Source organism: Hippocampus bargibanti, linkage group LG03 (assembly GCF_051943395.1).
Source record: "Hippocampus bargibanti isolate YZ-2025 linkage group LG03, ASM5194339v1, whole genome shotgun sequence".
NCBI lineage: Eukaryota > Metazoa > Chordata > Actinopteri > Syngnathiformes > Syngnathidae > Hippocampus > Hippocampus bargibanti.
The window spans coordinates 31,171,709-31,231,708 of NC_142736.1; the positions used below are offsets into that span (position 1 = coordinate 31,171,709).

Sequence of the window (60,000 nt, forward strand, 5' to 3'; positions counted from 1 at the left end):
TAGTTGGATGCCTTGAAACGCTAACCTTTACGTAGCAGTCTCAATTCCAAATGGTTCCCTTGTTTGAAGCTCTGCATAAAAACCTCATTTGAATTGACGAAGAATAACCATAATTTGATACCCTAATTCTAACAGTAATCTTAGCTAAAAACTCAAATCAGTTGTTTTAAACCCCAAACCTTTCTGATTTTTCTGCTGGGAATGTTTCAACTAGTATCAAATAGTAGTAGTCTTAGTGCATGATGGAGAATAAGAAGTTATCATGTTTAAAAGTGCTTAGCTGGCCAACCAAACAATAGGCCCGCAGTCAAGGCGCAGATGGCCACAGTAAATGTGAGTGAAACAGACACAGCAAGGTAAACTGTCAGCTTCATCTAGGAGATCCAGCCTTGACTTGGATTACTCCTTTGTCACTAAAGTTATTTACGGCTTGAATATCCTGCACAAGTGCTGCAATTAGCCAGGTTACAAATTTATCAGTTCATGGAAAAGACAACCAATTAAAATATCTATGTTTTATCGCTTACAGCTGTTGGTGCTCAGAACGTCCAGATGTGTGGTATTCTAATCAAGAAAACTATGTTTTGCTAATGTATCACTTTAATGTGCATGTATTCTCAATAAATAGCTTGGCATAGGGCTGCAGAATTCAGACGTATGTCATAGATGACAGCGTTTCCTGCCGGCAGTAGGGACAATCTTTCTGGTTCAGAGTCTCTGTCCACAGTGTCTGACTGTAATATCTCTGACAGTGCAACACGTAATGATACACCATAGGTGTCAAAGTCAAGGCCTGCGGGCCAAATTCGGCCCGCCCCATCATTTTTTTTTCGGCCCGCGAAAGCAAATCAAACTTGTTAAATTCCATGATGATTGCTAAAATCTGAGCCAAAATGTCATATTTTTGGATGTCAACCACAATAAAAGTCATTATTCTTGACTTCAGATTTGAAAACGAGTTATTCATTAATTTGCTGTGTGCTCTATATGTAATATTTGAAGGGATTTAAACATTCTAATGGGTTCCCCAAATTCATAACGGCCCTCGAGAGGAAACCATAACTACAATGTGGCCCGCGACAAAAAATTACTTTGACACCCTTGCGATACACCATCGCGTTATTTATATGTTCTCCTTCTAATTTCACCATCAACACAGATCAACACGAAGTTTTCAGACCAAACAAAGTACCCAAAATGCATTGTGTGTCACTTTCTTGGTCAGGGGCGTTCCTGACGTGACGTCACGTCAGGAATCGTCACCAACTCAAAAACAAGACTTCCTGAATATTCAGCGCGAGTCTTAAAACGTAAAATATAGATATATGCCGTGGAATCTTTGTAAAATACGCTTAGTAGAAGTCATTTGAAGTGATTTTACAAATTATGGACACAACTTGTCCGATGGCGTCGGTTGTCCTTTAAGACCTGAGCTGTGATCTCTAAATCTTGCTTAATACACTAACACCGACTTCAGACTTCAGTTTGAAAACTCAAACTTTGATGAAAGCATTCATTCGAAACCCTACCGATTGTTTGAAACCCAAATTCAAAATACCTTCATTTGAAACCCTAATCGTAAACACCGATAAGCAGCAGCCGCTTTTCTTCCCTACCTTCTGTTCTGACCTAGCCACGCAGAGCTGAGCTCCTGTGCAAACGCAGCGCTCGGCGGACTCATTAGAGATCGTAATGACTGGAAATTTCCCATGATGCATCACTACATATTCTCCCAACACACAACACATCTTGTCATCTGGTTTTGCAGCCGGGAGGTGCGCCTCCAACCCAAAGTTCCATCTGGGTCTGCTTCAGTCATGAGTACGCACACACAAACTCGCAAACATAGATGCAAACACCTCCACCGCTTTGGGCCCATCTCGCCACATGCGCAACATTATGTAAATCTGACCTCCTCGCCGGTAAACAGCAAGCCCTCCTTGGACAAGAGTCAAATACAGCGCCCGTTACCTCGCACAACCTGCATGCCCACGTGCTGCCTCAATGCGAGTGAAGAGGGGCAGATGAGGGTTTGGGATTTCAAATTTGGGTTGAAGGCTTTTGTCGGGCTTTTAAATTCAGGTCTGAAGCTGGTTTATGTCTTCAGACAAGGTTCTGATTGGAGTCTGAAATCTGTACTTGGTTTTCAAATGAACATTAGGGTTTCAGATTAGGGTTTTAAATCTAGAATAGGCTCCATCCCTAAACCCAATCCTAAACCTAAACCCCAAGCCCTCATCCTACCCCCTAAACCAAACCTATACCAGTAACCCTAATGCAAACCCGAACCTCAACCCTCACCCTAATTTTACACCTAACCTCAAGGACTCACCCTAACCCCCTAATGCCTCACCCGACCCATAAACCCTAACTGCTAACCACCTCAAACCTAAACTCCAGCCCCTAGTCCTTCCCCCTAACCCTAATCCATAACAGTAACCGTAACGCAAACCCTAACTTCAACCCTAATCTTGCACCTAACCTCAAAGACTAACCTTAACCCCCTACTCCCGAGCCTGACTCCGAATCCCCAATTGCTAACCACCTCAAACCTAAACTCCAACCCCTAATCCTTCACCCGAACCCGTAACCCTAACCCATAACAGTAACCCTAACCCTAACGCAAACCCTACCCCTGTCACGTTCTGGTTGGCGACCAACGGGTGGCGCTGTCGGCCTCGCCTGCAGCTGCACAGGTGATGGTTGTTCCAATCAGCGGCAGTTAAAAGGACTCCCGGCACGACCATTCGGTGTCGGGTCATTGTATGCTTCATCCTGTCAGGTTTGTTTCATCTTGGCAGATTTTTACTCATGGTTTTCTTTGATGCTTTGGACTTTTCTATTCGGATGACTTTGACGTTTGAGACTTTGTTCCTGCTGACTTTATTTTAATACAATTTGTCAAATACACCCTGCGGCTCCCTCCTGCCTGCTTATTTGGGGTCCACTAGCTTCACCACCTTGCAAACCGTGACACACCCTAATCTTGCATCTTACCCCAAGGACTAACCCGTACACCCTACTCCCTACCCTGACTCCTAAACCCTACTTGCTAACCACCTTAAACCTAAACTCCAACCCCTAATCCTTACCTCTAACCCTAACCCATAAGAGTAACCCTAACGCAAACACAAACCTCAACCCTAACCCTAACTTTACACTTAACCTCACAGAACTAACCCTACTCCCTAACCCTACCCCTAAACTCTAATTTCTAACCATCTTGAACACAAAATTCCAACCCTCAGTTGATTTCATCAATTGATTGTGGATCCTTGTGGTGCACTGAGAGCAAGTATTGGGTTTCAGAAGCAAACACCTCACAGCTCTTACGTAAGATTGGATGTTTTGGTAAATGTCTCCAGCCGACCTCACGCAGCCCCTTTGTCCCATCCCCAAACAACACGAGCTCTGATGTAATTCACTGAAAATGTCTCAGAATGCTCGAGTGAATCCGACCTTCCCCCCCGCCCCCCAAGGCAACTGTGTCATCTTCATCTCGACGGGAACCGTGGTAATCCCAACACCCCCATTTTTCAGAGCTTTCTTCCGCCTCGCGAATTCAATGAAGTTGAGATCAACTGAAGAATCTTGCCATTTCGTCATACCTCAAGGGGTCAAAGGTAAATTGAGCTGGCTGGTCGTCAAACCTGCCGAAGTGGGACGTGACTGAATCGACAAGACGCCCTCACACGTCAATGTTACGACTCGTCATTGGCAACATGACATCTCGTCACAAAATATGTAATTTTCTGCAAAACGTCTGTGTAAACTCTCAGTCTTACAGGAGTGGTCCATTGATGAAAAGGTTTCTTCAGCCGTCATCTGTACTTCTTTGAAGGTGTCGGACGTTTCGCTTCTTATCCAAGAGGCTTCGTCAGCGGACTAAAGTCTTTTGCTGGTAGTTTTGGCCCTATATATATATATATATCCCTACTGTCCAGATGTGGCGGTGCCAGGACTCTGGTCCTGGCACCTGCTCTCAGGTTGGGGGGAGCAGAGGACTACTTCCTGCGGCTACACTGATTACTTCTATTGTCCTGACTGATTACGTCTATTGTCCTGCCTGAGTATGAGGTCTCCGACTGGCCTGATTGTCCCATTTGCTCTGGTATCACCTCATCAGCATAACTAAGCCTATGTTGCCTAAGAAGTTAGTTGTAAGAACGATCCAAAATGAAACTCACCCCACCATGGCGATTAAGTGAAGGGTTTTGCTGTTTTATGAAAATAGCTTCTTTTGCTCCCCTTTCAAACCATCGATTTTCTTTCGCTAAGATTTGAACCTCATTGTCGTCAAATGAGTGGTTGCTAGCTTTTAAGTGCATATGTACTGCATTTTTCCGCAAACAAAATAGCTAGTTAGCTAGCTAGCTTTTAACTGAGTTATTCCGGATTGAGTGAATGCTGGCGCGTGTGGCTGCCGCTGCTCACCCACAGAAAAAAACAACTTATCCTGTGACTGTAAAGTGACCTTGAGAGTTTTGAAAGCCACTTAGAAATGAAATGTATTATTATTATTATTATTATTATTATTATTATTTTCAATGATGATTTTGGTTGGGGTAGCACTCTCTTGAGGACTTGCACAATGCAAGAATCAAGAATCAAGACAAGAGCACGGACAATTCTACTGGACCCTCTGCACCCTGCCCACCACCTTTTCCAGCTACTCCCCTCAGGCAGGCGCTACTGATCCAGAAGACATTAAAACAGCTTCTTCCCCTTAGCCATTAATACTCTAAACCAAATTCCTTGTGTGTTCTACATCCTTGGCCAATAAAGATAATTCTGATTCTGATTACTCTTGGGAAATGATGCAAATATTTCTGTCAGTATTTTGACAATCCGGTGTGAAGTCAAATTAGTGGCACATCAATTTCGCTCTTCATGCAAATCGTAGTCTCAATGACACTTCTGCCAACACAATCGGAGGCTATTGCACTTTTCACACTTCTCACAATGAACCTCCCATAAATAGCTGTCATCCTCTGTGATTGACAACCCCGTTTTCACAGTCTATTATTACGCTAACTATCTAGCGAAATGTCTCTGACAACAACTTCCTATTACCATAAAAAGAAAAATCAAAACAATAGTCACTCAGGTACAGTTTTCTGGTCCCCACGAGGCATGACTCACCATTGGACTAAATCACAACTTGCGCATGTCAACCGACGTATGAGGCGAGCCATTATTGGTGCGGCATGAATGGAAGGGTGGAGGTCGCGTGATAACAAATGCTCCTCGGTGGGGAGGCACAGAAAAGAGGAGAAAAAAAAGCAGCGTGTCGCTCTTATGTAAAGCAATTTAACTAGACTGAGGTCACACATGATGCAATGGACAAAACGCATATGCGTTCACGCACACACACTGTCATTTATTCAGCGTTATTACTTACCTCTCGAGAGCAAAATTATTGGCTATTGTTGGCGAACCACCCGTTTCCAATCTCCAACTGCTTATACTACCCCAATGGTAAGGAATGGGGCATGGGTGCTTGAGATGAAGATCATCTGGTGCATAAACAAAGAAAAGATGAATGAAATCATCATTCAAATGGAGATGGAATAATAATAATAATAATAATAATAATAATAATAATAATAATAATAATTCACTCAATCCGGAATACAGTGATACCTTGGCTTATGAACTTAATTGGTTCCCAGACAGAGTGTGTAAGGTGAAAAGTGTGTATCCCAAACATTAATTTCCCATGGGATACCATTAAAATGTGAATAATCCGTTCCCAGGTCCCCACAAAGCATAATTTTCCACTTTTTAATTTTCCAAGCCTTAAAACTACACAAAATATACCTTATTTTATGTATAATAAATGTGCCATGGTATTATAATTAAAGAAATAAACTGTACTGTATAATAAAGTCGTTTTATTGATCTTTGTGAAGGTCGTTGATGGCTTGATGGAATGGAGTGGCCGGTTTCATCAGCATGAACCACTTGATGAGGAACACAAGCTTTTTCTTTCACCATCTTGAGGAATGATCCCTTGGAGGTGCTTTCTCTGCCATAATTTTATCTAGTTCCTCATCAAATGTCTTCTGTTTAGCTGAGTTGATAGCTTTTTGCATCAAGTGTACAGATGGCTTGTGCGGGTCGTTTGTGGCGCCTGATTGATGGGATATTTTAACCTTGCAGTCTCCACTCTGCCTTTGAACTATAAATAAACTTGAAACGAGTCCAAATTTCAGTGTTTTCTATCCATTTTCTTACTGTCTCTCGGTCGTCTGCCTATCTATTTTTATTTGCAGCTCTGTGTTTCTGTAACCCCGTCTCCCCCCTCACTGCTGCATGACCAATCACGTGCGGCTTTAAACGAAGACTGGGGTCTGGGAATAGAGGACAAAAAAAAAGTCAGCTGCCATTTCCTTGTTAGGAGAACGGGCTAGTTCGCGAACTAGTTTGTCTGCCAAGATTAAATTCTCATGAATTAAACGTTCGTAAGCCGAAAAGTTCGTTAGCCAAGGCGTTCGTAAGCCGAGGTATCACTGTAACTCAAATAGATAGAAAGCTAGCTAGCTAACAGCTAGCTAGATAGCTAACTAGATCGATAGCTATTAGCTAAATAGCTAATAGATGACTAGCTAGCCAGCCAGATCGCTGGAATGAATCTATCGAATCTATGACGAGCAGTGCAGGTGTGCCATACGTAGCCTGAAATACAACCCTGGATTGGTTGCCGATCACATTAATTAATCAAATTATGCAGTGCAATTATTAACACATTGAAAAGTTAAAACACTGACGACACTGTATTTGTTGACATTTCTTCTAAACGTCTCTACAATGTCCCTATTACATTGTTCAGGTGTGTTGAATGAAATGTCCGCTGACCGTTCAACCCTCCCCCAACGTAATGAGGACAAACATTTTCCCAAATTAATCATGCCGTTACGCAATAAGGCTGAGTGCGTAGCGAGAAACACAACACTAATATCGGCGTTTCCTATTCAAACGTCAACATCCGCTGATAAAATGCCGAAACACGGTCAAAAGCACGGCGGCCATTAAAGCAGTGATCCGTGAAAGCGGGAGCCAGACAAAGAAGAAAAAAAAGGGAGGAGAATAAAAGTAGCATGTTTGACCTCTGGCTGGGATGTGTGCGCTAACGGCTATCAAGCTAGCACATGTGCAGTGGCATGACGCATTGACTTAATGAAGGAGCTGGGAGCTCCAGACATGCCATTACATCATTGGACAGAAGGTTGCAGAATGTTTTAAAAAAAACGTGCAAATGGAAAAAGAAACATATTTTTCACAAATAACAATAAATATCAATAAAAGAAGACGACCAATAACGTTCTCTACATTGCATTTCTTGACAGTAATTTCTGGGTATTTTCTCGTCATTTATTTATTTATTTAATTAATTATTCATTTATTCATGTATTTATTTATGTATTTTTATGTCATTTATGACCATATATTTATTGATTTACATATGCATGTACTCACATATTTATGTACGTATTTATTTGTATATTTATAAACAGTGTTTATTGACATATCCATATATTTATGCATGCTTATTTATTTATGTATACATCCATTTACATAGTTATTGATTTACATATTTATTTATTCATAATCCGTGATTTATGTACACATTTATGCGCATACATGTTTATTTACATATCAGCATATTTATGTATGTATGTATTTTTGTACTACGTTCTTCAACAAGTATTTAATGCTGATGAAACCAGCCACTCCATTCCATCAAGCCATCAACGAACATCATAAAGGTAAATAAAACGACTTTATTATCCTGTACAATTTATTTCTTTAATTATAATACCATAAGACATTTATTATACATAAAATAAGGTCTATTTTGTGTAGTTTTAAGGCTTAGAAAATTAGAAAGTAGAAAATTATGTTTTATGGGGACCTGGGAACGGATTATTCTCATTTTAATGGTTTCCTATGGGAAATTAATTTTTGGGATACACTTTTCGCCTTACACACTCTGTCTGGGAACCAATTATGTTCGAAAGCCAAGGTATAACTGTATTAATTAATTTGTTGTTGTAATAATAATAATAAAAAAAAACATTTTATTTATAAGCGCCTTTCAAAACACTCAAGGACACTTTACAGTCACAGGATATTTTTTCTGGGGCTGAGCAGCGGCAGCCACACGCGCCAGCGTTCACTCAACCCAGAATTAACATAAAGTAAAACAAAACAAATTAATAATAACAAATAATATGACAACACAAAGACATAGAGAGTCATTCATACTTCAGCACTTTCTGTACCCATTTTAAAACCTCCAGCATTACTCACGCTCGGCCACCGCTCCTCATGTGTCACAACCGTTCATGTTACGTCCTCCTCAGGCCCTCGCCGAAACATCCAGTCGGAGACGGGTCACTTTGTGAGCCATGAGACAACAAAGTCCCTTTTTGTCACGACATGGCTTTGTCATAAAAGGACATACAAGTTCATGTTCATATTTTCTGAATATAGAACAGCAAAATATGCGAGTGATATATACGTACAGGACAGCCGGCGTCAGGAACAGGTTCTCGTCAAAGATGAGTACAAGTTAGAGTCCTCAACAAAAGTAACAAACGACTTTGGCAAATCTAATGAACTTGTATGTCCTCCACTGGTTCCCGGTCAAATATAGAAGCAACTTTAAAATTCTTCTTTATACATTTAAAGCTATCCATAACCTTGCCTCCCCATACGTATCTGACCTTCTTTAAATTTATATTCCCTCTCATTCCCTCAGATCCTCTTCCTCCATCTACCTCTGTGCCCCCCCTTGCACGATGGGGGACAGAGCTTTCAGCCGCTCTGCCCCCAAACTCTGGAACTCACTTCCTCCCAACATTCGGAACATTCATTATCTTCCCACCGTCAAATCCCATCTCAGAACCTACCTATTTAAAATGGCATTTTCTGTGTAGCTTTATCTCGTTTCGATTTATAATTGTATTTTATTTATTATTGTATCCATGCTTGTCTGTGACTGTAAAGTGTCTTTGAGAGCTTTGAAAGGCGCTTGAAATAAAATGTATTATTATTATTATTGTTTTCAGAAATGGTCACAGAAGACATCACAAGGAAGTTTGAATCTTTAACAAATGAATGAAATGTCTTTGGATATGTTCACTGCAATTTTGCCTACAACGACCTTAAAAAGTAAAATAAATAAAAAATAAAATATTGGGTGTTTTTACACTTGAATTACAATTACTAATCGTGATGACATTCCGTGTTTTAACAATCGTTTTTTTCAGGTATTGGGAATCAAATGGCCTCAGCGTCATAGCATCAATAACCTAACCTATTTAAAATAACATTTTATGTGTAGCTATTTCTCTTGTTTCTATTTATAACTGTATTTTATTTATTGTATTCTATTTTTGATTGTATTTTAATTATTATTATACCTATGCTTGTTTGTGACTGAAAAGTGTCCTTGAGAACTTTGAAAGGCGCGTAAAATTAAATGTATTATTATTGTTATTATCATCAACGTAAGCATCGCTACCGTCGCTAATATCGCTAGCATCGCTACTATCGCTAGCATCGCTACTATCGCTAGCATCGCTACTATCGCTAGCATCGCTATCCGCGACTGCACCGCTTGCCTCCATCAGAACATTCTGACAGCTACTTGAAATTCATTTCCAGAGCCGATTCACACTTCCTCTTTGCCTCTAAAGCTGTGCCAAGTGGAGCTTTTCCTCCCTTCGGAGGTGCATGAAGACATCATCTGCTCAGGCAACCTGCCAGAAGCCGTCGCCTCCGACAATAAGAAGTGAGATGAGCAGGACGTGCCTCGCCGTCACGTTGAGTCGCGTCACGCAGAGCAGCGACTTGTCATCCTTCAGGGGTGGCCAACAAAGTTTGCACAGCAGGGTCGCCAAATGGCGGCCAGGCTTCTCTCTGTAGCTTCAAAGAACATAACACAAACTATTGGCAGGTGATATTTGCTGCCATTTGGTGTGTGTGCAGAATACATCTTCAGCCTGCCCGAGATGGCATCTTCCGAAAATAGAGCAAGAGAATTTACTCAGGCTTCCATTTTAAAGTGGCACGCTCTCATATTATAATAATAATAATAATAAATTTCATTTCTAAGCGCCTTTCAAAACTCAAGGTCACTTTACAGGCACAGGATACGTGTTTCTGTGGGTGAGCAGGGGCTGCCACACGCGCCAGCGTTCACTCAACCCGGAATAACTCAAACCGAGAGAAAGCTAGCTAGCTGGCCAATAGATAACCAATAGCCAGCTATACGTATAGATATACGCTATATATTATAGCTATTCACTATAATAATAAATAATAATACATTTTATTTCTAAGCGCCATTCAATAATAACAATAACACGTACGTGTAACCTTTCAATCGTCCAAGAATGGTCCATTGATGAAAAGGTTTCTTCAGCCATCATCTGTACTTCTTTGAAGGTGTCGGACGTTTCACTTCTTATCCCGGAAGCTTCGTCAGCAAACGTTTGCTGATGAAGCTTCCTCCAAGAAGCTTTGTCAGCAAACTTTCCCCGCTTCGTTGTTTAAGTTTCATTTTACTGAGAAGACGGCGAGAATGGACATGCTTTATCGCTGTACTGTTTAGCAAGGAAAAGATAAAAAGGACGAAGCTCAAAAACGTCCATTTCGGACAGAAATCGGGCAAAGTGGTTTGTACGATTTTATTGCACGTTTTATTTCATTGATGTAAAGTATACATGTTTGTGTAAATAATAGCTATATTTTTATACTTGTTTGTAGTTCTACGGTGGTGGTAAAGGTGGTGTGAAATCACATTAAAGAATTAACCATCAGTACAGATGTAACGGAGTTGTACACTAAGATTATTAAATTATGACGGAAGTGACGCAACGGCGCACAGTGTGGCACTAAGTCCCGCCTATAGTTTTCAGAACTACAGTAAAGTCTCGTTATATCGATATTCAAGGGAGTCCGAAAAAATATCGATATAACCGGGACTATCGATATATCCGACCCTGTTTGCATGTAATTTTCTCCGTGCGTGCATAGAAATAGTATCGATATAACTGGGACTATCGATATATCCGATATCGACATAACGAGACTTTACTGTACTTGGACGAGACTTATGGTGAGTCGCATTTCTCTGATGGTCTGGATTAACGTGCATTTTCATGACAATATCTTATTTTGTTTCCCCTTTTGTACTGTCTAGTGTTAGCTAATTAGTTCCCCGATTCCTTTCAAATCCAGATTACTTTTTGTGTCATTATTTAAGTCAAGTTTTGTCGAGTGGAACTTCGAAGCACATGTGCTTCATATTGCTTTTCTGTTGCGCAGTTAATCACAAGACGAAACCCGTGCGACTTCACACATCCCTTCTGCCATACTGTGTTGCAGGTAATGATCGTTTCATTTCGTTTTTAATTGTACAATATTTCGTTTCTTGTGTCGTGTTTCATTTGGCCGTGAGTTTTAGTGGCGTGTTGAACTGTGCCGCTTCATCTTTTCACGGACGTTGCAGTTCAAAGGACGCGACACAGCGACTCGTATAAGCCGCGGGGCCCTTCTCTTGCCCTTCCCCAGCATTGAGAGCGGCACACTAGAGCGGTAGGGTGGGTAGGTGGGGGGACAAGAGGTGAAATGTGGAGAACGCAATGCAAATTCATGCTGACAAGTAGCGCAGAAAAAAAAATGTTCCGACACGACTCGGGGGAGGACCTTGATATTTCCCAAAGTCAAAAGGTGGCCAACATGTCCGCCGCCAGCCAGTCGGGGAAGTTGCCCCAGAACACGTGCACCAAAACAAACATCGCAGTCGATTGTCAGAAAGGATTCCAGTCAACTGTTACAATGTAGTCAATAAGCTTTATGTTATTTTGACACACAACGGTGTTTATGTCTAAATTAAATTACTTCACGATTCACTACAAAAATAACACTTGGTCAGTATGTGGCTAGTTGCCTGAGCACGGCTGAATAGCCGCTTGATAGCTAATAGATAGCCAGCTAGCTAGCCAGTAGACAGCCAGCTAACTAGGTAACAGTGGACTAGCTGGATAGATAGCTAACAGATAGCCAGCCAGCCAGCGAGATAGCTATCTCGCTAATAGATATCTAATAGCTAGCTAGCCAGCTGGATAGATAGCCAATAGATAGCCAGCCAGCTAGATAGCCAATAGATAGCCAGCTATTAGCTTGCTAGCTAGCTGGATAGATAGCTAATAGCCAGATAGATACCTAACAGATAGCTAATAGATAGCCAGCCAGTCGGATAGATAGCTAATAGATATACAGCTAACCAGCTAGCAGGATAGATAGCTAATAGATAGCAAGCCAGCTGGCTAGATAACTAATAAATAGCCAGATAGCCACCTATTAGCTTGCCAGCTAGCGTGATTGATAGCTAATAGATAGCCAGCCAGCCGGATAGATAGCTAAAATATATCCAGCTAACCGGCTAGCTGGAGAGATGGCTAATAGATAGTCAGCAAGCCAGCCAGCAAATAGATAGGCAGCTAATAGATAGTCAGCAAGCCAGCCAGCAAATAGATAGGCAGCTATTAGCTTGCCAGCTAGCTGGATAGATAGCTGATAGCCAGAAAGCCATCCAGATAGCTAACAGATAGCTAGCTAACTAATGTAAGCCGAATCTGCAGAAACAATCGAATAGCTAGCTAGCTAGCTTTCGGTCTATTTGAGTTATTCCGGGTTGGGTAAACGCTGGCGCGTGTGACTGCCGCTGCTCACCCACAGAAAAACTGATCCAGTGACTTGAATGTCATCCAACAATCAGGTTTTTGCTACATTTAATCACGTATACGTTGGGAAAACAGTCCAATTTCGTCAGTATGCGCGTTTCATGAACGCTGCTCATCCTCCGGCGTGTTTAAAGGCGGTAAATATGTTGAACTAATCCTGATGAGCAGTCTTGTGAGGGTGTGTGTGTGCTAATCAGCTTTTAATGAGAACACGTGCACCTGAGCTTCGGACACGTTACCGAGCATAATTGTTGCGATTACAGAGCAACTTCTTATTTATTTACTTTAAACCCCTTGGTAGTTCCATCAATGCCGTGACATGATGAGGATGACGACCGAGGCTTTGGATTCTGTTTCACTGTTACGCTTTAAAGGACAACCGACACCATTTTTTTGTTTCCTAACTGACATCAGAAAAACGTTTTCTAGCATCTAAAATACCCAAAACATGCAGGCTGATATTTTTAGTCAACTGCAAAACACCAATAAAAATGACTGAAAGTGTCCCAAAAGTACTTCAAAATGACCTCAGGAATGGTGAGTTTTAGAAGGTCCCGCCCCCTTGTTTGTGACGTCACGTCAAGACGTCTTGCCTTGCTCTAGAATCAAAACAATGGCTTCAGAGAGTTCAGATTCGGAGAATATGCTTTCTTGTTACTCATCCAGTTATGAATATGATTCAAATAGTTCTGAAGAGGAAAGCATAAATGTTTGCAATCGATTAAAGAAGTCCTCCCGTATCAATTCGAGCCATCCGGACTCCAATGTAGCGTAGCAGAAAATGCACAAGATGGCGCGCAAGCTCCGTTGGAAATGGGCTGATTTGTCTGCTGGGAATTTGTGTCAACTAGTATCAAATAGTAGTCTTGGTGCAACACATAACGATTGACCATCGCGTTATGTGTTTTCATTCTAATTTCGCCATCAACACGGATCAACACGAAGTTTTCAGACCAAACAAAGTACCCAAAATGCATTGTGTGTCGCTTTCTCGGTCAGGGACGTTCCTGACGTCACGTAAGGCATCGTCACCAACTCGAAAACAAGACTTCCTGAATATTCAGTGCGAGTCTCAAAATGTAAAATATAGCTATATGCAGTGGAATCTTTGTAAAATACCCCCAGTAGAAGTCATGTGAAATGATTTTACAAATTATGGACACAACTTGTGTGGAGCTTGGGCGCCATCTTGTGCATTTTCTGGGACGCTACATTGGAGTCCTGACGGCTCCAATTGATACGGGAGGACTTCTTTAATCGATTGCAAACATGTATGCTTTCCTCTTCAGAACTATTTGAATCATATTCATAAATGGATGAGTTACAAGAAAGCATATTCTCCGAATCTGAACTCTCTGAAGCCATTGTTTTGATTCTAGAGCAAGGCAAGACGTCTTGACGTGACATCACGAACACGGGGGCGGGACCTTCTGAAACTCGCCATTTCCGAGGTCATTTTGAAGTACAGTAAAGTCTCATTATATCGATAATACTGCTTATTACGATACTATTTCTATGAACGCAAGGAGAAAATTCACATGCCGCAGGATCGGATATATCGATAGTCCGGTTATATCGATATTTTTTCCGACTCCCGAGAATATCGATATAACAAGACTTTACTGTAATTTTGGTACACTTTAAGTCATTTTTATTGGTGTTTTGCATTTGACTAAAAATATCAGCCTGCGTGTTTTGGATATTTTAGATGCTATAAAATGTTTTTCTGATGTCAGTTAGGAAACAAAAAAACGGTGTCGGTTGTCCTTTAAGTGAAATTTTTGGTGAGACATGTGAGTCATCAGCCTTAGATGCCCGGATCACTCTACATTAATTCCTTTTTTTTTGCACTGTATTTGCAACGACAACGCAGGTTGACTTCCTCCCACGCAGAAGGATTTGACGAGCCCCTTCAAGGAAGCCGCGGGATATGAATGCTGATTGAGGGGAGTAGGTTGACGTCGTCAGGAAGCAGCCTGAAATAATACTTTAGAACCAGTGAGGGAGGGGGAAAAAAAAGACAATTTCAGCTTTGACTTCCTGCTGTCATGCTCATGAAGCTCTGTTGGTGAACCTGAACAAGTCGTTAGAATTTCTGGCTGCGATGTAGCGCCAGCACCCCCCCCCCCCCCCATCTGTTCCCGGATGGAAGATTCCAATCCTGAAATAATTAAAGGACAACCAACGTCACTTTTTTTGTTTTTTAACTGACACCAGAAAAACGTTTTATAGCATCTAAAATACCCAAAATGATATTTTTTGATGATATTTGATGAAATGATATTTTTAGTCAAATGCAAAACACCAATAAAAATGACTTAAAGTGTCCAAAATCTGCAAAAAAACTGAGCTGCGAACAAAACAATGGCTTCAGATTCAGAGAATATGCTTTCTTGTTCCACATCCAGTTATGAATATGATTCAAATAGTTCTGAAGAGGAAAGCATACATGTTTGCAATCGATTAAAGAATTTATTTGTGCCATTTTGAGGCAACATTGGGCGAAAATCTCTCACCCAAAAAAAGAGGCACAAAATGGCGACCTCCTGTGGCCACCTCCGTTTCCACAGGCTAATAAATTCCTTATATGGCGCTTGGACGCCCTCTTTTGGCCTCCTGGCGGCTTTTGGGTGCAACACGAGGTCCCCAGACCAAACAGGTACAGCAAAGTACATTGATGTGATGGAAGGATCGCTACAATGTGTCTTTTTTACAGTCAAGGGCAGTCCTTTAGTGACGTCACATCAGGACTCGTCACCAACTCGAAAACAAGACTTCCTGAATATTCAGCGAGAGTCTTAAAACGTAAAATATAGCTATATGTGGTGGAATCTTTGTAAAATACGCTCAGCATTTGAAGCCATTTTACAAATTATGGACACAACTTGTCCGGATACGTCGGTTGTCCTTTAAGTCATTTTTATTGGTGTTTTGCATTAGACTAAAAATATACTGCGTGTTTTGGGTATTTTAGATGCTATAAAACGTTTTTTTGGTGTCAGTTAAAAAACAAAAAGTGGCGCCGGTTGTCTTTTAAGGCTTAGAAAATTAGAAAGTAGAAAATGATGTTTTTATGGGGACCTGGGAACGGATTACTCTCATTTAAATGGTTTCCTATGGGAAAGTAATTCTTGGGATACACACTTTTCGCCTTAGACACTCTGTCTGGGAACCAATTAAGTTCGTAAGCCAAGGTATCAATGTATCGTCTAATTCTGGAATGTCTCCCATAAACACACATATAAATCTTATATCCATATGCTGTACACGGTCAGTATGTACACGTCAGTAAATGAACCGAAAACGGCAGCGCCTGAATTTTTTTTGAACGCATATGTCATTATGGAAAAAAAGGCATCATGGGTAATTTGTCCTTCAGGCAGGATACCTTCACACGTGCGAAGTGATGTCACGTATGGCCGGATGCGGGCGGTGGCGGCGGCACATGACAAGGGGCAGTCGGGGCCGTAGGCATTGCGATGTTATATAACGGCGCGGCTGTCGCAAAGGCTCCTGGGAATCATCACAGATGAATCCGGACTACCTCGAGGTGGTCTGGTGATGACATACTGGGTATCCTAAAAATATTCACAATGGTTCAATTGCGGTTATAAATACAGTGATAGATCGGTTTACGAACCCCTTGGCTGACGAACTTTTCGGTTTACGAACGTAAAATTTTACCTTGGCATACGAACTATTTCACAAACTGTCTCTCCGTTGTCTGCCTGTCTCTTTAATGTTTAAACCACCTCCCCTTACTGCAGCGTTCTTGACCAATCACGTGGCTTTAACCGACGACTGGGGGCGGGGAATAGAGGACAAAAATGAGTCGGCTGCCATTTTGTTGTGAGAAGAACGGGCTCGTTCGCGAACGACACATCACTCATTGAGGCAGCTCCGTGTTTATCCCGAAAAACTTCGTATGTCAAGGTAAAATTTTCATAAATTTAACGTTCATAAACTGAAAAGTTTGTAAGACAAGGGGTTCGTAAACTGAGGTACCACTATATTTTGTATATCCGCCATCGTAAATCAATGATAGCGGTGCTTTCAAGTGTCTACTCAGATGGAATGATTTATTCATGATAGCATAATAAAACAATGAACATTGAAAGCACTGACAGTTGAACCGAAGGCCTCTCACACATGCACTCTCACTCTCACACATATACAACCGCACACACACATGCACCACCATTCCGCCCCCTCCCCCCCTTTACTTTTCCCCCCGTAAATTCTCTGCCCCAGTCAGTTATTTTTATTTTTTTTTACATTTTAAATCCTTTAAATATATTTGATATAAAAAAAACAAACAAACCCACGTATGATGAACCATTCAGAGGCAGTTCCATGTCCTTGTTCTGCCCCCCCCCCTCCATTTACGCCAATCTTGGCTCTTGGACCCCCTGAAAAAATGTTTCAACATTAAAAAAAAAAGGGAGAAAAAAATTCCGGCACTAGAAAACTGGTTTGATAACCTCCCTGAAAACAAAGATAGCAATTCCAAATAATAAAAAAAAATAAACATAAAAAAATGACAGCGGTGGTGTGTTTGTGGAGCTCTGGAGGCACTTTGGTACAGAGCGAAGGCCCCACACCTGACACCACGGCCAGCAGAGGGAGGAGGGCGAGAGGACATGCAGAGGGGAGGTGGAGAGGATGGCATGAGGGTGGAAGAGCAAGCACCTGACAAAGGTGGAGGAAAAGGCCAGCCTCCCCCTCCACTTAATGCCGTGTTCAGAGGTGGAGAGGAAGAGGAGGAGCAAAAAAAAAAAAAAAAAAAGCGGTGAACTAGGCAAAAGCTTTACAACACCAACAAAAGTGGGTCCTTTTAAGGTCAACCGGCGGGCATCCAAGGACGGCGGGACGAAAGCTTGCTATGGTCCCACCTCCCTCCCTCGCCCCCATCATCATCATCATCATCATCATCATCATCATCACCTTCCCACCCACGCCGCTTCACAAGTAGAGCTCCTTGGCCCGGATATGCTGCAGTTTCTCCCTCAGCATGCGGAAGGAGGGCCGAACGGCCGCGTCGAGGGTCCAGCACTGTTTCATCAGGTCGTAGACGACGGGCGGGCAACCATCGGGGGCGTCCATCTTGTAACCCTTCTCGACGCGGGGCACAACCTCTTTCAGTGGCTGTGAGAGGGGATGTGTGGTAGAGATGGGTGAAAGTGAACAATGCTGCCACCTGCAGGCCAACCGCCTCCCAATCCGGAAATAGGATGCCATCAAAACAAATAATAATAAATAATAATAATAATAATAATACATTAGATTTTAAGCACCCTTCAATAATAAAAATAATAGTAATTAAAAATTAAATAATAATAATAATACATTTTATTTCTAAGCAACGTTCAATAATAATAATAATAATAATAATAATAATAATAATAATAATACATTTTATTTCTAAGTGCTTTTCAATAATAATAATAAAAATAATAATAATAATAATAATAATAATAAGACATTTTATTTATAAGCGCAGTTCAATAATAATAATAATAATAATAATACATTTTATTTCTAAGTGCTTTTCAATAATAATAATAATAATAATAAGACATTTTATTTATAAGCGCAGTTCAATAATAATAATAATAATATTATTATTAATAATACTACTACTACTAATACTACTACTACTACTACTAATAATAATATGACATTTTATTTCTAAGCGCCTTTCAATAATAAAAACAACAACAACAATAATAATAAGACATTTTATGTGGCTGCCGCTGCTCACCCGCAGGAAAACTAATCCTGTGACTGTAAAGTGACCTTGAGAGTTTTGAAAGGCGCTTAGAAATTAAATGTATTATTATTAGTATTTTATTTCTAAGCGCCGTTCAATACTACTACTACTACTACTACTACTAATAATAATAATAATAGACATTTTATTTCTAAGCGCCTTACAATAATAATAATAATAATAATAATACATTGTATTTCTAAGCACCTTTCAATAGGACGGGCCAATATGGGGAGAGAAAATATGATATTTCAAATGGTCAATTATGTTATTCCTAAAAAGACATTTTTTATCAGCCAGTGGGAGTTATGATAGGCTGTGTCTGTGTGATTTTTATAATAATAATAATAATAATAATAATAATAATAATAATAATAATAATAATAAATTTTATTTCTAAGCGCCTTTCACTATTATTATTATTATTATTATTATTATTGTTATTATTATTATTAACAACAACAACAATAATAATACATTTTATTTCTATACATAATATTTCAAATGGTGGATTATGTTATGCCTGAAAAGACATCTTTTAATCAGCCAGTGGGAGTTGTGAAAGGCTCAACTGTTTATGAGATTTGTTCTCAATGATTCTACCAAATTTAAAACACGTGTACCAGACAGATGGAGGATGGTAAATCTTGGTTGAAACTAAATTCCGATACTCACAATACGAGGGTAAGGCACACGGCCGAAGGAGTAGATCTCCCACAGGAGGATTCCATAACTCCAGACATCTGACTTGGTGGAAAACCTCTGTAAGGGACAAAAACAAAAAGCAAAGTTGAGCAACCCGACTTAACACAAACTAAAAATAATCATCACCTTCTCCCTCAAAGCCTCGGGGGAAGTCCATTTGACGGGAAGCTTGGCGGTGTCCTGAATGGACGAGGCCTCCTTGGTCAAGCCAAAGTCGCTGACCTTGGCGATGTTGTCGTCCGACACCAACACGTTGCGGGCCGCCAAGTCTCTGTGAACAAAGTTGTTGGCTTCCAGGTACTCCATGGCCTCGCACACGTCGCTGCGGGGGAGAATTATTATAATTATTTCTATTCCTTTAGCAAGGAGATAATTGCATTATTTTCAGGACACTCACTCTGTATTGTTATTGTAGACATGTGCTACATAATAACGCTGTTCTTGATTTTGATTGGACAGGATTGAGGGGAAATCTTTTTTCCTCTCTTCACTTATTTCTATTTATCTAGCTGGCTATCTCGCTAGCTACCTATCTCGCTAGCTACCTATCTATTTGCTCTACATTAGCTATCTAGCTAGTTATCTAGCTGGCTGTATATTAGCTCGTTAGCTAGCTTGCTAGCTACCTAGCTAGCTTGCAACCTACCTAGCTAGCTTGCAAGTTATCAGAATCAGAATCAGAAAACCTTTATTCGTCCCACAATGAGGAAATTTGCATTCTACTCCTTCGGCCGTGTGCCTTACCTAGCTACCTTGCTAGCTACCTATCTAGCTTGCAAGCTACCTAGCAAGCTACATATCTAGCTTGCAAGCTACCCAGCTACCGAGCAAGCTACCTATCTAGCTTGCAATCTACCTAGCTATTAGCTATCCATTAGCTGCTTTCTTTCTATCCATGTGACTTACTTCGGTTTGAATGAACGCTGGCGTGTTTAGCTGGCGCAGACCACAGGATACTCACTCTGTATTGTTATTGTAGACATATGCGACATAATCACACTGTTCTTGATTTTGATTGGACAGAATTGAGAGGAAATCTGAAATTTTGATTATCATCTGTCTATCTAGCTACCAATCTATTTGCTCTCTATTAGATATCAAGCTGGCTATATATTAGCTGCTTTCTTTCTATCTATTAGAGTTACTTCCGGTTTGAATGAACGCTAGTGCGTGTAGCTGCCACTGCTCACACACCTTGAGAGTTTTGAAAGGCGATTATAAATGAAATTTATTATTATTATTATTATTATTATTATTATTATTATCACAACGCCCTGGCATGACTCACTTCTATGTGGTCACGGTTTGAGAGGACATACATAACAATGCAGACCGCAATTTGTAGATTATTATTTTTTTTTTAATTTGGAAAAAAAGGCACTGAGACAACTCACAGTGAGAACTTGAGTAAGCAGTCACCACCGAGCACAGTGCGTCCTCTGGAGCGCAGGTAGTCTACCAGGCTGCCCTGTTGCACAGAGGAGGAAACAAGGCCTTAAAGGACAACCGACGTCACTTTTTTGTTTTTTTAACTGACACCAGAAAAACGTTTTATAGCATCTAAAATACCCAAAACACGCAGTATGATATTTTTAGTCAAATGCAAAACACCAATAAAAATGACTTAAAGTGTCCAAAAAATTGAGCTGCGAATTGGGCATTTTCAGAAAGTCCCGCCCCCGGTTCGTGACGTCACGCCAAGATGTCTTGCATTACTAGTGAATCAAAACAATGGCTTCAGATTCAGAGAATATGCTTTCTTGTTACACATCCAGTTATGAATATGATTCAAATAGTTCTGAAGAGGAAAGCATACATGTTTGCAATCGATTAAAGAAGTCCTTCCGTATCAATTCGAGCCGTCAGGAGTCCAATGTAGCGTCCCAGAAAATGCACAAGATGGCGCACAAGCGCCGTTGGAAATGGCTGATTTGTCCACTGGGAATTTGTGTAAATATACACATTCGTTATGCATGTTAACGCAATTGGCTGCAACACACAACGATTCACCATTGCATTATTTGTGTAGTTTTCCTTCTAATTTCGCCATCAACACGATATTTTCAGCTACAACAAAGTACCCAAAATGCATTGTGTGTCGCTTTCTCGGGCAGGGGCGTTCCAAACATTGGGAATCGTCATCAACTCGAAAACAAGACTTCCTGAATATTCAGCGCGAGTCATAAAATATAGCTATATGCGGTGGAATCTTTGTAAAATGCACTCTGTAGAAGTCATTTTACAAATTAATGGACACAACTTGTCCGGGGTGTCGGTTGTCCTTTAAATATATGACATTATATATTGCAGCATTATATATAAAGAATATGCTAATTAAGGAATCACAGACCACCAACCTTGGCCATGTACTCTGTGACAATGTAGAGACTTCCCCGCTCCTCCACGATGACTCCCAGCAACTGCACCAGGTTGTTGTGTCTCAGTTGACTGCACACACACACATAAAAAATAAACTAAAAATGACAACACAACACCACATCCGAAATTGTTCTGGCAGATGCGTCTCACGTCATGACGGAAGCCTCGGCGATGAAAGCTTGCGCCGTGGCGTCGTTTTTGATACACTTCACAGCCACCTTTGTCCCTCTGTAGTCGCCCACCATCACATCTGACAAGACCGAGGGACACAATCTTGAGTGAGCCTGATACTTTCAGAAAAATCGTAGTTTTGAAGCCTCATGATTAAAACCTTGATTGAAATCAATCAACTGAACCATTCATTTGAAACGCTAACTCACAGGTGTCAAAGTCCAGGCCCAGGGGCCAAATTTGGCCCGCCACATCATTTTATTCGGCCCATGAAAGCAAATCAAACGTGTGTTTATGGGGGGGGAAGGCAACACGTTTATTTTCGTTAAAGATCCAGATAAAACGATTATATTACAGTGATACCACGGTTTACAAACCCCTTGGCTTACGAACTTTTTGGTTTACAAACGCTAAATTTGTGAAAAATTTACCTTGGCATACAAACTTTACCTTGGCATACAAACTTTTTTCATACACGGAGCTGCCTCAATGAGTGATGTGTCGTTCGAGAACGAGCCCGTTCTTCTAACAACATAATGGCAGCCGACTGTTTTTGTCCTCTATTTCCCACCCCCAGTCTTCGGTTAAAGCCACGTGATTGGTCAAGAACGCATCAGTGAGGGGAGGGGTTCTAAACAAAGGGACAGGCAGACGACAGTGAGAGTTTCAACTTTGATAGTTCAAACGCAAAGTGTAGACTGCAAGGTTAAAATATCCCATCAATCAGGCTCCAAAAACAACCTGCACACGCCATCTGTACACTTGATGCAAAAAGCTATCAACCCAGCTAAACATAACACAATTGTTGAGGAACTAGATAAAATTATCACAGAGAAAGCACCTACAAGGGATCATTCCTCAAGATGGTGAAAGAAGGTTACGTTCCTCATCAAGTGTTTAATACTGATGAAACCGGCCACTCCATTCCATCAAGCCATCAACGACTATCACAAAGGTAAATAAAATGACTTTATTATACAGTATAGTTTATTTCTTTAATTATATTACCGTAGCGCATTTATTTTACATAAAATAAGGTATATTTTGTGTAGTTTTTAGGCTTAGAAAATCAGAAAGTATTATGTTTTATGGGGACCTGGGAACGGATTGTTCTAATTTTAATGGTTTCCTATGGGAAATTATTTTTTGGGATACACACTTTTCGCTTTACACACTGTCTGGGAACCAGTTAAGTTCGAAAGCCAAGGTATCACTGTATGTTGTGTAAGTGTATAGACAGCTTTACTTTATGTATTTATTTATTTTTGGGCTCGGGGAGTGGCATTAAAAGGCAGGTCAACATATGTCTACATCGCTATTAGCATTGCTAGCATCCATAATGATTTCGATCAACACAATGCAGAGTGTATTAGAAAAGTTCCAGGGCAGCTTTCACAAATTGCGTTTTCCTCCCCACGAACTTGGTCTTGAAATTCCAAACTTGACGTCTCGACTCACCTCCAAACTCTCCTTTGCCGATGGTCTGCAGGAGTTTCAGCTCCTTTCTGTTCAGGGCCCAGCCGCCTGCGGGGACACCAGACATCACTTCAATTTACTATATTTTCCGGTGTATAAGGCGCACCCAAAAAATGTTATTTTCTTCAAAAGATGACCCTGCGCCTTATACGCAGGTGCACCTTATATGAGCCATCAGCCACAACAGCTCTTGCAATGACTCTCTGCAGCCACCGACTACATTTCCCCCTGTAGAAGAATAGTGCATAACCCCAGCCTCTACTGCAGCGCCTTATAATGTAGTGTGCTTTATATTTGGAAAACTTTATGTTTATATATTACACTTGGAAAACATTTATCATTCATTGAAGGTGCGCCTTATATATGGAAAACATTTGAAAATACATCATTCATTGGGGGTGCACATTATACTCCGGTGGGCCTTATACATCGGAAAATACGGTAATTTACATTGAGGAATAATAAATACACAGACGCTCCCAACTTACGAACAAGATACGTAAGGTGAATTCGTTCGTAAATTGCTTCAGTGCGATATTTGTTAAGGAATGTATGTTTAAGCATTATATAAGTAAGTTTAAGGTTTATATAAGTATGTTTAAGGCCTGTATAAGTAACCTTTATTGATTTATACTGAAAAAAACAACATTTAATAAAATATAAGATGTATAAAGATATGTACATGTACAACTGAATACTACATATGTTACTCCAAAAATGTTCGTATGTACCTTTTTTCGTAAATCAAATGGTCGTAAGTAGGGGAGTGTCTGTATATTATTGACAAATAAACAAAGGAACACCTCACTTGGAGCATTTGTAGTCACTTGAAATACTCTTTCAAGGCACTAAAATGCTATGACAGCCTTTTCTCATCTGTTTACATTGTATACACATATGGACGGGACACACAAAACACTTATGTTGAATGAGTCCCGAATGCGCCCTCCACTTACTCCGTGAGAACTCATCCTGCGCCGCCACGGTGCCCTCCATCAATTTAGGCTTGATCAGGCTGGTGCACAGGCCATCGGCATCTTTGGTGTAGTGCTGCAGGGAAAACACGAGAGCAAAATGAGCGATTTTTGGGCAAGCAATATCTACTCTTAAAAAAAAAAACAACAAACAAACATGGCAGCAACTGAGTCGGCAATTGCTGAGTCCTGCAATTGAAATAGTTCTGAAGAGGAAAGCATACATGTTTGCAATCGATTAAAGAATGTATTCCATGCCATTTTGAGGCAACATTCGGGAGAAACGGATCACCAGAAAAGAGGCACAAAATGGCAACCTCCTGTGGCCACCTCCGTTTCCACAGGCTGATAAATTCCTTATATGGAGCTCGGACACCCTCTTCTGGCGGGTTTTTGGTGCAACACAAGGTTTTCAGACCAAACAATACCGCAAAATACATTGACGTGATGGAAGGACTGCTACAATGTGTCTTTTTTAGTGTGTGGCGTTCCTTTAGTGACGTCACGTACAGACTCGTCACCAACTCAAAAACAAGACTTCCTGAATATTCAGCGCCAGTCTTAAAACGTAAAATATGGCTATATGCGGTGGAATCTTTGTAAAATACGCTCAACTCACTTCCTCCCAACATGCGTAACATCGATGTCGGTTGTCCTTTAAAAGCAAGGATGGGTTTTGTTAACATTTGAAAATCAAAACAAAACCAAAAAAATCAGCAAAAAAAACACAAACATTTGATCAGCTGTTAAAAATATGAGGATATGATCACTCGGGGACACCCAAACAAACCAACTGATTTTTCTTCGGTCTCCCCTGGCGATGGAAACACGAAAGACGCATCATTCCAGCAGCAAAGATAAACCATGACAGATTTGACTTTCATCTCACGTTGAGCATCAAACACGATTGCCTCCTTTTACAAGAAGCACTTCGAACATCAGTCGCTTGTCATCTTTTTTTTGTTGAGTCTTCAGGGTACCAATCGCCTCTTTTTACGAACATAGCCCCACGCACCACTCTGAAAAAAAAAACGTATACGATAACTTGAGCCAATGACAAGCAAAAAATTAGATGGTACAGAACACGCTCCTCTATTGGACAACGATGACATCATGGCCAAAAAGCTCGTCGGTCGGTAGAACAGGAGTCCAGCGGAAAATATTCCAAAACCGCAGCATGAGCAACGGGCTGCGTTTGGTGACTGCAACCACCAGGTGGTGACGTTGCAGCAAAAGGAAATTCCCCAAGCAGGGGAACAATGCATGCATGATGCAACAGCAGACAGATTATGATGATTAAATGTCCATTTAAAAACAAGGCGTGATCAATTTGAGTCCACTAAATAGCACATCACATCGGGTGCCTTTTTGAGTCAGCCTACGCCGAGGCCTGTCGCGACAAGCCGACTGAGCCGGAAAATACGCACGTTAAGAATGGGGAGGAATCCTCGGCTAGTGAGGAGGGAAGACGAGGTGAAGAATGCACGCTGGGAGAGGCTATACATAGATTCGAGAAAGAGGCGAAGGCTGTGAGTCGACGTTTACACAAGGGAGGCAGGTGGAAAAGATCATAACACATAAAAAAAGAGGGGACAGAGGACGCTGGGAAACAGCAACAGTGAAAAATCCAACACCTTCAAGCTAAAACATAGGGAGAATTTTTTTTTTTTTTTTTTGAGGAAAGATAGACCTGAACATATAAATCGAGCTTTGCCAGACGTCATTTTCACCAACAGTAAATGAATTAGGATCCTTAGTGAGTGTGTTGCTGGTGTTATTTTGGTAGGTCTCGACATCCTGTTGACCATCCGGTGCTGAAAAACACTTTGAACTGCGCATGCAATGAACCAGTTTGTGCAGCAGAATGAAAATACATGACGAAAATAATGAAACTCATTTAAAAAAAAAACCCTTTTTAAGACTTTAAATGGTGGCTATTGCAATCTAGAAGCAAACCTAACTGTGAATTAAAAAAAAAACAAAAAAAAAACAATAAGAATACATAATATATTATACAAAAAAACAATAAAAAACTGGACACTTGTACTGTAAATATGGGTTGCTGCAATACAGCTACACATATCAATATGCCTTTCTTGCACTGCACTATATCAAGTTTTTGATTAAACAACGTTGCACATTTACAGTATACAGTTGACCTTTTTATTTAACTATGCTTAGAATATCTTGTTTTCTATCCTTACACCCCCCCCCCCCCCTTTCAAATTGCTGCTGTGGACTGCAAATTTCCCCATTGTGGGACGAATAAAGGTTTAATAAACATCAACTGTTGTACAAAAAATACAAAAAAAAAACTATCATCTGTCTTTCTATCTAGCTAAATAATAAGACATTTTATTGATAATAAAAATGGACAAAATCCGACTTCAACGGACAGTTAGACATTTAAAAAGCTTCTTTCCCCAAGCCATTAACTCTTTGAACTCTTTCAACAGTAGCCCAAATGGAACTGTATAGTGCCACTTAGCAATTTTTTGATGATGATCCTAGTGCAGCGTGTAACAAATTCCTTGTGTGTTCTACATACTTGGCAATAAAGATGCTTCTGATTGTGATAAGCGCCTTTCAAAGCTCTCAAGAACACTTTACAATCACAAAACATTGACATGAATAAAACCACAGATAAAATTATAAAATGAACACGAAATAAAACTATAGAGAGAATGCGATGTTAAAAATACTGGGTTTTGAGATGGAATTTACAGGTGGGAAATATGTGCAGCTAGCTCTCTAGCTTAGCTGAAGAACTAGATAGAGAGCTCACTAGAGAGCTAGCTAGAGAGCTAGCTCGAAAGGTAGCTAGAGAGCTATATATATATAAATAAATATACAGAAAAATCCACATCTTAATCCATATCTTAAAAACAGTATTAGATTGTGTTGAACAAGTGTTACTTTATAGATTGCTTATGCTGCGTGGTTTTATGAGGGCAATCGTTTGGACTCTACCTCCAAGGTATTTCCGTATATCGGCATTGCCCATATACGAGCGCAAGAGGTTGAGGCTCGTGTTTTTGTGTTTTTTTTTTTTTTTTTGTTATCTGACAGGGATGAAAGTCTATCCTATTCGCCTTGCCAGTCTTGCAGATATCAGATGAGAGAGGCTTTTTGAAAAATGTGAGTTTAGTCGAATCCCATTGGTGGTCGTGTGTCGTTTTCTGTTGTATGCGCAAGAGTTATGTAATGGGTGTTAATGAATAGAAGCACATATTTACTTATTTACTATTTGTCCCTTCAATTAATTTTTAACATTCTGGATAAGTAAAAGAGTAATCAAAACAAACCACTACATTATAGTGATGCGTTTCTTCTACAATTTACTGACTTATTTAAAAAAAATATCCCACCATATATATATATATATATATAGAGAGAGAGAGAGAGAGAGAGGTAACATCCAATCTGTCAATCTGAACGTGACAATCAGGGGGAGGGGTGTCCACCGCCGCCGAAGCGGAGCGGGTGGGATCGCCATGACGCAAATGTGCCACGTCGGGCTCACGGTCGGCGCCTCTTCTGGCTTCTCCGTTAGCAGGGAGAGCGATTTTTGGAAAGCTCGCATGCATGGGACGCCGTGCGTATTTGGGTCAGCAGAAAGCGTGTGCGCCGACACAGCAATAAAGATCGATAATACGAAATATAAAATGATTAAAATGACACTAAAAGTTATAAGATTTATAAATGAACTGTCAACATTTTGGTATATAATAGTATTCAGCAGAAAACGTTGCTTAAAAACAAAATATTTACATCGTATACTATCCTGTCGTATAGGAGATGCCAGCGTGTCGGTATTTGTTATGGTTATGTGATGCTCGCGTCAGCCATTTTGGATGCTTTTCGATTTACGACCGTTTTGTCGGAACGGAACCCGGTCGTAACGCGCATGTTACCTGTCTAGATTTGTGATGGGATTATTATACCATTCCCCTTTTTGCGTGCATACCTCCACCAGCTGCATGAGGTTGTCGAAATATTCCTCCTCGTCGATGGTGAGCTTGCCGTTGTGGTAAATGATGCGGTAGTGCTCCACCTTGCCGTCGCAGCTGACGCAGAGCGTGTAGTCGCCCGGGTAGTTGGTACTCTCGCGAACCAGAAATAGGCCCGTCTCGGGAGGGTAGAGCAGACGCTCCGCTTGCTCGCGAGTGATCTTCCCGTGGAACCAACTGTGAGCAGACCAGAAAGGGGAGGACAAAAAAATTTCAAAATAAGATTGTCAGTTTTGAAGGGGATTCTGTCAAATCATTCAATTGGAGCAACAGGAAGTTTGTGCCTGCATCGCCAATCATTAACGCTTGTTATGTAACAAACCAGTCGAGCGCTTGGTGACCCAATGACTCAAAAGTTGAACGCTGCCGTCTGTGATGCGCTGGACGGGTGCAAAGGGGAGTTGAAGTGCAGCATTTTGCAGTTCGGGGATCGTTTAATGAATTGGCAAATGACACACTGTGTGCGTTGTGTGGACGAATTACTGTCATTGTGTACTTTTCTGCTTTTAGATTGCTAATAAAGCCGCTAATCTGCAGAGAATAATCACACCACAAGAAGTCAAATAAAAACAATGACTACCTTTTTACTCATGGCAGGGATGCAATTTCACTTTGAAGCAGAATTTTATCACCAGAGACATATCAAATGTGCTTGTTACCAGATGCTAACGCTAAGGATGCTGTCAGTAATTGCTAATCTAGCAAAACCATCATGTATTATTTACATAACCGACAAAGTAAAACTACATAAAATACAAATAACTGAATACAAATTATTATAAACAGTGATACCTCGACTTACGAACGCTTAAGCTAACGAACTTTTCGCCTCACAAACATTAAATCCGTGAGCATATAGTCTTGTTTTTGGCGGATGAACCAAACCGCACAGCGCCACGGTGGCTGACGGACTAGTTTTCGGTGGGTGAACACCAAACCACACAGTCGAACAGCGCCACGGTGGCTGACGGACCAGTGCAGATGTGGTTTGTTATCAAGTGGAGTACTTTTGCTCTTATGGGACCGAAAAAGACCCCACCACAGGCTAGTGTTAAGCCGAAGCGGACACAAATGAAAATTACGGTCGAGTAGAAGAATGAGCTCATCGTAAAACACGAACGAGGTGTGCGTTTATGTGACTAAGCACCCTAGTACCAGTATGCTAAGTCGACCATTGCTACGTGTGGCTAAGGGTGTTTTTGTGGTGTCTAAGCATCGGACTCAGGCAATAGAAGAGGTTGAAAAACATCTGTTGATTTGGATGAACGAAAAGCAGCTAGTAAGGGACAGTGTGTGAAGGTATTATCGCAGAAAAAGCACGCCAACTTCACTCAGATCTGATCAAGAGGCAACTACATCAACGACCATCACAAAGGTAAATAAAACGACTTTATTTTACGGTACTGTTGATCTCTTCAATCACAATACAATAGCACATTTATTATACATAAGATAAGGTATATTTTGTGTAGATTTAAGGCTTATTTAGTAGAAAATTATGTTTTATGGGGACCTGGGAACGGATTATTCTCATGTTTAATGGTTTCCTATGGGAAATTAATGTTTGTCAGACGAACCTTTTGCCTTACACACACTTTCTGGGAACCAATTAAGTTCGTGAGCTGAGGTATCACTGTATGATATATTAAATAATAAGTATAAACAATAATTTTATTATATAAAATAAATAATTATTAATATAATAATTGGTTTACTTTACAGCCATAAGGCTTAATTAGAATGATGTCTAATGCCAAATAATACAGTTGGTTCTAGAAATTTTTCGGTTAGCCGTCCATTATCCCCCCAAAAATTATTACATATTATTTATTAAATAATAATACAGTAAAGTCTCGTTATCTCGATATCGGATATATCGATACTATTTCTATGCACGCACGGAGAAAATTACATGCAAACAGGGTCGGATATATCGACAGTCCCGGTTATATCGATATTTTTCGGACTCCCTTGAATATCGATATAACGAGACTTTACTGTAATTATAAACAATAATTATATTATACATCATAAATAATTATTATACTAATTGGTTTATTATAAAGCCACAAGGCTTAATTAGAATTATCGCGCATGCCAAATAATACAATGACTTCTTGATTCCAGAATGTTTCCATTTTTTAAGTTATCCCTGAAAAATTGTAAATTGTAAACCCTGAAGAAAGCCTTCTTGCACCCCCAGTTAAGAACCACTGGTTTAACTAATCAACCTTCGATGTCGTCGCTCCAAAGTGGGGGAACTGCGGCTGCCCAGCATAGCTGCCAAATTAAACTAAATTATCCCTGTTGTGACATCACATACAGGCAGAATTCAAAATGGTGACCGTCAACAGCTGGAGGTAAGTTCTACTTGCGCCAACACTTACGGCATAAGACTGAGTTTCCCTCCTGATTTGACTCCTTCCCTCTTCTGGACATAGTTTGCTGGAATGGTTCCCTCTCTGCCTACGATGTTCCTTGCTTTGTACCAGTTGGGATCCTGAGGACAAACATTTTCTTCAACTGATTGCAGAAAATGTTTAGAGTCAAAGAGAAGGAAGGCTGATGCTTTACCCTGGTGACCCCGATGATGGTCAGCACGTCTCCTTTGCAGAAGGGCAGGTCCTGTTCGTTGGCCGTCTGGAAGTTGTACTTGGCGACGCATTCGGTGCCTGTCGACCACGGCGCCTGCTACGCAAAGCAGAAAATGGCATCTTGACTTAACTCAATCACTGCCGTTACCGAATATATTCAGGTTTTGGTTTTTCTTTTAGGTGGTGCCGATAAAGCGCTGGTCAGACCTCTGGCAATGTTTTTCCCTTCCACGAGGGGGCAGCGTTTGCCTTTTGTCCATGTTAGCGCTTTGTTACAGTTTCAGATGTTGTTAAAGCGCTATATAAATCAATATGTATGTTTTGTATTGTATTTTGGACAGCCGCCGCCATTTCAAGCTCATATAACTCCAGACCTGTATAACTTAGGAATTAACTTTTTTTCTGATCAAAGAAAAATTTTGACATAGTCCTAAAACTCAATATTCTGTGGGGCTAGGAATTTGAGTGAAAATGACAAAAACCCTGGCATTGGCGCGGACACATTTATGCACATCATCTGGCAGTGAATGAGTTAATGGCAGTTTTAGCAGTGCTATTTTTAATCTAATTCTCGGTTGTACTGCACATAAATGTCTAAATATATTAGTTTGAAAAAAAATATATATATATATATATATATATATATATATATATATATATATATATATATGGTAGCTATTTGATATCTAGTAGCTCTGGCTGGTTACCTCGCTATCTGGCTGGCTAGCTAGGTATCTGTTGCCTATCGATTTGCTAGCTAGCTAGCTTTGTATCTATTTAAGTTACTTCCGGGTTGAGTGAACGCTGGCGCGTGTGGCTGCCACTGCCCACCCACAGCAAAACATATCCTGTGATTGTAAAGTGACCTTGAAAGTTTTGAACGGCGCTTATAAATGAAATGTATTATTATTATTATTATTATTATTATTATTATTATTATATATGTCTCGTATGTATTGTGGATTGAGGTTGTGCAATGCCATTGACTCACGTGAATCCCAGACATGATGAGAGGAAGTGGGCGGCAGGTGTCGTCAGGCAGGTAGCGCTCAATGTTCAGCTGGTACCATCAGAGCTGCCATATTTAAAGAAAAAAGCCACGTGTTAGACGTCCGCCCATTATACGTTGTTTTGACCATATAAGAGCATACCTGTCAAGCGGCCGTATTTTGTAACGATTTTTGCACATTTTTAGATGTGTATGGCATACAATAATGTTTTTTTAGGGGAAACGCAAAAAAATTTCAATATAATTTTGAAATACTTTCGATTCTGTCATTAAATATTAGCAGTAATGTTAATTTAAAAAAATATCGCAAAAAGCGAAGTAGACCACCCAGAAAACAAGTCTAGAGAAGAAACAAAAGTTCCAAGAAGACAAGTTCTGGTGAAGTGAAATTTTATTTTGAAATCAGTTAAATGAAACATTTGACTGTGTTTTTTTTCACCGTAACATTCATATTTTTTTTATAAACATATATCGTAAGAACACAAATTCAAATTATTTTTTGCTTTGGACAAATTGAATTTGTCCACAGCAAAAAAAAAAAGCCACAATGCTCTACATCCGCGGTCGGGAACCTACGGCTCGCGAGCCATATATGGCTCTTTTGATGATTGCATATGGCTCGCAGATAAAACTGAATACATCTTCTCGCTTTTTCGCTGGTCATTTCCTGTTGGGCTGCAGTTGGCGGAAAACGCAATTTTGATTGGATGATACTGGCCGTCATGTTGTAATGGGTAAACGTCCCTTTAAATAAACCGACGAGTAAAAAAAATGGCGAGTACACTTCAGCTTGAATGCACCGGAGCAGATTCGCCTTTGTGGAGAGAAAAGGTTCTAATTCTAATTTGCAATGAAACAATACAATCAATAAGACAGTCGAATGTCAGTGGCATTTTAACAAGCCCCATGCTAACGTTAGCATCAACATACATCTGTGAACGACAACAGAAAGCTGGCGCGCAATCTAATTAGCAGTATGCAAGCAATAACTTCGTGTATGGACCTTGCAAGTTGACTTTCATGCCGATCGTTCGGCTGGATTTTTACCAATCATGAGGAACGGAAAACCATTCATGTTAACAGTGAGTACTATCACAGTTATTTTAAATAATACATTCTGACCTTTTGTTGAAAAGTGGCCGCGCGTGAGTGCGTGTTTGCGTGTGTGTTTGTGCGTGCGTTGCTCTCACTGAAAAACATTTCTAAATAGTTTACTATTATGGCTCTTAGTCAAAAAGGTTCCCGACCCCTGCTCTACAACATAGATCATATTTGTTTATTGCTAGAAATATGTTGTAACTTGTTAGAAGTATTAATGTTTACATGTGAAATCGTGTGAATAAAATTGCGCAATGAAATATTGCACACGCGTATGTTTTTTTTTCCACAGCAAGTAAGAAAAAAAATGAGCCGTTAGTAAGGTCACAGTGTCTCGCAGGTTGACAGGTATGTAAAGAGTACCTTGTGGATTTCGAGGATGCCTTTTCCTGATTGGTGCTGATTTGTGAAAATTGCAGAGTACTAATTCGGCAAAGTGAAACTTCTGGAATTCAGCCACAAGGACGTTGATTCTGACCAAAACGGTCAACCATCATTTGGAGCATTTTGGGCTTCTTGTTAGGATATTCCCACAACCAAATTTCTTGTTGGACGGTCGAAACTGTGCTGGGGGACTATTTCAAATTCTTCGGAATGAGTTCTTGTCGTGTTATTGACCAAAATCAATATCGTTACTTCTGTCATAATGCCTCATCAAAGCACCAAGCGTCCATCCTTCACTCTAGTGACATATTATTACTCCAAATTAATAAGACACATTTCAAGCTGTCAATTATGTTTTCATCTCCTTTTATAGTCTTATCGAGTGACTTTTTGGTAGTTTCATTCAGTCACAGCCAATTGAGGCGACTGTGTTGGATTAGGATTAGATTTACATTTATTCGTCTCACAGTGGAGAAATTTACATTTCTGGCTATCTAGCTAGCTATATCTATAGCGAAATATTTATTAGCTAGCTAGCTAACTATTTACTACTGCCCCCAAACTCTGGAACTCACTTCCTCCCAACATTCGTACCTTCCTACCTTCAAATCCCATCTCAAAACCCACCTATTTAAAATTGCATTTTCTGTATAGCTTTATCTCTTGTTTCTATTTATAATTGTATTTTATTTATTATTTTGTCTATGCTTGTCTGTGACTGTAAAGTGTCCTTGAGAGCTTTGAAAGGCGCTTGAAATAAAATGCATTATTATTATTATTTTTAGCTAGCTATTAGCTAGCTAGCTTTCTATCTATTTGAGTTATTCCAGGTACATCAGCAAAGATGGTTATGCTGTAATACCCCACTACCCCCATAAAAAGTACAACCAAATCTGTACTACCAGTGGAATTGTTTGCGCCGTTGTATGCTTCACATTAACCAGTACCAGAAAAGCGACGTCTAAGAAATATTTTGACCTCTTCCAAAGCCTCTTGCTTTTGCGAACAGGAAGTTGCGAGTTGAGCGAGAAGAAGGAAGTCATAGACTCATATTTTCCATCTCTCTGTATGAAAGCAGGGGAGGAGCTAATGACAACGTCCGTTTCCGACAAAAAGGAAAGCAACGCTAATTGGTAAGCGTCGGTGGGTCATGACATGTTCCCTCGAAAGGTTCGACAAAGGCACTCTCGCCACCACATCCTGTGTTGACACAGGAACTAGCTAGGCTGCAGTCCATTGCAGATAACAGCTACGTATTAGCCTGTGTAGACCCTTGGAGAGTCACTCACGGCGGCATTGTGAGGCTATTCTTAACCGTCTGCGCCCTGAGGAATGCCCAAAGAGCCATTCAAGCACATCAAGCAACACGCTGCAGGAGCAACATGCCCGACTAGTGCTACTCAGTAAACAGCCTTGCTTTCTTTGCCCGAGACACACCATTGTTCACTTGCTCAGATGGCCTTCGCATGTGGATGGAAATCATATGGATGAGCTCTGTTTTAGCTCAATAACAAGGTTCCATTTCCAAACCACACCAATTCTTCGACCAACACACAAAAACATATAAACCAGGGCTGCATGGCAAAGTAGAGCAGAGTAGATGAGCCTTTATTTGTCTCACAGTGGAGAAATTGGCATTTCACAGCAACAAAATCAAAATACAGGAGATGCTGTAAAGGCAGCCATTCTTGCAGTCAAAAACAAACATAAAATAATAATAACAAATAATGTGACACACAACAAATGACACAGACAGTCATTAAATCTTAAACACTTTCTGCACCCTATTTTTTTCATAAAGCATTTCTAGATGAAAGAGAGGATCAAAGCCTCCTTTTCACCAGTGGATCAGGGACGTCAAGGTGGAATGTGCATGACTGTAAAGTGTCCTTGAGAGTTTTGAAAGGCGCTTATAAATGAAATGTATTATTATTATTATTATTGTTAGTTTTGAAAGCAAACATGAAGCTGTAGCATTGACAAAAGCATCACATCTTCTGTCCCACGTAAATCTGCTTCAATTCCAAGCCGCGGGCTCCTCAAGCCATGCATCCATCCAGCCGCAGCAATAAATAGATACTAATGTGTATTTTTTTATGGAATTGTAGGTGAAGTATCGGTGAAAAAAAAATCCAAAATGTGTCATGTACTGTGTTTTTATTATTTTACGTATTTTTTGACATTTAAATTCATAAACAGCCGTCACCATTAACAAAACCAGCAATAAATTAAAATTAATGCAACATTGCTTTCAGGCCAAATCTTTTTTTTTGTGATTTTATTTTTCAATGAAGTTTTGTGCCCGTGTGTTCACTGCATCGTTCTGTACCAATTTATCGATGCAAGACCCCAGCATGTCAGAATGCATCTTTTGAACAAAGATGGCAATTTTGTTTTGTATAGCGTAGCTTGACAGAACTCAACAATTGCATTTTTACCTCTTTGCATAAAAAAAAATACATGAGTGACTCCAAAAGTATACCATAATTATTCAACTTCTGCCAAGACGCACAAATATTCGTATGTGTTAACTGCATGATGGCTGCTTAGCGCGATGAGCCACATGCCCGATTAACTCCTACACAGACGTGCTAATTACCTTCACGCGGTTGCCAAAACGCCTTGTTCACAAGGGTGCTTGGATTGTCAACACGGGGCCATGCAGAGTTCATGTCGAGGGATGCGCTGCCATTCAGATGTTCTTTATTGATGAAAGCGTGAGTCATTTTCAGCACCGTCTGACACACCAATGGCGGTGTTATGCAACTGTAGCGCGGTCCTTGTATAATTGTGGTTTATTTAAATTATTTAAAAAAAAGGTCAGTGCTACCATAATGCAGTAGTTCTCAGACAGAAGGGCGGGACAAAAAAAGACCTCTATAAAACTTTAATTTGCACTGTTAAAAGAAATAATTAGATTTTTATATCACGATTCTCACCAGAAGCTCTTCAAGGACAACCGACGTCACTTTTTTGTTTCTTGACTGACGTCAGAAAAACGTTTTATAGCATCTAAAATACCCAAAACACGCAGTATGATATCTTTAGTCAAATGCAAAACACCAATAAAAATGACTTAGTGTCAAAAATCTGCAAAAAATTGAGCTGCGAATTGGGCATTTTCAGAAAGTCCCGCCCCCAGTTCGTGACGTCACGCCAAGACGTCTTGCATTGCTGGAGAATCAAAACAATGGCTTCAGATTCGGAGAATATGCTTTCTTGTTACACATCCAGTGATGAATATGATTCAAATAGTTCTGAAGAGGAAAGCATACATGTTTGCACTCGATTAAAGAATTTATTCCGTGCCATTTTGAGGCAACATTGAGGGGAAATGTCTCACCGAAAGAGAGGCACAAAATGGCGACCTCCTGTGGCCACCTCCGTTTCCACAGGCTGATAAATTCCTTACATGGAGCTTGGATGCCCTCTTCTGGCGGCTTTTGGGTGCAATACGAGGCCTCCAGACCAAACAAGTACAGAAAAATACATTGACGTGATGGAAGGACCGCTACAATGCGTCACTTTTTTGGTCAGGGGCGTTCCTTTAGTGACGTCACATACTCGTCACCAACTCAAAAACAAGACTTCCTGAATATTCAGCGCGAGTCTTAAAACATAAAATATAGCTACATGCGGTAGAATCTTATTAAAATACGCTTAGTAGAAGTCATTTGAAGCCATTTTACAAATTATGGACACAACTTGTCCGGAGACGCCGGTTGTCCTTTAAGCAGCGGCGTGCTGGCTATGCAAGCGTCAGTTTTATGTGGGATGTTGATACACATTCGTATCACGGCTTTACTTATGACTATTGCGAGTGGCAAACATGAATGACAATCATTTCCTCCAAGTATCTAAATTCGTCTCGGCTCATTGTCACGTTGTCATGGCAACCGGTGATGCAATAGGCAATCTACTATGAAGGAGCACTTCCCGAATGTGCGGCTCAGTGTTGTTGGCTTGTGAATATGACGCTGGGGTTTTATTCCCCATTCTGTTAGCTTCTTATCATTGTGTCTGTGTAAGCTCTCAGTCGTACAGGAGTGGTCCATCGATGAGAAGGTTTCTTCAGCCATCATCTGTACTTTTTTGAAGGTGTCGGACGTTTCGCTTCTTATCCAAGATGCGTCTTCAGCGAACTAAAGTCTTACTGGTAGTATCGGCCCTATATATTATATATATTACATTAGGGATATATATTTTATTAATATTATATATATTACATTAGGGATATATATATATATATATATATATATATATATATATATATATATATATATATATATATATATATATATATATATATATATATATATATACAGTAAAGTCTCGTTATATCGATATTCAAGGGAGTCCGAAAAAATATCGATATAACCGGGACTATCGATATATCCGACCCTGTTTGCATGTAATTTTCTCCGTGCGTGCATAGAAATAGTATCGATATAACAGGGACTATCGATATATCCGATATCGATATAACGAGACTTTACTGTGTGTGTGTGTATATATATATATATATATATATATATATATATATATATATATATATATATATATCCCTAATGTAATATATATATAATATTAATATAATATATAGGGCCGATACTACCAGTAAGACTTTAGTTCGCTGAAGAAGAAGCATCTTGGATAAGAAGCGAAACGTCCGACACCTTCAAAAATGTACAGATGACGGCTGAAGAAACCTTCTTCTTATCATTGGTGTAAATAAAAAAACTTGGGACAAATCACCAAAGAGGGCCCGAGCTCGGGAAAGTTATTGTGGGCTTCTAAAACCAGACCGACAAAACCGCAGGCATCTGGGGGTGAAGGGGTGCAGAGGGGGAATGCAAAGCAAAGCACCCTTTATTTATACCGCGCCTCTTCCACCGCAATAAGCTTGAGTGGCTGACGCACGGGAAACGAAAAGTAGTACGGTTCTTTATAAAAAAATCTTTAACGGGCTTCCTATTTATTTGCGGTTTGGCCTAAATACATTTAAGGAAAAAAAAGTCACATAATGTCGCGAGGGTAATCTAATATATTAAGATTCAATTAAAAAACAGCCATTATTTGACTTCACCCAGCAAAGGACACCATTATGTTTTTTACCAGTCAACAACATTCTTCATAAATCCAAGTGCAAGGTTAGCGAAAAGCCACCCGGGATGCTACGCAAACATCTTTAGTAGCAATGACCTTGAATTTTTAACCGTCACATTCAAATGAGCTCCCCCCCCCCCCCCCAAAATTCAGAGATAAAAGGTCCGCCCGGGCTTCTTTTTGCAGTTGTATGATGTCTCAACGCGGCATGACTGGAGCAGAAGAGGAATATGGAAATGTGACCTGGAAAGCATGCAAATGTACGATTTCTCTGCATTCTCTGCCAGCGAAGTGTCACTCGGAGGCATCTTATTCAACGGTCATTTTTGTCTGTCGGCAACCGTGAAGACGACGGCCTGGAATGGTTTGCCAAAATCAGCGTTTGATCAGAATAGTAACGAGTGAATGTATTTATTCATCTAGCTATTAATGTCGCGATTAGCTAAGCGATTAGTTTAGCGATTAGCTAAGCGATTAGTTTAGCGATTAGCTAAGTGATTATGTTAGTGATTACAGTAAAGTCTCGTTATATCGATATTCAAGGGAGTCCGAAAAAATATCGATATAACCGGGACTATCGATATATCCGACCCTGTTTGCATGTAATTTTCTCCGTGCGTGCATAGAAATAGTATCAATATAACCGGGACTATCGATATATCCGATATCGATATAACGAGACTTTACTGTAGTTTGGCAATTAAGTCTAGCGATTAGCTGAGTGATTAGCTGAGCGATTAGCTAAGCAATTGGCTAAGCAATTAGCAAAGCAATTAGCTAAACGATTAGCTAAGCGATTAGTTTAGAGATGAGTTTAGCGATTAGCTAAACTATTAGCTAAGCGAATATTTTAGGGATTGTTGTAATGATTAGTTTAGCAATTACCTAAACGATTAGCTAAGCGATTAGTTTAGAGATGAGTTTAGCGATTAGCTAAACTATTAGCTAAGCAAATATTTTAGGGATTGTTGTAGTGATTAGTTTAGCAATTAGTTTAGCAATTACTTTAGCGGTTACCTGAGCAATTAACTTTTTTCCATCTATCTCAAGGGTGTCAAAGTCATTTTTTGCCGTGGGGCCACATTGTAGTTATGGTTTCTTCTCGGGGGCCGTAATGAATTTGGGACACAGAGTGTGTAAGGCGAAAATTGTGTATCCCCAAAATTAATTTCCCATAGGAAACCATTAAAATGAGAATAATCCGTTGCCAGGTCCCCATAAAACATCATTTTCTACTTTCTAATTTTCTAAGCCTAAAAACTACACAAAATATACCTTATTTTATGTATGATAAATGTGCTATGGTATTATAATTAAAGAAATAAACTACTATATAATAAAGTCATTTCATTGACCTTTGTGATGGTCGTTGATGGCTTGATGGAATGGAGTGGCCGGTTTCATCAGCATAAAACACTTGATGAGGAACGTAGCCTTCTTTCACCATCTTGAGGAATGATCCCTTGGAGGTGCTTTCTGTGCGATAATTTTACCTTGTTCCTCATCAATTGAGTTCTGTTTAGCATGGTTGATAGCTTTTTGCTTCAAGTGTACAGATGGCTTGTACGGGTTATTTGTGGAGCCTGATTTGCTGGGAATTTTAACCTTGCAGTCTACACTCTGCCTTTGAACTATCAATGTTGAAACGAGTCCAAATTTCACTGTTTTCTATCCATATTGTCACTCTCTCTCTGTAGTCTGCCTGTCTCTTTAATGTTTAAACCACCTCCCCTCACTGCTGCGTTCTTGACCAAATACGTGGCTTTAACGGAAGACTGGGGGCCGGGAATAGAGGACAAAAACAAGTGGGCTGCCATTTTCTTGTTAGGAGAACAGGCTCCTTCGCGAACGACACATAACTCATTGTGGCAGCTCCGTGTGTATCCCGGAAAATAGTTTGTATGCCAAGGTAAAATTTTGATAAATTTAACGTTCGTAAACCGAAATGTTCGTGAGCCAAGGGGTTCGTAAACCTGTTTTAGCCAAAATTTTGAGGTATTCTCCCCCATGTCCTTTCAGTATGTAGTTTTAGTAATACAGACTGAAAATAAACCAATGGGGTAAAGCGAAAAGAAAAAGGAAGTAGCGCACATCCTTTCAGCTGTGCTTAATCCCGGAGCGGTCGCCTCATATCTTTGTCGAAGTGAACAAAAAAAAGAAAAGGAGCGTGACGGAGAAGGGGACAATCAGACAGGTGGGTTGATAGACGGACAGATATATGGTGTGACGTCATGGAGTAATGGGCCGCTGGGGCTCACACCGCTGGCGTCGGGCAACAAAAAGCAGGCAGGCAGGAAGTGGAAGAAAGAAAGGAAGAGGGGTCGCGGGGAAGGGGCGAAAGGAGCCTGCAACGGCTGGGCCACAGAAGGGGAGGAAGGGTGATGCTGGGAGATGGCGAATGCTTATTGTTTGAGCTCCAGCGATTCACTTTGGAGCCTCAGCGAGGACACACACGCACACTCTACAGCTCTATTTATATCCTCCCCGTCGAAGTCGGTGGAGGCAGCATGCACTCGCTTTTATCAGCACATACATGACGGAAATACTGCATTTAATTAAATAGTCTGTCTGCTTTGACTGCCTGCCTTCATATGATTCATTTCTTTCTTTCCAGAGGCGCTCCCGCACACTTTAATTACAGTATTTTCTGGTGTATAAGGTGCACCCCCAATGAATGGAGTATTTTCAAAGTTTTTCCATATACAGTAAAGTCTCGTTATATCGATATTCTCGGGAGTCGGAAAAAATATCGATATAACCGGACTATCGATATATCCGATCCTGCGGCATGTAAATCTTCTCCTTGCGTTCATAGAAATAGTATCGTAATAAGCAGTACTATCGATATAACCAATATCGATATAACGAGACTTTACTGTACCTCAATGAATGGTGTACATTCAAACTTTTTCCATATACAGTAAAGTCTCGTTATATCGATATTCAAGGGAGTCCAAAAAAATATCGATATAACCGGGACTATCGATATATCCGACCCTGTTTCCATGTAATTTTCTCCGTGCGTGCATAGAAATAGTACCGATGTAACCGGGACTATCGATATATCCGATATCGATATAACGAGACTTTACTGTATAAGGCACAGCGGATTATGAGGCACACACCAAATGAATGGTGTATTTTCAAACTTTCCGTATGTGAGGCGCACCCTCAACGAATGGTGTATTTTCTAACTTTTTCCGTATGGGAGGCGCACTGGAGTATCAAGCGCACCCCCAATGAATGGTGTATTTTCAAACTTTTTCCATCTATAAGGCGCACCGGAGTATAAGGCACAACCTCAAGGAATGGTGTATTTTCAAACTTTCTCATATATAAGGCGCACCGAATTATGAGGCACACCCCCAATGAATGGTGTATTTTCAAACTTTTTCCATGTATAAGGCGCACCGGAGTATAAATCGCACCCCCAATGAATGGTGTATTTTCAAACTTTTTCCATGTATAAGGCACACCGGATTATGAGGCGCACACCAAATGAATGGTGCATTTTCAAACTTTCCGTATGTGAGGCGCACCGACTATAAGGCGCACCCTGAAGGAATGGTGTATTTTTAAACTTTCTCCATATATAAGGCGCACCCGATTATGAGGCGCACCCCCAATGAATGGTGTATTTTGTAACTTTTTCCATATATAAAGCGCACCGGACTATAATGCGCACCCTCAACGAATGGCGTATGTTCAAACTTTTTCCATATATAAGGCACACCGGAGTATCAGGTACACCCCCAATGAATCGTGTATTTTCAAACTTTTTCCATGTATAAGGCGCACCGGAGTATAAGTCGCACCCCCAATGAATGGTGTATTTTCAAACTTTTTCCATATGTGAGCCGCACCAGATATAAGGCGCACCCTAAACGAAGGATGTATTTACAAACTTTTTCCATATACAGTAAAGTCTCGTTATATCGATATTCAAGGGAGTCCGAAAAAATATCGATATAACCGGGACTATCGATATATCCGACCCTGTTTGCATGTAACTTTCTCCGTGCGTGCATAGAAATAGTATCGATATAACCAGGACTATCGATATATCCGATATCGATATAACGAGACTTTACTGTATAAGGTGCACCGGATATAAAGGGCACCCTCAACGAATGGTGTGTTTTTAAACTATTTCCATATATAAGGCGCACCGGAGTCTAAGGCGCACCCCTCAATGACTCGTGTATTTTCACACTTTTCCCGTATGTGAGGCGCACCGGATATAAGGCGCACCCTCAACAAATGGAGTATTTTCAAACCTTTTCTATTTATAAGGTGCGCCGGAGTATAAGGCGCACCTCCAAAGAATTGTGCATTTTCAAACCTGTTCCATATATAAGGCGCACCGGACTATAATGCGCACCTTCACTGAATTAAAAATGTTTTCCAAATATAATATATAAAAATATAAACGTTTTCCAAATATAAGGGACACCACATTATAAGGCGCTACAGTAGATGCTCGGTTTGTGCACTACCTTTACGTGGGAAAATGGAGTCAATGGCTGCTGACAGTACTTGCGAGACCTGTTGTGGCTCAATATTACTTCACATATAAGGCGCACCCGCGGATATGGCGCATGGTCAGCTTTTGAAGAAAACGAAGGCATTTGGGTGTGCCTTACACACCGGAAAATACGGTATATTTCTCACGTGTGTTTCTTCCAAGGTTGGGATATCAATTCCACTCTTAAGGCGTCAAATTTCTCAGCTCAAATATTCCAACCTGGACACACATGGACACGGCATCGAGGTGGACAGTCTGACAAAAGGACATTGGGTACTGCATTGGATGCTCATCTCGTGTGCTAGCAACACATGACAAGCCTTCCATTGAAGCCCGGGGGGGGGAAGAGGGGGGGGGTGCAAAGCGCATGCAAGCTGAGACACAAAGAGCGTCATTGGCGGCGGGTTGCGGGCACAATATGTCAGCCCTGCGAATTTCTTTTAATAAAGAGACGCATTCAACACCAAGTGACACCACGGAGAAACATCTACATCGTGACTCGCTGTCGGAGGAGCGGGACATTCGTAAAACTGGTAAATGAGAGTAACGAGATGGTTCATTTGTCATGGGGTGCGGAATGCGATGTGAAACAAAAACAAAATCATTAGTTTATCAAATGTGGCTGACCTGTGAGACGGAGAAAAAAAACATCTGACCAGTTTATTTCCCCTGATGATTGGCAGCGGGCCGGGGGAAGATTCGACACTTTCAAGCAACTTCCAGATCCCAAAGTCCTGTGTATGCGCCCAATGCACAGATCAGCTCACATGAACTCATTCGCTGTCGATCAAGAATTTATTTGGGAATTGAAAATATGATGTAGAGCGACATTCCCGAATTTAGCTGTCTATATATTTGCTATCTATTAGCTAGCTATCTATTAGTTATCTAAGAGCTCGCTAAATTTCTATTTATTTGAGGCTTTCCTGGTTGAGTGAACGCTGGCGCATGTGGCTGCCGCCGCTCACCCTCAGAAAAACTTATCCTGTGACTGTAAAGTGACCTTGAGAGTTTTGAAAGGTGGTTGTAAATGAAATTTATTATTATTATTATTATTATTATTATTATTATATCACTTCTTTTGAACAGTGGCTACTATTTTGAAAGGGGAAAAAAACGGAAGTGTGGTTTTTAGATAGCGAGGAGCATGGATTGGCGGGCATCTACCGAGCGCTCACGTTATCAGCAGTCATGTGTCAGATTTGGTGCCAGTCGTAAATAATAGAAAGAATTTGCATCGCGCTATGCCAGGCTCGTAAATGATTCATCTTTGTGTGCCAGCGAGCGGTGAGAGGCACTCGTTGCCATTCCGGGGACTACATATTTGCTTTCTCACGGACGCTTAGGAAACAGGAAGTGAAATAGCGAGCAGGTATATTCACTTGCATCCAGGAAGTGAATCTATATTCCATCACTGACTGCGTCGGACCAGATGATTTCGGTTCTTTGTGAAGTTAATTTTTGCAGCTCACAAACAAAAAAAATGTTTCAGAGGACCTTGACATAAAAAAAATGTTTGGCTCCCAAAAATGTGCATTAGATGAAAATGATTTTTTTTTTCCCCTTGAGATGAAGCGAATTTAGGCCAGGCGTTCCTTTTCACGGGCTACGTTTAGAAAATGTAACCTAATTATCCGGGAGAGAAACTGCCTAAAACATCCTCTGTTTGAAAATCGTTTTCAAAAGAAGCAAATTCATGTGAGAGGATTAATAATAACAATAATACATTTCATTTATAAGCGCCTTTCAAAACTCTCAAGGCCAATTTACAGTCACGGGATATTTTTTTTTCTGCGGGTGAGCAGCGGCAGCCACACACGTTGACTCAAGTAACAGATTAAAAAAAACCAAATAAACAATATGACAACACAAAGACACAGAGTTATTCATTCTTCAGAACATGCTATACCCTCTTTGTGACATGAAGCAGTTCTAGATGAAAGAGGAGAGGATCAAAGCGTCCTTTTCAACAGTGGATCAGAGACGTCATAGTGGAATGTGCACCAAACGTCGTCCTAAAATGTCAATTTCTCCACTCCGAGACCAATAAAGATTCACCGCAAAGGATTATTTTGTCGCCGTGTCGAAAAGTGGAATGCACTTTTCTCAAAAAGCGTGAGTATCACATGTTCACAATGGCCATAACGTGAATGTGTAGTAAATTGTGGTCTCCGTGAATGAAGAAGGAAGACATAACGGCCGATCATAAAATTCCACGATAAAACCGAATGAGTGGAAAAGGCGACTCGAGCAGAAATGAGGAAGTGATTGAATGTTTCCCCCATAACGACAATCAAACTCAAACAAGCTTGAGTACGCACTCGGTGTGACATCATGCACATGCCATGTGCTGATGCAAGCTCGATCTGTACGCTGCAATGGGGATTAGGGGGGGGGGGGGGGGGGCGTAAATCGATTATAGAGGTTTTAGACATTTGGTAAACAGGTGAATATTATGATTATTATTTATATTATATTATACAGTGAGACCTCAACTTACGAACTTAATTGGTTCCCAGACAGAGTGTGTAAGGCGAAAAGTGTGTATCTCAAAAAATAATTCCCATAGGAAACCATTAATAATAATCCGTTCCCGGGTTTCCATAAAATATACTTTTCAACTAAATAAGCCTTAAAACTACACACAACATACCTTATTCTATGTATAAACAATGTACTATTGTATTGTAATGAAAGAAATACACTGCATTGTATCACAAAGTCACTTTATTTACATTTGTGATGGTCATTTATTGCTTGTCGAAGGTCAAAGGGAATTGCTGTTTGGAAAGAGAGGCGCATTACGTGAGGACTGTAATTAAAGAAATAAACTGTGCTGTAAAATGAAGTTTTATTTACCTTTTTGATGGTCGTTGATGGCTTATGGAAGGAGAGTCACCTTCCATAAGGACTGTTGGTGACTTAACCTCTGGTGCTGTTCGGTCGTGTGCTTCAGCCGAAGATCACTCCGCCAGCCGTGGTGGGTGTGTATTATGAAAATAGTGCTTATTATAAGGTTTAGTTTTCATAAATTTGACGTTTGTAAGACAAAAAGTTTGTAAGTTGAGGTGTTTGTAAGTTGAGGTCTCACTGTATTATATTATTTTATATTATATTATATTTTAATGTATTGTATTATTATGAGGAGGTGGGCAACAGGATGCTAGCTAAGCTAACAGCTATGATGGAAAAACCCTTCGGCCCACAAAATATGACAGAGCGCCATTCTCAAATTTGTTCGGGTTTTGTTTTTTCTTGTTTGGGTGCCGATAAAGCGCTGGCCATGGCCTCTGGCAATGTTTTTTTCCCTTCCGCAAGCGGGCAGCATTTCCATTTTTCCCATGTTAGCCTTTTGTTGCAGCTTCAACTGTTGTTAAAGCGCTATATAAGCCAATATGTATGTATTGCATTGTATTTTGGTCAGCCCGCCCTCATTTCAAGCTCATATAACTCCAGATCCATATCATTTCGGAATTAATTTTTTTCTGATGAAAGAAGAGACTCTCAGGTTTCTTATGCTGCACTGAATGTTTATGTCGTCCTAAAATTCAATATTCTGTGAAAATCACAACAACCCTGGCACTACAGTGGACACATTTTTGCACATGTCTGGCAGTGAATGAGTTACTGTGCTTATATTTAGAATTTAGATTCATATACTTTTTGTTTTCTACGTTCTTTTCTAATTTTGTTGCTGTAAATTAAACATTTCCCCATTGTGACAGACAATAGTTTTCTTATCTTATCTGATCGTATTAATTTTATGTCTGTAACCGTTACAGGTGTCAAAGTCAAGGCCCCGGGGCCAAATCTTGCCCGCCACATCATTTTATTCGGTCCATGAAAGCAAATGAAATCCCATGATGCTTGCTGAAGTCTGAATCCAAAGTTCAAATTGTCCCATATAACGCACAAAAACAATCATTCTTTTTTACTTCAAATTTGAAAACTAGTTATTGCGTACAGTCTAATGGCTTCCCCAAATAAATAACGTTCCCCCGAGAGGAAACCATAACTACAACGTGGCCCGCTGCAAAAAAAAAAAAAAAATGACTTTGACATCCTTGCTAGTATAACGCTTTAGGAAGGGCAATAAAAGTTGACGAATATTCTAAACCGTCTCGATGGAAACATTTCGAAGAGGTGAGTTGGAAACAGGCATGTGTCACGATTCTCTCGGAATTCTCTGCGGCTAGTTGCTCTGCTGAACATGCTCGCCAGCAGGCGTGAAAGAAGAAGCCCTCGCCGCCGTCAAGATGGAGGGGACCAGAGGAGGGATGGAACTGACCAGACGCTGGCACAGATGGAGGGAGGCTGAGGCGAGTTTGCGCCCAAGATGGCTGCCACAATGGCGCCATTCTACCGCATGATGAGAGGGGGGGACACGGCCATTAAGGTCTTGAGTAGGGGATTGGAGGGGGGCACTGTGAGTGATCAGCAGAAAGCACGACATTGTGACACCAAAGTGCACTTCTGAACAGTACCAGGCAAGGCGATGCGTTTAAGTTATTCCAAATTATACAAAACCATAAATCATAATTATCGTATTTTCTGGTGTATAAGGCGCACCCCAAATGAATGATGTGTTTTCAAACTTTTTCCACCGCAGCGGACTATAAGGCACTCCTTCAATGAATGAAAACAGTTTTCCAAATATAATGTGTAAAAAAAATACATATAAGGCGCACCTGTATTTAAGACGTATGGGTAATCATTTGAAGAAAATCAAGGCTTTTGGGTGCCCACGTACACAAGAATGTAAACAAAAGGGTAAATTGCCTGGATAATGTATTCAATATTCGGCAAAACAGAAGGCTGCGGCGGCCATCCCACTTCCATGTCGACTGCTCAAAAACAATCTAATAATTTTGACGCCAAGCTCCGCCCACATACGGACAATACGAACTTTTTCAGTCGGACATCTCCGAAAATCGTCTCACAAGTATGTACCCACAGCTGGCGAAATTTTCAGTCAAAATGAAAACTTCCCGACCTTGCCAACCTGAACAACTCTAAAGACTCACACAAATGATGCGCCTAAACACAACATGTAAACATTAAAATGGCCGCCTAAGCGGTTCAAGTGAAACTGGTTCCCGGCATATACACTGGGCCAAAGTAATTGTAGTTACGGTTTCCTCCCAGGGGCTGTTATGAATTTGGGGAAGCCATTAATTAGAATGTTCAAGGACCTCAACATATTTATATATTTATATATACAGTAAAGTCTCATTATATCGATATTCAAGGGAGTCCGAAAAAATATTGATATAACCGGGACTATCGATATATCCGACCCTGTTTGCATATGTAATTTTCTCCGTGCGTGCATAGAAATAGTATCGATATAACCGGGACTATCGATATATCCGATATCGATATCACGAGATATTATATATATATATATATATATATATATATATATATATATATATATATATATATATATATATATATAGCACACAACAAATGAATGAATAACTAGTTTTCGAATTTGAAGTTAAAAATAATTTTGTGGTTGATATACGGCAATTAGAAATTTTGGTTCAGACTTTAGCAAGCGTCATGAAATTTCACACGTTTGATTTGCTTTCGCAGGCCGAATAAAATGATGTGGTGGGCCAGATTTGGCCCCCGTTCCTTGACTTTGACACCTGTGCACTAGGCACACTATTCAAATCGGGATAAGATGGAAAGTTGAAAGACAAATTGCAAAACTCAATTTCGGTTTTTGGGCTGCTCAGTAAAATTTTAATTTAAAAAGGAATGAGACAACTATTTTATTTCAACATAATTTGCATGTTTGTTTTCATTGTGCATTTATTGAATGTCCTGCCCGATGGCAGCCGGGATAGTCTGTTCACATTGTAAAAGTCGCTCTATTCATGTCACACCCCAAACTGATAACCCAAAGGCAGCGAGCGACATCTCAGAAAAGTTTTCAATTGCAATGAACGGAACGTTCTCCTTGAAAATCCACCTGGAGCAGCCCCCGCGGTCTGTCTTAGGTGTTCAGCAAGGGGGTAATGGATCCTCTGTGGGGACGCTCAACACCAATTTGAAGCCCTGCCAACGTCTGCTGACCTCAACACAAAGAACGCGTTCATTTAGGCCCAATAGTTTGGCCCGAGATGACACACACATCGCCACAGCGTGTCTTCCCCCCCTCCCCCCATTACCAACTACTTGCCCAGCGTGCAAATTAAGGCTTTTGTTTTCTTTACGTGAATCTTCTTTGAAAACGCCAATCCCATCGTGCGCCTAAGTTTGTACGGTTTGTACGGTGGCCTAAGTTTGTACGGTGGAATGATGGACAAGCTCGTGGATTCACCTTGTTTGCAAAAAAAAAAAAAAATCCTCCACTACGCATGTCAATGAAGTCTGTGCGGTGTAGCGGAGCAGAGAAACAAAGCTCGGATCCAAACTGACAAACAAAATGAATAAAAATTGCCACGCGGTGATACACATTTCCCCTTCAAATGTGTTCGGGCGAGGCTTTTTGAAACGCCTCATTTGCTGCGCGTCAATCACGTCGGGAGCGGAGTGAAGAATCGACATATGGAGCGAAGTAAGTGTTTCAACGTAGCATGAATGTGACATGATAAAAGTCGCAGGATGCAGCCACGTAGTTTTTTTTTGTTCTTATCATAAAAAAAAACCATTTTAATACGTTCAAATTTTGATTGTTGCAACAATGAATGAACCAAGACAAAAAAAATGCATTCTCGACGTGCACACATACGCCTTTCAGTGAAATATGGGCTTCTGTCAACAATTTTGGCACTTGTCAATAATGTATTCACATCTACACAGCTCTCAGTCACCCCCCCCCACGTTTAAAGAATTTTTATCCACCAACATTAAACAGCTTTTTGCGATTCAGGGGTGATTTAAATCTTCTGGCTGCACCCTTTTGCAAGAAGTAACATCAATTTGCTGCTGTGTGTAAATTTCTCCACTGCGAGACGAATAAAGGCAAATCCAATCAATCCAATCCAATTAAAGATGTAGGGCATTACACTACTTTCTTGGGATAGCCATAGTTTTATTTTTAGCTCCCCCCCCCAAAAGGTGTACAGTACATTTGTGTTGATTGAAATCCACACTCGTGTGAGTAAAGGCAGCAAAAATTAGTTGGGCTAAGCACAAGGGCCCCTCCTCCCCTTGTGGTTGGAGCTGAGAAGTCTGCCGAAGGTGGTCGTGCCCCGGCTTGCAAAGGTATGCACCAATGGTGGCTTGAAAGCACAGTCGGCAGGGAAAGCGACTGGCAAACAAAGCCAAAAAAAGCTACAGCGAATCAAGTTCTTTAAACAGTAAACAGCATCGAAAGCAATCTTAACCCGAGATGGCAATGTTTGGGATAAAACTGACAATCCCATCTTTTGCACGTTTTGAAATATGCAACAATGCAGACTTTCAGTAATGAAAGAAGGTGGGTAACTACTTAGGGTTCCGTTATCGGACAGAACTCTCATCGAGTATTAGTCTTCTTATTTGCACAATCCCGCGCGTTTAAAAATAAAACAGCGGCCGTATTAACCAACAATGATTGCATTTCACACAACGCCTTACCAAAATGGTTCTTCCGGCAGCTCCTACCTATCGTCATTCTATTCAAACGAATGCAACGAATATCCTGTCACAACTGGTGTGCAGATCACAAAAGCCTAAAGCGAGCATAGTCCGATATTGGAATCAAAGACGCATATTGGTGGGTGTCCTCCGGTTCAAAACTGGCAGTGGGCGTTGTTAGCCAACGTCAACGCAAAAAAAATCGCCTTATTTAAATGTATTGACGTTAAGCAACATGACATAATGAGAGATAGAGAGTATATGAGAGCATCCTCTCATTGCAATTACATTGTGTGTTGGGCTAGCGGCTAACGGTAACGTGCTGTTGTAGGTTAGGCGTTAGCAACATGCAGCTAATAAACAAGTAAATCACAACATGACAATGCCTTACACAAACTAAACGACAGCTCTTGTTTTTTTTTTCGTTGTCCAATTAGCCGCGGATGCTACGACGAGCGAAATCAAACACAGAAAGACGAAAACACCCCCCCCCCCCACAGAGGCTACAAAAGAGGCTAACTCACCCCGAGAAAAAGCGTCGACCAAGCGGGCTGCGACAAACTAGCGACGGTGGTCCATGGGGGTGACTGCGACGGGGAGCATCCGGGTTGGGCTGCTGCGGTTCGAGTTGTCGACAATCCCCAAAACGCTGCGTGGACTTGACGGCAGTTTGCGCCCTGTCGATCATGTGTGTTTATTTGTATAGCTGCGTGTGGACGTGTGGCAGCAAAGGCAACGAGAGAGAAGGGCCTTCTGCTTGCAGGGAGGAAATGGTCTCCGCGCATGCGCAGCGGGACCATCGGCATATGGCTCGGCTTCACGGTCGGCGAGCACAACCCAGCGGCGAACACAACAGGCAAAATCAACCGATGGTCGACTTGTTACTCCTAAATGGTTTTTGAAGACTGGATAAAATGACTCGTTGTCAAGGTATGCGTCATTCCAGGAATGAAAACCATTACCCGATAGGGGGGGGGGTGACTGAAGTTACGCTCTTTTTGCTAACACTACAGTTTATAAAGGTGAGTAAGTTGTATTTTTATAATTCATGAAAGTGGTAGAATATCAGTGACAGCCATTTTTGATTTCTGACGAAAATCTGCCAGGATTCGATCGATCGTTGATATTTGCTAATTTATAGTTTGAATGAATCAAATTTCTTGTGTTACCTGTTCTTGTTTGGAATTTCAAAAGCTTTCCAATGGTACCTTACTCGTTAACAAAATTAAGAAAGTTATGTTCAACTATAATAAAGAACGGGGTCACAGATTTTCATTTTTTAACTGTAATTACAGGCAGAAAATCTAATCATATTTCGAAAATTAAAAATTCAATTATTTCCTTATTATTTGTCACAGAACAATAATCTATACATCAAGCTATTTAAATGAAGTTTAACATAGTATTAGAAAATGTCTGATGAATTATTATTGAAAAACGTTTTCACATCCCTACTAGCTAGATTTTATGCTTTTATGTGGGACTTCAGAAATTTGAGAAGACTATCAAGATTAAACGCAAAATGAATAGATAGCTAAAAATAAAATAGATAGCTGGAGCAGGGCAATTTTCAGACACGCTAAAGCAGTTTGCGGTCAACAACTTTCTGATTTCTCGAATTGTGTTATGTTGTAGATTATCCACGAGAGGACAGCATTTCTCTTTAACGCGTAGTCCATGCGCACATTCCCTCCAAGAGGCTCATTTAATTCTGTGCAATATTTATTATGTCCAGGAAGACAATTTTATATCTGTATTTATTTATTTTGATGCAATTGCTCTGTGATAATGACCACTTGTGTTGATGCCGTTTATCTTACAAACCTCGTCTGTCATCAATAAACTCTAGCCAGTAGACGTGAGGACAACGTACTGGAAGCAGGACTTTGTTTGTATTTATGTGATCCACCTATTTAAAATAAAAATACAATTAACATACTACTTGTAGATGTTAAGATGATCACGTTGCATTTTTAATATGACAATTTTTAGGAGTCAACCTTAATGTAACCATTAGAGGGTCAATCCAGCCTTATACTTCCGGGTAGAGTGAACGCTGGCACGAATGGCTGCCGCTGCTCACCCACACCAAAAAAAATCCTGTGACTGTAAAGTGTTCTTGAGAATTTTAAAGGGAGCTTAGAAATTACATTGAATGTATTATTATTATTATTATTATTATTATTATTATTATTATTATTATTACAATAAAGTCTCAAGTGTCCCCTGTTACTCAGTGCGCATTTGTGTTGCTGAAGCAGTCACGCGATGGCAAGAATGCCAAAAGCCGCGGCAACCTGCTCTTTCTGAATACTCTTTGGCGTGTATGGACGCAAATAGCCAAATAAGGTTGGATGCTAATGCCAAGACCTTAACCGTTGGCATGTCAGAGAACAAGCGGGCTCATGAATGACTTACATTATATCCAGCAGTCCAGCTGACCAAACACTGAAGGCTCAAACTGCCTCCCTCTCACCTCATTGTCCTCAAGTATCCTTGACATAAGCACTTGGCCTCGCGACTGTTTGATGAGACAACAAAGGTTTAAAGGACAACCGACGTCCCTTTTTTTTCCTAACTGATATGAGAAAAACGTTTGATAGCATCTAAAATACCCAAAACACGCAGTATGATATTTTTAGTCAAATGCAAAACACCAATAAAAATGACTTAAAGTGTCTGAAAAATACTTCAATTTGAAACCGGAAGTGGCCAGTTTCAGAAGGTCCCGCCCCTTTGTTCGTGATGTCACGGCAAGACGTCTTGCCTTGCTCGAGAATCAAAACAATGGCTTCAGATTCGGAGAATATGCTTTCTTGTTACTCATCCAGTTATGAATACGATTCAAATTGTTCTGAAGAAGAAAGCATACATGTTTGCAATCGATTAAAGAATTTATTCCGTGTCATTTTGAGGCATCGCGGGTGGGAAATGTCGCACCCAAAAAAGGCAGAACGTGGGCTGATTAATATCCCCCTATATATATATATATATATATATATATATATATATATATATATATATATATTATATATATTATACATATATATATATGGGGATATATATATATATAAATCTCGTTATATCGATATTCTACACCGAAAAATATATATATAACCGGGATATCGATATATCCGACCCTCGTTATGCATCGATATTCGTGGAGTCCGAAAAATATCGATATAACCGGGACTATCGATATATCCGATATCGATATAACGAGACTTTACTGTGTATATATATATATATATATATTGTAATGTATATTATATGTAATAAAAGCAAAAATAAAAAGATATTTTTAAATGTATTGTATGAATGACACCTTCTTGTTTGTGTGTAAAGTGGCGACCTCTAAAAGAGACCCCTCGCGAATCCCCCCTGCTGCCCCTCTAGTGGCACATTAGCAGGGGCAATGAAAGTCAAACTGCAGGGAACTGCCCGGCTCGGGATGTATTTGACAACTAACGCTGCTGGGAGCCTGTTAAGTCCATAATGGCCCCCCGTGGACCTCACAGCTCACTCGCCAAGAACCTGATGGCCCCGCCAGTAATGTGCGCACACCATCACGCTCGCCATCATCACGCAAACTCACACAAGACAATTACATGAGCACACATGGCCTCTCATCTTGACCCTGTTCCCTGCCGCTTATTGTTTTGCCCCGTAAATACTGTTGAGGGTGCGACAGGAAGTCAAGCACCTCTTGTCATGCAAACGGCTGCTTGGAGTGCGAGGCCAGCAGGAAGTGGGAGTCGTAATCGCGTGCGCTAATTGCCGTTCAAGTATTCTGACAGGTAAAAGGCCGTTCACACGACACCACTTTGACTCTTTTGTTGACGCAAAAGAGGCTATTTAAGTGCTGTACTTTTTTTGTGGCCTCTTTCTCACGTAGATCCCACAAAATAGCCACGCCTGAATCCTACGAGAAGAAAAGGCTGCATGCTTTTGGTAGCTGCTTCAATGTTTACAGTCACCTATTTAAAACGTTAGCACAGTAAATAATAATAATAATAATAATAATAATAATAATAATAATAATAAAACAAAAACAATAGAAATAATAATGGCAATAATACTAATATAATAGTACCAGCAACAATAATAATAATAATAATAATAAAAATAATAATAATAATAATAATAATAACAGCAGCAACAACAATAACAGTAAAAATAATACCAATAATAATAGTAATAAAATAATGTTTATAATAATACTAATAATTATTACTACTACTATTACTACTACTACTACTACTATAATAATAATAATAATAAAAAACAAAGACAAAAGCAATAATAATGCCAATAATAATAGCAGCAACAACGATAACAACAATAATAACAATAATAACAATAATAATAATAATAATAATAATAATAAAACAACGACAATAGAAATAATAATGGCAATAATACTAATATAATAATACCAGCAACAATAATAATAATAATAATAACAATAATAATAATAATAATAACAGCAGCAACAACAATAACAGTAAAAATAATACCAATAATAATAGTAATAAAATAATTTTTATAATAATACTAATAATTATTACTACTACTATTACTACTACTACTACTACTACTAATAATAATAATAATAATAATAATAATAATAATAAAAAACAAAGACAAAAGCAATAATAATGCCAATAATAATAGCAGCAACAACGATAACAACAACAATAATAACAATAATAATAATAATAATAATAATAATAATAATAATAACAGCAGCAACAATAAAAATAATACCAATAATAATAGTAATAAAATAATAATTCTTATAATAATACTAATAATTATTACTACTACTACTACTATTATTACTACTACTCCTACTACTACTACTACTACTACTAACCCCCCCCAAAAAAGTCATCTAACGTAACATCTAGCATGTCAGCTTGGAGTTGGTCTTCTATCTATTATTACTGTATCTATTAGCTAGTTAGCTTTCTATCTATTTGAGTTACTTCTGGGTTGAGTGAACGCTGGCGCGTGTGGCTGCCGCTGCTCACCTGCAGAAAAAATATTCTGTGACTGTAAAGTGTCCTTGAGAGTTTTGAAAGGCGCTTAGAAATGAAATGTATTATTATTATTATAATAATAATAATAAAAAATAATAATAAAACAGACAATAGCAATAATAATGGCAATAATAATAATATAATAATAGCAGCAACAACGATAATAATAATAATAACAGCGATGACAACAAAAATAACAATAATAACAATACCAACAATAATAGTAATAATAAAAAAATAATAGTGGCAACAATAACAATAATAATACCAATAATAGCAAAAAAATACTAATAATACCAATAATAATAGTAAAAAATAATATTAATACAGAAAACAACAATAATAATAATAATAATAATAATAATAATAATAATAATAATAACAGCAACAATAATAATTAAAAATAACAATAATGATAGTACCTGTCATACTAATAATACCAGTAAGAATAGTAAAATAATAATAATAATAATAATACTCCCCCAAGCAGCCCAACATATATACTTTTATCCAGCAACTTCACCATGAGATAATTCGATGATGTCAGCGCGCTCGCCTGGTGTATGAAATACTTTCTGGACATTTTTTCAACACAACAATGACAACCCCCTCGCCCCCCGGTGTTACTCGTCAACATCGCATTGGGGTTGCCATTGATTTTAGCGCAGAACCCGGCGTTCTAAATGTTGAAAAACAAATTCATCCGTCAGCAAGCGGCAGCGGGTAGTTATGAGTAGGCAGCGGAGTTAAAATAAACTTGTGCTTGGAAGCTATCCCTCAAGCATGACGATTGCTGACAGCTCACACGTGATGGTTGGATGTGGGCCAAAATGGAAGCATTACGCACGGTTTGTTGTCATCTTCTCTGCTGTTATTTTATGACAGCTGGGCCCGCTGTCGTCAGTTGACTGTCTAGTGTGGGACTTTACGGAAAAATAATGTGCGAGTCATCATGAGGTCTTAAATAGTCCGTCGATCGACGTGTGTAGGATATCATGTTGCATTTACGATTAATTGAAGACTAACCGGTAGCCTTGCGGCCAAGGATTACACAATGCTTCCTCTCCTACCACAGTGTTCAAGGTGTCCAAAATGTGTAAAATCACTTGAAATGACTTCTACTGAGCGTATTTTACAAAGATTACACCACATATAGCTATATTTTACGTTTTAAGACTGAATATTCCCGAAGTCTTGTTTTCGAAATGATGACGAAGCCTGACGTGACGTGACGTCAGGAACGCCCCTTACCGACAAAGCGACACACAATGCATTTTGGGTACTTTCTTCGGTCTGAAAACTTCGTCGTAGATGGCGAAATTAGAACGAAAACACATAAATAACGCGATAGTGAATCGTTGTGTGTTGCACCATGACTACTATTTGATACTAGTTGACACAAATTCCCAGCAGACAAATCAGCCCATTTCTAACGGAGCTTGGGCGCCATCTTGTGCATTCTCTGGGACGCTAAATTGCAGTCCAGACGCCTCAAAATGATACGGAACGATTTCTTTAGTCGATTGCAAACATTTATGCTTTCCTCTTCAGAACTATTTAAATCATATTCATAACTGGATGAGTAACAAGAAAGCACTGTCACACAAATTCTACATCAATTTGAATTAAGATACGCATTCAACTGGAAACTGGTCTGATAAACAAACACAAATGATTGGCGGATCAGGTCATCAATGAATGGAAGGTACACCAGAACATCTAAATTAAGGGTGTCACACTAATTTTTTGCCACGGGCCATATTGTAGTTACGGTTTCTTCTCGGGGGCCGTTATAAATTTGGGGAATCCGTAAGAATGTTTAATCAACAAATTCATGAATAACTAGTTTTCATATCTGAAGTAAAAACAATGACTGTTATTGTGGTTTACATACGACAATTTGAAATTTTGGTTGGGATTTTAGCAATTGTCATGGAATTTCACAAGTTGGATCTGCTTTCGCGGGCCGAATAAAATGATGTGGTGGGCCAGATTTGGCCCCTAGGCCTTGACTTTGACACCTGTGATTTGAACTTTTTGCCCCGTTAATCATTTCAATATTGTCTGCTGACTCCAACGTTTAACTTGAGTTGGAATGCGATTGATTAAGTCTGAACACACGATTGAAAATATGAAAAAAAAAAAAATAACAAAAAAAAATAAATAAAAATTATATTATAATAAAATATAATAGCATTATTATATAATAATAAATATAACAAAAAAATAAAATAATGATTTAGTGAATACCTTTGTTTCTTATTTTTCGTTTTTATATTATGTATATGAAGTCAGGGAACAAAAAAAAACAAGAAAAGAAAAACTGGAAAAACCTGGCCTTCAGCCCTTAGCTCTCACGCTAACCAGGAGCTGGGGAAGTAAAGTCACACGCTACTTGACTTCGTGACAACCAAAACACTGCGGACTGTCACGCAAAGTGAGAAAAGAAGACATGTTCAACTAACCTCGTCTTCTTCTTTTCCTTTCGGCTTTTCCCTTCAAGGGGTCACATGTCCAACTAACAAAAAAAAAAAAAAAAAAAAAAAAGACAACAACAAAGACGTACAGGACTTATTTCTTTGTGTGGAGTTCATTTTTGCTTACGTGGGTTTTCTATGGGTATTTCAATTTTTTTCTAATACATATAAAGTGATACTTTGGCTTACAAACTTAATTGGTTCCCAGACTGAGTGTGTAAGGCGAAAGGTGTGTATCCCAAAAATTAATTTCCCATAGGAAACCATTAACATTAGAATAATCCGTTCCCAAGTCCCCATAAAACATAATTTTCTACTTTTTTTTATTTTCTAAGCCTTAAAACTACACAAAATATACCTTATTTTATGTATAATAGATGTGCTATGGTATTATATGGTATTGTATGGTATTGGGGCGGGGAATAGAGGACAAAAACAGTCGGCTGCTATTTTCTTGTTAGGAGAACGGGCTTGTTCGCGAACGACACATCACTCATTGTGGCAGCTTTGTGTGTACCCCGAAAAATTGTTCGTATGCCAAGGTAAAATTTTCATACATTTAACTTTCGTAAACTGGAAAGTTCGTAAGCCAAGGGGTTCGTAAACCGAGGTATCACTGTATAGGAAAAGGAAAGGCTATCCAGTGCTTTAGTCAACACAAAAATGGAAATTGGTAAAATGGATCCATTTACATAATATGAGGTAGCTGCTGGAGATATATTTTTATGATTCACATTGACGAGGGTATAAACTGCTATCATTTTTATTTAAAAAACAAACATGGCGATACAGTAGGTCATCCTATTATCGTAACATGGGGACAAACTGTACCTGTTAATCAAGGTTGTTTAGCGCTCATTTATAATAATAATAATAATAATAATAATAATAATAATAATAATAATAATAATAATAATTAATCATAATCATAATCATGATCCATTTCATTTATAAGCGCCTTTCAAACTCAAGCTAATAGATAGCGATCTAGCTAGATAGTTAGCTATCTAGCTATTTAGCCAATACATAGCTGGACAACCAGCCAGGTAGCTAGCCAGCCAGGTAGTTAGCAGTGTTTGAAATAACGTCTGCCTAGAGGCCCGGGGCGGACAACTCTTACATCGGGCGTATAACTTTCAAAACGTCTCAGCCCGCCTTTCAAAACTTTCAAGTACACTTTACAGTCACTGTATAGTCTGAAACACGAAACAGGCTTCTGATTGGCTGCCGTGCCGAGTATGAAAATTGCCAAACGAACGTTTGTTTGGCAATTTGGGCCAAAAATGGAGCAGGCAACTTTATGGCCGGCAGGCAACTTTTCAGAGTTGTCTGAATTTCAGACACTAAAGTTAGCCAGATAGCTCGCAAGACACCCAACCAGATACAGTGAGACCTCAACTTACAAACACCTTAACTTACAAACTTTTCGTCTTACAAACGTCAAATTTATGAAATTTAAACCTTATAATAAGCACTATTTTCATAATACACACCCACCACGGCTGGCGGAGTGATCTTCGGCGGAAGCACACGACCGAACAGCATCAGAGGTTAAGTTACCAACAGTCCTTATGGAAGGCGACTCTCCTTCCATAAACGACCATCAAAAAGGTAAATAAAACTTAATTTTACAACACAGTTTATTTCTTTAATTACAGTCCTCATGTAATGCGCCTCTCTTTCCAAACAGCAATTCCCTTTGACCTTCGACCTCCAACGCCATTCCATCAAGCCATAAATGACCATCACAAATGTAAATAAAGTGACTTTATGATACAATTCAGTGTATTTCTTTCATTACAATACAATAGTACATTTATTATACATAGAATAAGGTATGTTGTGTGTAGTTTTAAGGTTTATTTAGTTGAAAAGTATATTTTGTGGAAACCCGGGAACGGATTATTCCCATTTTAGTGTTTCCTATGGGGATTTTTTTTTTCGAGATAC

The 60,000-nt window shown here is 39.8% G+C and overlaps 1 protein-coding gene across 2 annotated transcripts; it reads right to left on the bottom strand.

Moving 5' to 3' along the window:
• Window positions 1-17,524: 17,524 nt before the first annotated feature.
• On the bottom strand, window positions 17,525-51,303 carry cskl (c-src tyrosine kinase-like). Of its 2 annotated transcripts, none has more exons than XM_088993071.1 (13): window positions 51,056-51,303; window positions 31,829-31,912; window positions 30,818-30,931; window positions 30,631-30,743; window positions 28,201-28,420; window positions 24,216-24,309; window positions 23,242-23,307; window positions 21,763-21,862; window positions 21,591-21,681; window positions 20,628-20,701; window positions 19,360-19,555; window positions 19,204-19,290; window positions 17,525-17,903 (listed from the first exon to the last, which is right to left on the bottom strand). In XM_088993071.1, the coding sequence occupies exons 2-13, from the start codon at window positions 31,841-31,843 to the stop codon at window positions 17,721-17,723; spliced, it is 1,353 nt and encodes a 450-aa protein (XP_088849197.1). In that variant the 5' UTR covers window positions 31,844-31,912; window positions 51,056-51,303; the 3' UTR covers window positions 17,525-17,720. The 2 variants fall into 2 exon arrangements, with proteins under 2 accessions (XP_088849197.1, XP_088849196.1); XM_088993070.1 differs by having other exon boundaries at window positions 30,818-30,934.
• Window positions 51,304-60,000: the final 8,697 nt, after the last annotated feature.

Excerpts from the sequence above, each read along its gene's own strand:
- cskl (XM_088993070.1), bottom strand. Across the intron at positions 24,310-28,200 it reads ACCTCATGCAGCTGGTGGAG|CACTACACCAAAGATGCCGA; the intron begins GTATGCACGCAA and ends TTTTCCCTGCAG. Across the intron at positions 21,863-23,241 it reads CGGCAAAGGAGAGTTTGGAG|ATGTGATGGTGGGCGACTAC; the intron begins GTGAGTCGAGAC and ends CGGTCTTGTCAG.